Below are 70,690 nucleotides of genomic sequence, written 5' to 3' on the forward strand. Positions count from 1 at the left end.
GATACGGTATGGAGTGGGGTTTCAAAGAAAGATAGACATTCTCTAATCCCTCTTAAATCACAGACTCAGAGTCTGCTCATCTCTGCTTCGCTGGGGAGCAGGGAGAGTGTGTCAGCAGAGACCAGGAGAGCTCAGTCCCTCCATGGATGGTCCCAGCCATTCCCACCCAGCCAGTCCTCAGGGCTCAGCTCCGGGCCAGGCTCAGGATGCAGCTCAGGGTCAGGTAGATCACTATTTTCATTTGCCCACAGGGAGGTGATGGTGTCTGTGTCACACAAAAGTGCTGGCTCATACAATAGTTACACATTTCACAATACATTAAGGAGCTGCCATTTTGAGTTTTATACATCTTGAACTTTGAGCAGAAACACAACTAGATTTCACTGAGAAAATTATTTTAAAAGCTACATTAAACAGAATAATAATATTTAAAACAGGTAAAGCAGTATTGTAATATAATGTAATTCATCCATCTATCCCTCATTCCTTTTTTGAAAAAACAATCACTATAATCCTGACATATAGCAGCACCATAAGTAAGACCATCCTGGATAATAAAGGCTGGAAGTCTTCTGGGAAATACAGGGAGTTTTTAAATATGGAAGAGATTTTCAGTGTTCAAACACCAAGGGGCGCTGAGAGGGAGGGAGTTTGAAGGCAGGAGAAAGAGGCAGAGTCTGCTAGGACAAGGAACTGAGGACAGGAATGGGCCCCGAGCACAGGTGGCCCCGTCAGGAGGAAGACGTCAATTCTGCAGGAGGAGGAGGACTGGCTGAACAGGCTCTCAGACTCAGCCCCCAGACCCAGGGGTCCCACCACTGGGGGCAGTGGGTATGTGGAAGGCAGTAGGGGGCAAGGGGACTTGGGAAACTGGACAGGGGGCTGAAGGGCGTGATGCAGCCAGTGGTTGCCTCGCTGATATTCGATGTCAATGTGGTCACGTCTTCTGGATTTACATGTGCTCACTTGACTGTAAATATTAACAAGTTCTAGTATTTTAGAGAATACTGTGCAGGACATCAGAGCATATAGTGTCCAGCATCCAATTGAGAATTCTGCCTCTGATTTGACTCTACACTACATTCCATTCTTCCACCTCTACTGCTGACATTCTGAACTCTCAAATAAATTAACAGAATTTCTATATGAAATAGCCTCAGAATGCAAAATTATATAGTATAAATAAATACAGTAGAATTTAAATGTGTCCTTCATCTTGTTAATTTTTTAAGGTTTTAAATATTCAGGATATAAAGAATATTTTTTAATCTGAAAATAATAGAAGTTAACTGCTCACAAGATACTACAAAATTATATATGAGACAAAATTTTTCCATTGACATAATATTTTGAATAAGAAGAGGTAAACTAAGGTTTCAAGAATTTACAAAAGGAACCAAGTTCAAGATGAAACATATGAAAAACAAGGAATACTAAGAAGAAAAATTTCACATTTAAAGAAATGTGTTTACACTTCATCTGTCTTCATTAACACATATTGCCTTGTTTTGAGCGTCACCTTTTTACTGAATCTAAGATTTAAGTTCTAATATAGCTATGCCCTTTTAACTTGAGCATCTAAATCTGGAGTCAGGAAAATAAGTCCATCTGTTTTTGAAGTTCTGTTGTCATGCAGCCCCATCCATTCATTTATGTATGGTCTATGGCTGCTTTCACACAACAGAGATAAAGGTGAGCAATTGAGACCATACGGAACAATTTGAGACCAAAATGGAGACCACATGGCCTGCAAAGACAAAAACATTTACTGACTTATCAGTTTCATTAGCTTTTAGTTTACTGGACTTTTTTGTTAGCAGTTTCACTTTTTTAAATAATCATTTGTTTCTTATTTCTTAAAATAATCATGTATTTCACGTTATCCTTTGCTACCTTTTTATTCAGTGAAATAATCATGTATTTCACATTATTCCTTTGCTACCTTTTTATTCAGTGACTGCAAGAAATGACCATCTAGACGAACACCCAACAGGACTCTTCTCCAAAGCTCAAGGCCTATCAGACTTCAGACCAAGTTAAGACTTAAGGCCATGCCATAACAAGGTCCAGCTCCACCATCCAGCCACTCTTTGAGCCTGCTAATCATACTGTTATCTGATGAGTCCTACACTTTGCAGGTATCCTAACGTAAAATGGGATACCACCTCCTGATTGCACAGATAGGCTACACTTTGGCCCAGCACTCTAGACCTGCCCATTTCATGTCAAGTTTAGTGAGACCGAAAGTCTTTCCCCCAGACCTACAGATTTTAAATCTTCTGAAATGTATTCTTTATCTCAAATGGCTATAACCATATTCAGATCTGTAAATCCATATAATGACTGTAGAGTTTGCCAGGGTTTTAACTAGAGATAATTCTTTTATATTTACAATTTTAATGACTATTTGCTGTTTGCCAGGCAGCGTAATAGATATGAGATTTAAAGTCAAATAAGATATTGATTATCTCCTTAGTGTCTTTATGGTCAAGTTACAGAGGAAAACAGGTAAAACAACAATTATAATACAGTGGGGGTAGGTTTTATTGAGATATGTTATAAGAACGCAGGGAAAACTTCTAGGAAAGGGTGACAGAAATGAGTCCACCAGGATCCCACACCATCAGTAGACTACTCAGACCCCTTCCCCAGCACCCGAGAGCCCCCTAAACCATGACACAGAGTACTACAAGCTAAGGAGGCATCCCATGAATGCTGAATTAAAGAGGGAACCAGGCACAGAGGGCCCCCCTTCGGTAGAGACCCAATGCTAAGGAACAGAGGTGCATGAAGTGGAGATAGAAATGAACAAGCAATAGCATAATCCCACCTGTGCCCAACCTCCCACCACACACACATGCATGCCCATCCATATGGCCCTGCAGTGGACAACACTAGGAAAAATAGATACCCCTACACACCCAACACAGTCAGTCATGACTCCAGGAGGCCCCGAGAGAATAAGACAAGACACAGCAGGTGTGATTAAGGCTTTATTGGGGATCAGACAGGCTGGGCAGGAACCACACTGGGAAGCAGGGCTTGCACACCAGACCAAGTCTGGTCTTCAGACCTGCAGCGCTGGGAGTTCAGAGCAGAGCCCCATGGGGCAGGGGTCTGGCTGGACTCCTCACAGCAGAAGTAATCATGGAAGGGAAGAATAGTCTGGGTGGCTTTATGCAGCAGGGATAATGTGGGGTAGGGGAGGAACTTTGCTCAAAAATAGTGGGAAACAATCTTTAAAGTAGGGATGGAAAGGGGTGTGGGAGGGAGATAAGGGGGCCAAGCAGCCCTCTAGAGTGAACAGAAGGAGAAAGAAAAACACCGAAGGTTCTGTGTGCAGGAAGGTCCGCCTGGTCTCCGGGGCCCTGGCTCCTCGCGCCCGTCTCCTGGTTGCAGGCACTACTTGTTGCCCCACACGGCAAGCTTCAGGAACAGAGGGCCTGGGAGGAAGCGGCTGGACTGCATGTAGGCAGAGATCTTCTTCAGGCCCTGAGGGTGGGAAAAAGAACACCAGGCCTCAGGTCTGCTGCCCCACTGGAACCCAGGCAGCTCTCCCCACGTTTGGGACCTGGGGTACAGCCCTTCCATGTGGGAGTCAAATGTTGGGGCAAAAGATAGTCTTCTGGGGTCCCCAGCTCTGGAAAGCTAACTCTTCCAATTTCCTCTAATTCATCTGACATCCAGACTCACCACATACAGAGACTCTATACTGTATTAGGTGCTACGTATCTACTAGACATGACGACATAGGTTCAGAATCTCTACATGACTCCCCTGCAAGATGGGTTCTACTGAGACTATTTATCAGAAGGGAAACTGAGGCACACAGAAGATAAGCACCTCCCTCATGCTCACACTGCACAGAAGTAACATGGCTAGAATGCAGCCTGTTCTCCCTCTCCATTCTGAGTCTCTCTGCTGCACCCCCTCCCCCACAGGTAAAATCAAGGAGGCTCACTCATCATCCACTTACACAAACAGTTAAGTGACCCTCAGGGCAGTTGCCCACCATGCTGTTCCATTGTGTGGGCTTTCCTTGCTGGTAGACAGGTTTGGCGACCCCCACAGGGCCCAGAGAAGACTTTTCCTCCCACTGGAAGGTTACAAAGAGGAGGAACATTGGTACCAGCAAGCCCCCTTGTGCCAGTCTACTTCTCTACATATGAATACGAATTTGGCTGAATTCTCTAGTGATCTCAGATTTACCATCTTGGTTGACAATCTTGAGTTTTCTTCAGTGGTAGATGAAAATGCACCAGACTTCTCAGTTCAGAAATACTGAGAAAGTGCCCAGTGGAGAGAACAGGTCAGGATGAATAGATCAGGGGTTGGCTGGTGTCTTTCCTAGAATTGACTGCTTTACTAGAGTTGGTAGGAATATAGTATAGATACTACAGGAGAGCTCTTAGCTCTTTAGATAAGGAACAGAGCTCCTCCTGGCTAAGCAAGGCTTTCCCAGGCAATTGAGAAACTTGTAGCAGAGGTAGAGGCCAGTCCTCATACCATGCAGCAGTCCCGTAGGGAAACCCACTCTTGAAAGAAACTTGCCCATCTGGGAGATGCACACAAAAGGTTTGGTGATCCTGTGTTCCCAGTGCTCACAGTGATTTTAGACTGTCAGAAGGAAAAACTGAGACATGTATAAAACCTGAAATGACTATAGGGTGACAACTAGGAGAGTTAAGCTCACAAACAGCAGAAGGGCCCACTACATACAGCTATCAATAGCAATTTGTCCAGACAGACTCTGAAATGGGAAATCAAACTTTCTAGACAAAAGAAAGAGGGGTGACCGGTTGCTAACCAGTGACTAACACCAACAGGTTTGGGTACATTACATATGAAGCTTAAACTATACGAAACAAGATCCTATCCTAAAAATCACCAATGTGGGGTTCTTTGACATCACAAAATTGGGGGTTTTTTCATGTACATAGCTAAAGAAATGGACTATAAGATCCAACAGACTGAATAGAAGGTCTGTTTCAATTTGTATTTAGAAACTTCTAAAAAAGGAAATGAGAAAGTAACTTCTTTCAGAAAACCAACAAAAAATTGCTTGAAATTTTATCAGAACTTTTAAAAGGCCCCTGAAGCTGGCCCTGCTCTCTACTGCTCTTCCCTGCTCCTCTAAGTATATTCTGCAATGCTCTCCTTCATGCTATTCAACTCTCTCTGAACTTCCTTTTTATAACACCAAAATCAATTCCCACAAAAGCAACAATAATTCAGACGACTTGGTAAAATTGTGACTATTTTGGCAAAAATAGTTTTTAAAACTTTTTTTTTTTTGACCTTAAGGAAACAAAAGGCCTTATAGAAGGAACTTGCTTCATCTCCCTGTGCCTTTGAAACATCAATGTTCTACCGCATCTTCTTAGGCATCTTCTAGTGCATTTTGAAAGATTAGTCTCTGTAACCATAAAGGAACACATATGGTGAACACAGCACACCACGCTGCATAGACTGCGAATCCAAGTCTTTTTGTCCAGCTGTGTTAGAATTAGGTAAATGTGTCATTAGGGGTCCCAGTTCATAAACAGTCTTTCTTGTTGCAACCTTCCTTGTGTCTCCTTGTACAACAAAGGCCTTTACTTTCTTAGACTATATTTGGGAGTAAACTTCCTGGTTCTTGAGAAGGCTGCACCCTTTGCACTCTCTTGAGGAGATTCTTCTTGCCTCTTACTGGTTTGAATCACAACTAAGAATTCTAACAATGGATCTTTTAAACTGGAAAAACGTCTAAATTGGTAAATTTTTAGAGACCTCTCATTGTGAACAGTTGTTTTATTGGTACCCATGGAAAGATAAAATTAAAAGGTGGATATTCACAATATTGATAACCAGCTATATCCCATTAGAAAATTTAAAAGTTTAAATTAAAAAAAAATTTAATTAAAGATGGATACAAAGAAATATAATCGTTGCTAACGTTAAGAACTTCCTTAGTTTCAAATCAATCAACCAACAAACAAAAGTTGTTCATAGAGCCTTATTTGTGGTCTCACACTTCCCCTCAATTGATCTTATAGGTGCTAATAAAAACAATAGAATAACTAAAGTTACTTAGGTTAATAAACTAGGGAATAGATAAAAGCTGAGGGGGAAATCACGTGATTTCTTCCTACAAGTAGGAAATTTTAAAGGGACTGGTCCCAATAGGATAAAAATCTTTATATGGTTATTAAGAGATGAGATAAATGAAACAGACTTTGATGGCATGAAAACAAAAGTTTTGATACAACACTACCAAATGGGATGTTTTCGATGGGCCAGAAAGACACCTTTATCAGTCCCCCAAATATTAAAGGGACCCAAACAAGCCCACTCTACTTACCCCAGTTTAGAAAAATTTTAAAGGTAAGAGGGTAAAAAAATTACACTGAGATACCTGACCAGCAATTGCACAGGGCAATAAACCAAACAATCCAGTTAAAGACTGACAAAAAGGCCTGGATCCCTTGGCTCATCCCATCACTGGAGCCCAAAACCTTTTATATAGGACTGGGTATAAAATGGCCTGGGAAATAAAAAGGGAAGTTTCTAGGACTCCTTATAAGACCAAGAGTTGCTAACAGAGTTCTGACAAGGGCTACAGTTAAAGGTATAACAGTTGATAGAACTGAGATTTGTTACAGATAAAAACAAAATCTGATGCCATGTAGGATCTGTTTCTTTTACTTTAAGCATTGCTTCCCATTGCTTTTGTTCACTAAAAGGACACTGGCTATTCATAATAGCCTACAGAGGGAAACCCTGCCCCTCTCTGCCTGAATGTTAAACCAAAGTACCTTTGTTCAAGACCCTGGCTACCTATGGATGGCTACCGGAAAGAAGAAATTAACATATCCCCTTCACAAGGCTGGCCATTCCAGAAGACATTTGCAAGATTAATGGCCTTTTTACTTTACTTTCTCACCAACCCACTCTCGGTTCTATAAAACTGAGGCATATGGGCATCCAGACCCTGATAAATTGGTTATTTGGGGACATTTGCCTGCCATCTTCTCAGTCCACCAGCTTTCTGAATAAAGCCACATTCCCTCCCTCAGCACCTTGTCTCCCAGATTATTGGCCTGTTGTGCAGCAAGCAGACCAAGCTTGGACTTGCTAACATATTTAAAAGTGGTATATTTGAACAGGCTTTATGTAAGATGGTTACATTTCTTTTACCTGATTATACTGTGGGGATATACAAACATGTGTCACTGGGGAATGCTCCCCTGCCTGGCATAAGACAGGGCATATAATCTGCCTCTCAGGCAACGTTAATTAAACATAATAAAGGAAACTAATAGGGTTACCTAAGCCTACAAACTATGAGATAAAAATTGCAGTCTAATATTCAGGGCCTCATGGAAGCAATAATGGAGTTTGGTCTGGGGGGTCTGCTTAGTTGGTTGGTTTTATCTTTGTTCCTACGATAAATTGGCCCGAGTTTGACTTGTGCATTCAGAAAGATGGCCTTCTGCAAACACTGGAAGACATGATACATTGATCCCTATAGTTCTAGAATACAGAAATCTTTGGTTTCCAGTTTAGTTGGAAATTTTCCTACTGATATAAAAAAGCAAATGAAAGAAAACGTAGTTGGGAAAAATCAATCTTTTGACATCATTTGGGTGGCAGCCCAGTTCTTCAGAGAATTAAAAGCAACTGTGTTTGTCTTGCAAATCTCCACATATCAAGGGACTTCCCTGGTGGTCCAGTGGTTAGGAATCTGCCTTCCAATGCAGAGACTCAGGTTCAATTGCTGGTCGAGGAACTAAGATCCCACATGCCCTGGGGCAACGAAGCTCTCACATCACAACTACTAAGCCCACGAGCTCTAGAGCCTGCACACCACAACTGGAAAAAGCCCAAGTACCACAATGAAAGATCCTGCATAACGCAACTAACACGCTATGCAGTCAAACAAATAAATGTTTTTTTAAAATCTCCACATGCCAGAAATGTAAATACAGCTCACAATGACCTGAGACTAAGCAGGATTAACTTTATAAGGTAGAACCTGACACCAACGGGAAGAAATAACAAAGAGGCCTCTTTAAACTCAAATGGTTGGAAAGGCTTCTTCACTCACAATATACTTAACAGCCTCTTTAAGGGTTTGTCAAAAATGAGTGCAAGGACTTCCTTAGTGGTCCAGTGGTTGAAAATCTGCCTGCCAATGCAGGGGACATGGGTTTGACCCTGGACTGGGAAGTTTCAACATGCCCCAGCGCAACTGGGCCCATGAACCACAGCTACTGTGCTTGGGCTCTATAGCCAGAGCGGCAACTACTGAAGTCCGCATGCCTAGAGCCCATGCCTCATGACAAGAGGAGCCACTGCAATAGAAGCCGGATGACCACACTAGAGATTAGCCCCAGCTAGCTGCAACTAGAGAAACCTGTGCCCAGGAACAAAGACCCCAGCTGAGACAAAAATAAATACATATTTTTTAAAATCTATGAAAAAATAAGAATGAATACAAATCTTATTCTTTTCCATGAGGAGTAAAAAGCCTGAAGATTTTCCTTCTTTATTGGTTATAAAAAGGGATAAGCTGCCACCAACTGCAGTCACTCAAAAACAGGCTACCCTGAGGAGAGCTCAGGATGAAGAAAACCAGGATTAAACATTCTGTGCTTTGGACATGGGATCCTACAGAGAGTTAGGATGCATCCCAAACTAAGAATTACAGTGACCTAAGATTCACGCATCTTCCTACACATAGAAAAGCACTAAGTTCATTAATTTGACATGTTGGTGTTTCAAGGATTAGCACTAATCTTTTATCAAGATGCATGCTTGGCTATATGTATTTCCTAGTCAAAAATTCATATATCTTCTGTCTCCTACCCTACATCTTCAGAGTTCTTTGAGAGGCTGTCTCTTGGGCTACAGTCCTCAGTAAGGTCTCCAAATAAAACTGTAACTTGCTGCTCTTAAGTTCTGTTTTCCAATCAATATCTCATATAGGAGTATTTGTTCTTCTCTTTATGCAAAAATATTCTCTTCTTCAGAAAAGGCTCCTAGGTTCCCAGGGTTTGCATAGACAGATGGGCCCCTAGCAAAGCAAAGGCGCTCAGAAAGTGCCCAAGCAACTTGCAGAACCACATCTCACCCAATGACTCAGCAAAACATGGATGAAACATGAGAGGAGGGTGTGAGGCACCAAGACTAGTCCAGGCCACACTCTAATTATTCCACTGAAAGGACACAGACCAACTGCCTGGCATGGGACCAGAGTCCACTCGCACTGGGCCCCAACACACCTCATCCCCAGTCCCGCTGCAGCTGACCATGCAGCAACACTCAGGTGCACCTGTGCACCACCTTCCCAAGACAGACAGTGCCCAAGAGTTCCCAGGACTCCAAGATCTAGGCCTGCCTGTACCCCACAGCCCAGGGCCCAACAGGCCACACACTGCAGCCCACATCTGTCCCCATCCTCCCTGCTGGGCAGTCACCCCAGCTCTTGCAAAATTCTCAAGGCAACAAGCCTTGGACCAAAACCAGAGCTGATGAGAACTAGCTGAGAAAGCAGATTTCATGATGAAGAGTGGGAATACGAAACAGATCGCAGGCTGAAAGACTTTAGGACTAGAGCCTCAAATTCCCCAATCCATCACAAAGCAGACTTCTTTGCTCTCAAACTAGTTGACTGAGGGTGACAATGATGAGCTGGGAGGTGAGGTCAGGCTGTGCTCCTCCAGAACCAAGGTGGCCCCACCCATACCACACGGCTTGGGGTCCCTGTAGTTCTCCAGCTGCGCTGAGCCCAAGAGGCTGAGCACCAAGACTGCATGACTTCTGTACCCCACTGTGCCTGACACAGTGTCTCATACAGGGGATAGGATCAGATCAGTGAACGTGACTTAAGATGAATGCACTATCGCATCTCTGAGATGGAATCTGGAGTTAACATGAAGGAAGAAGGGACAGGAAATGAGGAGTGAAGGAACTGTCCACCATAAGAGGTGTGAAGATGAAATCCTTGCACAGGACACCTCTGTATGTACCCAAACCCCAGCACCAACTACAGCCCTGAGAATCTCAGAACAACAGGTGAGGGCTCAATTGCTGCAGAGCCCTTTAGAGATCAGGAGAAAATATTGTCTGTGTTTTTACTACTTGTTATCAATCCTACTGTGTCTCACTCTACTAATGCCAGCTTCATACCATCTCCTGAAGGTTCTGCTTCCTCCACACTTTCCAGAGCTGTAAACACAGTCATGAAAGGGATCTGAGGTCTCTTTTTCCTATAGGAAATGAGGAGCCGCTGATGCTATCTGTGGAAGTTAAGACACTCTGACTGGGAGCCCAGCACAGCTTGTACTGGTTCTGTGACCTGCAGAAACTACTTGTTCTTTCAGGTTGACTCCTTATCTGTAAAATGCAGAGGATAATTCTTCTATCAAATAGCAATGTTACATAAAGATTAAATTTGACACAATATATATCAGCTGCTGAGCAGATATTCTGGCATAAACCAAGTTCTCCATAAATGCTATTCTTCATCATATTTCCAACTAGGAAATCAAGGAGAATAAGAAAGAGAAGAAAGATGTAAATACTAAGGAGTTCAGGGGAGTCACCTCAAAACGAGCAATGAAGTCTTTCAGGTTTGGGAATGCATCCAGGCACTTGGGCTCAAATATGCGGTGCATGTCAAGGACGTCGTAAACCAGGAAATCCACATAGGTGAGCTGCAGAAAAACAAAGCATGAATGCGGACCAAACTCTGAACCTGGGAAAAATGACAGCTATCCTGCCCCCAAAGCCGTCCAACTTACCTTGTCCCCTGCAAACCAAGGCCTCTTCCCCAGAAACTCTGAGAACAGCTTGATTTTTTCAGGGATCTCCTTCAAGAAACCAGGCTTCAGTTTCTCCTGAGACACAAAACAGCTGTCACCACCCTCACACACAGACTCCCTGGCAGAGAGCAGTCCTCCCAGGGCTGTGTCTGATCCCAGCTGTCGGGTGAGCACTCATGTCCCTTGACTGTACATGAGTCAGGGCCCAAGGGCAATTTAACCCACCTGTGTTCACCAGACTTCTATGGGTACCACCTCCCATCTGTGAGAGGTGATGGGAAGACAAAGGGCAAAACCACACTGTTCCTGAACCTGTCACCACTCAGCTCTAGACACCTGCCCTGGGTCAGACCAGCAGTGCTGTGAGACCGGGTGGAGCTTGGTCCTCAGACCTCAGGCTGATCAACACTAAAATGACTAGGAAAGAAGTCCTATGTTCCAGTATAGGAGACTAGAATGGTGTGGACACCTGGGCAGTTTCTGGACAGTTGGAGAGAACTGGAAGCTGAAAGGAAGGAGGGAGAGGAATAAAGTCTAACCCTGAGCTGCTCACTGGGCACATGTCCTGATCCCTGAGATGCCAAGAAGCAGGCTATGTGGTAAGGAGGAAAACATTCTGTTTACGAATTGAATTTCTATCCAGGGGAGCTGGACTCCTCTTAGGATTAGTGGGATACTGAGTCAGAGTTTCCAAGGAAATGTCTTGGTGGATCACTAGCTCCAAGAAGATCAAAATCTAAAAGACCAGTAGATGAGATCCTGACATGCATCTTACATCCTCTACAATTCAGTGGGAAGGACTCACAAAGTCAGGGCTATAGCAGATCCTGACCATGGCAAAACGGACATCCATAACTTGGTTCTCCAAAATGTCCACACGAATCATCTCCTCCTCTGTTTCCCCACCTGCGGCCACACAACAGAGACTCAACCTCAGCATCCCATTCCAGTCCAACCCAGGGCATGGCCACCTGTGTCCCTGAACCCGACTCCAGCCCTACTCACACATGTTGTGCTTGCGAGCAATGTATCGAAGGATGGCGTTGCTCTGGGTGAGCTTGTGAGTCCCATCGATTAAGTAGGGCAGCTGCAAGAACAACAGGGTCTGGTTATTTGGGCCACCAGACTCCCCTGTACCCCCTCCGTTGACCAAGGGCAGAGATGAAACCTGGCCCTCACAGAGCCTAAATACTATGGTGGGCACTAAATAATGTGCTGTAAAATGGAAGGATGAGCTGGGACACAGAGCATCATGGAAGGGCAGGGCAGAGAACCAGGAAGCTGAGAGACAGAGCAGAAAGCACCTGTTCCTGAAACCTCTAAGCCAGGAAAGGAGATGGATGGAGACACTGTCCACTCCCCCTCCCGGCATCCCAGCCCCTGCACCTACATTGGGGAAGTCCAGGCCCAGCTTGAATTTTTCATTCAGCCACTGGCTTCTGTCATAGTCAGGAGCTGAGAAAAAGAAGATGCAGTGAAACAACTTCCCACAAATCCAACCCTCTTTCCCAGGGAACCTGCCAAGGAATCAGAGGCAAGACCCTCTAAATTACTGGATCTGGAATCTGAAATGGGTTCTAACCTCACATGGAGCTTTAGGGGAAAGCACACTTAGAAGGACTTGGAACATCCCTGAGTTGAGGCTTACAGAGAGCTAATGCAAGCACTAAGTGGAGCCCAAGGGGCTCTCACGTCCTGCTTTGGGGGACAGCTGCACCCCCAAAGGGTTTGGGAAGGGGCAAGTCCCTTTTCCAGCTGGTGGAGTTAAGGGATGGGAGCAACAAAGGCAGAACATGGGTTGCTTGGCAACAAATCAGCATGAGAAGGGCAGAAGTCAGAATAGGAAAAGGATTCCATTACCATCTCCTACCGAGTACTGTCTCTCCTCATAGTTTGTGTCTGTGTACTCCAGGAGAAGGCGGATGGCATGGGCCAGCTGGGAGAGATGGTGGGACAGAGGGCAGACGTCAGTCTTGACTGCAAAACTCTCACTGTTCCAGGTCACTTCCACACCTCCAACTCCCTCAGCACCATCACCTGCACCAGCCCACCCACGCCACACACACACACGCCAACACCCAGATAAGATGATCGGGCTGAGGGGAGAGGGGCTCCGCTGCAGCAAGTCCTCTGGAAGTTTCTGGTTTGAACCGGCCCCAGCTTTGCAGCATTTTCCCAGCGTGGCACAGCATTTCTCCACCCGCCTCCACTTTCCCCGCCCTGGAGGACCCCCGCTCACCCCGCGGACGTCCCAGGAACCCAGGATCATGGGCATGGTGCAGGTTATGACGCTCAGAGTGCAGAAGCTCCAGCGCAGTTAGGCTTGAAACGTCTTCTGAATCCGGGAGAAAGAGGGCTCGGAAGCACCCGCCCCTCTTCTGGTCCCCGCCCCCAGACAAGCCCCTGACTCAGCCCCCGGCCGGCAGAACGGGGTCTACTCCTGTCTCAGCAGATTCCTTTGGGAGCCAATCCCTGGGCGCCTAGAGATCAAAGGCCCCCGAGGTCGGGCTCGCCTGGTTCCGGACCCCAGTTAGAAGTCAGCTCACCGGGGGGAGTTGCCAGTGCCCCTGGGAAACAAGCCTGAATCGTAACATTAAATCGGCCTGTGTTACAGGAAGATGAGAACCCCAGGCAATCCTAACGCTCCCCCATGATTTGTAACCCTAACGGTCCCCCATGATTTGCAATCCATGATAGCTGCAGTCTTCCAGAAATGAGTATCAGTGCGGTAGGAAGAGTAGACAGGAGGCAGAGAAAGGAAATGTGGCCTCCATGTCTTCCTTTCAGGGACTGTGGAGGACCCGGCCCTCCTCGTGTGCCTAAAAATAAAGATATAACATAAATTAATCAAGTAGCTTATGGCCTCACTTGTGAATCTAAATCCAGATTCATGTACAGCAGAGAGGGTACCCAGGTGCAGCTCCAGAGATGTCCTGACAGCTCCATGTCTCTCACATTGATGGGACGGTGACGGCGAGTGTGGTAGGAATGTGACCCAGGGGAGAAGACCTGTCCTCTGAGTGGGTGGCTCCAGAGGGTGTCCTGAGAAGGGTGGATGAGTCCACACAGGACCAGAGTCAGAGTGACCCAGACACCCTTGGCTGCCTAGATCCACAGATCCCAGCCCTCACCCTGCCTCCTGACTCAGTGTGATTTTTAGAGAGTGATCTGTGCCTTTAAAAAAATGTTTATTGAAGTATATTTGATTTACAGTTCTGCTTTATTTCAGGTGTAAAACAATGTCATTCTGTTATACATAAGCATATATTCACTCTTTTTCAGATTCTCTTCTCATATAGGTTATCACAGACTACTGAGGAGAGTTCCCTGTTTCCTTAGTCACTCAGTTGTGTCTGATTCTTTGTGACCTCATGGACTTTATGTAGCCCACCGGGCTCCTCTGTCCATGGGGATTCTCCAGGCAAGAATACTAGAGTGGGTTGCCATGCCCTCCTCCAGGGGATCTTCCCAACCCAGGGATCGAACCCGGGTCTCATGCATTGCAGGCGAATTCTCTACCATCTGAGCCGCTAGGGACGCCCAGAGTTCCCTGTACTGTATAGTGTGTCCTCGTTGATTATCTGTCTTATATATAGTAGTGTGTGGGCTCAGAGTCCTTTGAAGTTACTCTGTGATCTGTCACTTGTGGTACAAACTGCACAAGGACAATGTCCTACCTGCCAACTTTCCTCTTTGAGGCAGAAGGTTATTTCAAAATTAGGAGAATAGGACATTGGGTGGGCTGTGGTTTCTTTTGTTTGTTGAAAGGATATTACAAAGTAGTGGATATAGGAAACAAATGAGAGGAACTTTGAAAAACAAACAAATTTTGTAAGATAAAACACAAAGTTGTGCTCTGTGCTGTATGCTAAGTTGCTTCAGTCAAGTCTGACTCTTTGCAACCCCACGGACTATAAGCCCCGCAGGCTCTCTTTCCATGGGATACTCCAGGCAAGCCTACTGGAGTGGATTGCCATGCTTTTCTCCAAAAACACAAAGTTGGTATACTACAAAAATATATGTTTAAAAATAGAGCTTCCCAAGTGGCTCAGTGGTAAAGAACATGCCTGCCAGTGAAGGAGACTCAGGAGCCATGGTTTCGATCCCTGGGTTTGGAAGATCCCCTAGAGGAGGAAATGGCAACCCACTCTAGGAAATCTCAAGGACAGAGGAGCCTGGCAGGCTATGGTCCGTGGGGTCCCAAAGAGTCGAACATGACTAAGCACAGCACAGCACAACACTTTGTAGAATAGAAAGGCATGAACCATTGTTTCAAGAAGATTCAGATCACCATGGTACAGTATGGAGTGCGGCTTGGAAGACAGACTTTTGCTGCTGCTGCTGCTGCTAAGTCGCTTCACTCGTGTCTGACTCTGTGCGACCCCATAGACAGCCCACCAGGCTCCTCCGTCTCTGGGATTCTCCAGGCAAGAATACTGGAGTGGGTTGCCATTTCCTTCTCCAATCCCTGTTAAATCACAGACTTAGAGTTTGTACATCTCTGCTAAATCTGGAAGCAGAGAGAGTGTGTTAGTAGAGACCAGCAGAGCTCAGTCCTTCTATGGATGGTCCCAGCCGTTCCTACCCTGCCTGTCCTCAGGGCTCAGCTCTGGGTCCAGACTCAGGATGTGGCTCAGGGTCAAGTGGATTCTCTTCTCCTTTTGCCCACAAAGAAGCGATGGAGACTATGGTCACCAAAAGTGCTGACCTTCACAATAGTTACACATTTCATAACATAATAAGGAATTACAATTCTGACCTTTCTACATCTTAAACTTACAGGAATAGCACTAGATTTCACTGAGAAAATGATTTTCCAAAGCTACATTAAGCACAATAGTAATATTCAAAATAGGTAAAGCAGATGCTGTAACATAATGTAATCTCATTCATCCATTTATCATTTTCCTTTATGGAAAAACAATCACTATAATTCTGACATATAGCCGCACCATAAGACAGACCATCCTGGGTAATAAAGGCTGGAAGTCTTCTGGGAAATACAGGGAGGAGTTTTTAAATATGGAAGAGATTTTCAGTGTTCAAACACCAAGGGGCACTGAGAGGGAGGGAGGTTGAAGGCAGGAGAAAGAGGCAGAGTCTGCTAGGACAAGGAACTGAGGACAGGAATGGGCCCCGAACACAGGTGGCCCCATCAGGAGGAAGACGTCAATTCTGCAGGAGGAGAAGGAGGAGGACTGGCTGAACAGGCTCTCAGACTCAGCCCCCAGACCCAGGGGTCCCACCGCTGGGGGCAGTGGGTGTGTGGAAGGCAGTAGGGTGCAGGGGGACCGGGGAAACTGGACAGGGGGCTGGAGAGAGTGATGCAGCCAGTGGTTGCCTCGCTGATATTCAGTGTCAGTGTGGTCACGTCTTCTGGATTTACATGCGCTCTCTCTTGACTGTAAATGCTGACAGGTTCTAATATTTTAGAGAACACTGTGCAAGACATCAAAACATAACAGTGTCCAGTATCCAGTTGAGAAGTCTAGCCTGTGGTCTTTCTTCTATACGGTCTTCCTTAATTCCCTCCAGTTCTACTTCTGACCTTCTGAATTCTCAGTGAATTAACAGTGTTTCTATATGAAATAGCCTCAGAACACAAGGTTAATAGTATAATAAATACAAAGAGTAGAATCTAAATGTGTCTTCATCATGCTAATTTTTTGTTTGTAAGTGTTGTCTGTATAACTTTAGGTTATAGAGAACATTTTTTAATCTGAAAATAAGATAGTAGAAATAGCCATTGACAAGCTACTGACAAATTATATATGAGACAAAAATTGTCCACTTGCTTATAACATTTTGAATAACAAAATGCAAACTAGGATTGCAAGAATTTACAAAAGGAACCAAGTTTAAGATAGAAAGTATGGAAAACAAGAAATGCTATTAAGAAATATTTCACATTTAAACAAATGTGTTCAAACTTTATTTGCAACTATCTTCATTATCACATATTGCCTCATTTTTTTAAAGAATTATTTTGTTGTTTAGGTTTTTTTGATGGTCACCTCTTACATCCTAATCTAAGATTTAAGTTTTAAGATAGCTATTTATTTTTTATTTGGAGGATAGTTGCTTTATAATATTGTGTTGATTTCTGTCATATAATCAACATGAATCAGCCATAGGTATACATATCTCCCCTCTCTCTTAACCCTCCCTCCCACACTAGCTTTGCCCTTTTAATTTGAGCATTTAAATCTGGAGTCAGAGAAATAAGTTCATCTGTTTTTGAAGTTCTGTTGAAATACAGCCCCATCCATTCATTTATGTATGTCCCATGGCTGCTTTCACACTACAGTAATAAAGGTGAACAATTGTGATGGCGGAGACCATCTGGCCTGCAAAACCAAAAATATTTACTGACTTATAAGTTTCATTAACTATTAGTTTACTGGACTTTTTTATGTTAACATTTTTAGTTTTTGAAATAATAATTTATTTAAAAATCATTTAGTTCACATTATTCCTACTTTTGCTTAATATTTTTTGCTTAATAACTGGAAGAAATGACCACTCAGACAAATACCCAACAGGACTCTTCTCCAGAGCACCTGAGGGCTATGACTTGAGGCCAAGTCAAGACTTGAGGCGGTGCTATAACAAACCCAACTCCACCATCTAGCCACTCTTCAAAGGACCTGCTAATCATATTGTTATCTGATGAGGCCTACACTTTACCTAAAATGGCACTCTCCCTCCTGACTGCACAGAGTGGCTACACTTTGGTCCAGCACACTAGCCCAGCTCATTTCAGGTCAAGTTATCCAAGGGCCAGCTACAGCCCACTAAATGCTTAAGTTAGTGAGACCTAATGGCTTTCCCCTAGACATATAGATTTCAAAACTTCTGATGTTGATTCCTTATCTTAAGTGGCTCAGGAAACTATAGTGCTGAGTCGCTTCAGTTGAGTCTGACTCTTTGCGATCCCATGGTATGTAGCCTGCTAGGCTCCTCTGTTCATGGGATTCTCCAGGCAAAGATACTGAAGTGGGTTGCCATGCCCTCCTCCGGCAGATCTTCCTGACCCAAGGATCGAACCCTGTATCTCATACATCTCCTGAATTGGCAGGTGGGTTCTTTACTAGTACCACCTGGAAGCTAGGTATCTATATGCAGAGCTCTAAATCCATAAAATTTTGTCTGAGAATTTCCCAGGGTTTTAACTAGAGATACTTCTTTCACGTTTCCAACTGTTATTGAACATATACTGTGTGTGAGGCAGTATAATAGATGTGAGATATAAAGTTGAAAAGAATGGATTCTTTCCTCAATGTCTTTATGACCAAGTTAGAGAGAAAACAAGTAAAACAATGATTATAATACAGTGGCGGCAAATTTTATTGAGATATGTTGTAAGAACACAGATGAAGGGTATCTAAAGCAGAGAAAACTTCCAGGAGAAGGTGACAGAAGCAAATACACCAGGATCCCACACCCATCAGTAGACTACTCAGGTCCCTTAACCAGCACCCAAGAGCCCCCTGAACCATGACACAGAGTACTACAAGCTGACAGGAGGCATCCCATAAATGCTGAATTAGAGGAAAGCAGGCACAGGAGGGCCCCCCTTCGGTAGAGACCTCATGCTAAGAAACAGAGGTGCATGAAGTGGAGATAGAAATGAACAAGCAATAGTATGATCCCACCTGTGCCCAACCTCCCACCACACACACACACACACACACACACACACACACACGCGCGCGCGCCATCCATGCAGCCCTGCAGAGCACAACAGAAGCGAAAATGGACACCACCACACACCCAACATCGTCGGTCATGACTCCAAGAAGCCAGGAGGGAATAAGACAAGACACAGCAGGTCAGGTGTGATAAGGCCTTACTGGGGATCAGACAGGCTGGGCAGGAACCACACTGGGAAGCAGGGCCTGCACACCAGGCCAGGTCTGGTCTTCAGGGCAGTGCTGGGAGCTCGGAGCAGAGCTCCATGGGCCAGGGATCTGGCTGAGCTCCTCACAGCAGAAGCAACCATGGAAGGGAAGGATAGTCTGGGTGGCTTTAGTGCAGGAGGGATAATGTGGGGTCAGGGAGGACCTTTGCAAAAAAAAAAATGAAAAAAAAAAGTGGGAAACTGAATTAAAGGATGGATGAAAAGGGTGGTGGGAGGGAGAGAAGTGGGCCAAGGAAGCATCTAGAGTGAACAGAAGGAGAAAGAAAAACACCGAAGGTTCTGTGTGTAGGAAGGTCCGCCTGGTCTCCGGGGCCCTGGCTGCTCACACCCATCTCCTGGTTGGAGGCATTACTTGTTGCCCCACACGGCAAGCTTCAGGAACAGAGGGCCTGGGAGGAAGCGGCTGGACTGCATGTAGGCAGAGATCTTCTTCAGGCCCTGAGGGTGGGAAAAAGATCAGGCTTCAGGTCTGCTGCTCCATTACGGTTCATGCAGTTCTCCCTAAGTTTGGAACCTAGATATAGCCCTTCCATGTGGAATCAAATATTGGGACAAAATACCATCCTCCTGGTATCCCCAACTCTGGAAAGTTAACTCTTCCAATTATTTGTAATTCCAGTGGTATCTTGATAAAACATGACATATGGAGACTCCACCCAGAGCTTGTTGCTAGAGATGATGACATAGGTTCAGAATCCCTAAATGACCCTGCAAGATGGGTTCTACTGAGACCATTTATCAGAAGGGAAACTGAGGCACACAGAGGATAAGCACCTCCCTCATGCTCACGCTGCACATAAGTAATATGGCTAGAATGCAGCCTGCTTGCTCGCCCTCTCAATTCTGAGATCTCTCTGCTGCACCCCCTTCCTCACAGCTGAAAAAAAAAACAAGGAGACTCACTCATCATCCACTTATACAAACAGTTAAGTGACCACTCCTGGCAGTTCCCACCAACAGTGTGCCCGCAGGGGAATTCAGGATGGGAAAAAAACAGATGAAACATTCTCTGTTTTGGATACATAGCCCCTAGACAGTTAAGATGCATCTAAAGAAGCACTCTAATCAACCTAGGTTTGTATAGTTTTCTATGCAGAGTAAAGCACTAAAATCAGTAACTTGAGATCCCTAGCTTGTGGTGATTAGCAGTAATCTTTACCAAGATATATAATTGATTACTCCTATTTCCCAGACCTCCTCCTCCACCTCCTGAAAGCAGTTTCCCTGAGATATCTGAGAGGGTGTCTCCTAGCATACAGGTCTCCAAATAAAAGGGAAACTCACTGCTCTTTCATTGTGTGGGCTTTGTTTCCAGTGGACAGTTATAGTGACCACAAAGGAGTCCAAATGAGACTTCTTACTGGTATTGGAACCTTACAAGGAGCTGGAGCCTTGGTACCAGCAAGGCCCCTTGTGCCGGTTCACTTCTGTCCATGATCATATGAATTTAGGTGAATCTCTCATGATCTCAGTTTACCATCTTGGTTGACAATCCTGAGTTTTCTTTAGTGGTACATGAAAAAGCTTCCTGTCATCTCATTTTAGAGATACTGAGAAAGTACCCAGCTGAGACACTGGGAAGGTTCAGGTTGGGTGCATAGGTCAGGGACTGGTTCGTGTACTTCCTTGAACTGACTAATTTACCAGAGTTGGTTGGAATATAGTGTAGATACCACATGAGATCTCTTAGCTCCATAGATAAGGGACAGAGCTCCTCCTGGCCAAGCAAGGCTTTTTCAGGCAATTGAGAAACTTGCAGGAGTGATGGGAGGCAAGTCCTCATACCACACAGCAATCCCATAAGGAATCCCACTTTTTAAAGAAACTTGCTCATCCAGGGACACACACAAAAGGTTTGGCCAACCTGTGTTCCCAATGCCCATGGTGTTCTCAGACTGTCAGAAGAAACTGAGACATATCAAAGACCTGAAATGACTACAGGGTGACGACGAGGAGAGTTAAGCTCACGAACAGCAGAAGGGCCCACCACACGCACTTATCAAAAGAAATTTATCCTGACAAACATACTGTGAAATGGGAAACAAAGCTTTATAAACAAAAGAAAGAGGGGTGACAGATTGACAACCTAAGACTGACACTACAGGCAGGTTCAGGTACATTACATATGTAATTACAGGTACATGTGGAGTTTATACTTGCAAATGCTTACTTAATTGGGGAAACTATACCAAAGGAGATCTCATCCTAAAAATGGTCAAAAAAGGGTTCTTTGACATTCAAAATTAGGGGTTTTTTTGTGTACACAGCTAGAGGAATGGGTTATAAGATCAAACAGACTGAATGATTCAGAAGGCTTGGTAAAATTGTGATTACTTTGGCCAAAAAAACTTTTGTTTTCCAATTCTGACCTTAAGGAAACAAAAGTCCTTCTAGGAAGAACTTGCATCATCTCCCTGTATCTTTGAGACATAAAAGTTCTACCTCATCTTCTTAGGCATCTTCCAGTGTACTTTGAAAGCTTAGTCTCTCTAATCGTGAAGGTACATATGGTGTATGGTTGGCAGCAAGTTGCACAGACTGTGATTCCAAGAGTCTTTTTGTTCAGCTATGTTGCATTAGGTAAATGTGTCATTAGGGGTCCCAGTTCATAAAGGGTCTCTGTCGTTTCAACCCTCCTTGTGTCTCCTTGTACAACAAAGGCCTTTACTTTCTTAGACTATATTTGGGAGTAAACTTCCTGGTTCTTGAGAAGGCTGCATCCTTTGCACTCTCTTGTGAGGATTCCTCTTGCCTCTTATTAGTTTGAATCATAACTAAGAATTCTAACAATGGATCCTTTAAACTGGGAAACCTGCTAAATTGGTAAATTTTTAGAGACCTCTCATTGAAAACATTTGTTTAGCTGATCCCTATGGAAAAATCAAACTAAAGGGTGGATACACAGATATATAATGGTGGCTAACCTTAAGAACTTCTTTAGTTTCAAATCAATCAACCAACCAACAAAAATTATTCCTAGAGTTTTGTGGTCTCAGCTTCCCCTCAATGACTCTTACAGATGCTAATAAAAACAAAAGAATAACTAAAGTTAATTAGGTTAATTAACAAGGGAATAGTTAAAAACTGAGGGGAAAGTCAAATGAGTTCTTCCTACAAAGTAGAAATTTTAAAGGAACTCGTCCCAATAGGATGAAAATCTTTAGATGGCTATTAAGAGGTATGGTAAATGAAACAGACTTTGATGGCACAAAATCAAAGATTTTGATACAACACTACCAAAAAAGATGTTTTGGACAGGCCAAAAAGACCCCTTATCAGTCCCCTTAAATGTTAAAGAGACCCACACAAATCCATTCTATTTACCCCAGTGTAGGAAAATTTTAAAGGCAAGACGGTAGAAAAATTCACCAGAAATTGCTCAGGGCAATATGCCAAACAATCCAATAAAGACTGACAAAAAACCCTGGGTGCCTTGGCTTAACCCCTCACTGGGGACAGAACTGGGTAAAATGGCCAGGGAATAAAAAGGAAAGTTTCTGGGACTCCTTATAAGACCAAGACTTATTAACAGGATCCTTACAAGGGCTATGGTTAAAGGTAAAATATTAATAGTTGATAGAATTGAGATGAAAGTTTTTTTTGTTACGGGGAAGAAGAAAATCTGCCTCCATGTTGGATCTGTTTCTTTCTTTTTTTTTTTTTTTAAGATTTGTATCTTTTTTTTTTTTGGCTGCACTGGGTCTTCATTATGAGCCTGGGCTTTCTCTAGTGCAGCCAGTGAGGGCTACTCTTCATTATGATGCACAGTATTCTCATTGCAGCAGCTTCTCTTGTTGTGGCGCACAGTCTTAGGTGCGTGAGATGCAATAGGTAGTTGCAGCACATAGACTAGTAGTTGTGGCTTTCAGGTCCTAGAGCCGGGCTCATTAGCTGTGGTGCAGGCTTCGATGCTCTGCATCATGTGGAATCTTCCCAGAACAAGGATTGAACCCATGTCCCCTGCATTGGCAGGCGGATTCTTATCCACTGTACCAACAGAGAAGTCCAGATCTGTTTCTTTTACTTTAAACTTTGCTTCCCATTGTTTTTGTTCACTAAAAGGATACCCTCCACAATAATGGCCTGCCTTGGGGAACCCTGCCCCTCTGCCTGAATGTTAGACCAAAGTGCCCTTGTTCAGGGCCCTGTCCACCTGTGGATGGCTACAGGAAGGAAAAAATTAACACATCCCCTCCCCAAGGCTGGCAATTCCAGGAGATATTTGCAAGATTAATGACCTTTTTACTTTACTTCCTCACCTCCCCCATCTCTGTTCTATAAAAGAACCTGGCATCCAGACCCAGATAAGATGGTTATTTTGAGACATTAGTCTGCCATCTTCTCAGTCTGCACCTCATCTCTCAGATGATTGGCCTGTTGTGCAGCAAGCAGACTAAACTTGGATTCAGTAACATACTAAGAAGTGGTATATTTGAACAGGCTTTCTGTAAGATGGTTATATCTCTTTTACCTGATTATACTGTGGGGATATACAAACATGTCTCACTGGGGAATGCTCCCCTGCCTGGCATAAGACAGGGCATATAATCTGCCTCTCAGGCAACGTTAATCAAATATAACAGAGGAAACCAATAGGGTTACCTGAGCCCACACACCATAAAGTTAAAATTGCAATCTAATATTCAGGGCCTAATAAAAGCAATATTGGAGTTTGGTTTGGAGGTTTTGTTTGGTTGGTTGGTTTTGTTTTTGACCAAGGGTAAATTGATCTGAGTTTGACTTGTGCACTCAGAAAGAGGGCCTTCTGCAAATATTTGAAGACACGATACACTGATCCCTAAAGTTCTAAAATATAGAAATCTTTTGATTTCCAGTTTAGTTGGAAATTTTCCTACTGATATAAAAAAGCAAAATTTTTAAAAAGGTAGTTGGTCAAATTAATCTTTTGATATCATTTAGATAGCAGCCCAGTTCTTCTGGGAATTGAAAGCAACTGTGTTTGTCCTGCAAACCTCCACATATCAGGGGACTTCCCTGGTGGTCCAGTTGTTAGGAATCTGCCTTCCAGTGCAGTGAAGGCAGTTCAATCCCTGGTCAAGGAACTAAGATCCCACAGGCCCAGGGGCAACTAAGCCCGCACACCACAACTACTGAGCCCATGTGCTCTGGGGCCCACGCACCACAAGGAGAAGAAGCCTGAGCACCACGGTGGAAGATCTCACATGACACAACTAACACCCAATGTAGCCAAAAAAAGTTACATATTTTTAAAAATCTCTTCATATCAGATATGCAAATATAGCAGACAATGACCTAAGACTAAGCCTGATTAACTTAATAAGATAAATCTAACACCAAACGGAAGAAATAATGGAAAAGAGGTGTTTTTAAACTCAAACAGTTGGAAAGGCTCCTTCACCCAAAATCTAATTTACAGCCTTTTAAAGGATTTGTCAAGAATGAAGGACTTCCCTGGCAGTCCAGTGGTTGAGAATCTGCCTGCCAAAACAGGGGACATGGGTTCAATCCCTGGTCTGGGAAGATTTCACATGCCCCGGGGCAACTGAGCCTATGCTCTAGAGCCTGAAAGCCACAACTACTGAAGCTCAAGTGCCTAGAGTCCGGTGCTCTGCAACAAGAAAAGCCACTGCATTAGAAGCCAGAACACCGCAACTAGAAAGCAGACCGAGCTCCCTGCAACTAGAGAAAGCCCAGGCCCAGCAACGAAGACCCAGCACAGCCAAAAACAAATAAATAACTTTTTTAAATTTATGAAAATAAAAGAATGAATGTAAATCTTACGTCGTTTCCATGAACAGTAAAAAGCCTGAAGATATTCCCTCCTAACTGGTTACAGAAAAGGGTAAGCTATAATCTACTGCAGTCAACCACAGACAATCACCCTGAGGAGATTTCAGGATGAAGAAGACCAGAATGAAACATTCTGTGTTTTAGACACGGGGCCCCCAGACAGTTAGGATGCATCTCAAAAAAAGAATTTTCATGACTCCAGATTAACCCATCTTCCTACACAGAGAAAAGCACTAAGATCATTAACTTGAGATGTTTGTTTTTCAATAAATAGCACTAATCTTTTACCAAGATGCATGCTTGACTACATGTATATCCCAGCCAAAAACTCATATACCTACTGTCTCCTACCCTACATCTTCAGAGCTCTATGAGAAGCTGTCTCCTGGGTTCCAAACAAAATTGGAGGTCTCCAAATAAAGTCAAAACTCACTGCTCTTAAGTAGTGTCGAATGTTTCTCCATCGACATCTCATCATAGGGGTATTTGTTCTTCTCATCAAGCAAAAAATAATCTCTTCCTGAGAAAAGGCTCCTAGTTCACAGGGTTTGCCCACAAAGGGACGAAAAACAAAAGGGCCTAGCAAAACAAAAGGGCTCAGAAAGTGGTCCGGCAACATAAACAAGAGACCACATTTCACCCAGTTATTCAGGAAAACATGGATGAAACATGATAGGAGGGTGTGGAGCAGCAAGGCTAGCTCAGGCCAGACTCTAATTATTCCACTTAAAAGACACAGACCAACTGCCTGGCATGGGACCTGAGCCCACTCTCACTGGGCCTCAACCCACATCATCCTCAGTCCCGCTACAGCCAACCAGTGAGACACTCAGGTGTACCTGTGCACCATTTTCCCAAGACAGTGCCCAAGAGTTCCCAGGTCTCCAAGATCTAGGCCTGCCTGTACCCCACAGCCCAGGGCCCAACAGGCCACACTGCAGACCACATCTGTCCCCATCCTCCCTGCTGGGCAGTCACCCCAACTCTTGCAAAATTTTCAAGGCAACAAGCCTTGGACCAAAACCAGAGCTGATGAGAACTAGCTGAGAAAGCAGATTTCATGATGGGGAGCAGGAATACAAAACAGATTGTAGGCCAAAAAACCTATTGGACGATAGCTTCAAATTCTCATATCAGTCACAAAGCAGACTCTGTTGCTCTCCAGTTGGTGAATGATGAGCTGGGAGGTGAGGTCAGGCTGTGCTCCTCCAGAACCAAGGTGGCCCCACACATACCACACGGCTTGGGGTCCCTGCAGTTCTCCAGCTGTGCTGAACCCAAGAGGCTGGGCGCCAGGACTGCATGACTTCTGTACCCCACTGTGCCTGACACAGCATCTCACACAGAGGAGAGGATCAGATCAGTGAACGTGACTTAAAATGAATGCACTATCGCATCTCTGAGATGGAATCTGGAGTTAACATGAAGGAAAAAGGGACAGGAGATGAGGAGTGAAGGAACTGCCCACCATAAGAGGTGTGAAGATGAAATCCTTGCACAGGACACCTCTGTATGTACCCAAATCCCAGCACCAACTACAGCCCTGAGAATCTCAGAACAACAGGTGGGGGCTCAATTGCTGCAGAGCCCTTTAGAGATCAGGAGAAAATATTGTCTGTGTTTTTACTACTTAATATCAATCCTATTGTGTCTCATTCTACTAATGCCAGCTTCATACCATCTCCTGAATATTCTGCTTCCTCCACACTTTCCAGAACTGTGAACACAGACAATAAAAAGACCTGAGCTTTTCATTTCAGTACAGGAAACGGAGAGGCATTGACTGCTGCCCATAGAAGCCAGACAGTCTGACTGGGAGCCCAGTACAGCCTGTACTGGTTGTGTGACCTTCAGAAATTACTTATCCTTTCAGCTTAATTCCTTATCTGTAAAATGGAGAGGATAATTGTTCTACACGTAGGAATGTTATAAAGATTAAAAGTGACACAATACACGTCAGTAACTGAGGAGAGATTCTGGTAAACAAAATTCTCCATAAATGCTATTCTTCATTGTAGTTCCAACTAGGAAATCAGGGAGAATAAGAAAGAGAAGAAAGATGTAAATACTAAGGAGTTCAGGGGAATCACCTCAAAACGAGCAATGAAGTCTTTCAGGTTTGGGAATGCATCCAGGCACTTGGGCTCAAATATGCGGTGCATGTCAAGGACGTCGTAAACCAGGAAATCCACATAGGTGAGCTGTAGAAAAACAAAGCATGAATGCGGACTGAACTCTGAACCTGGGAAAAATGACAGCTACCCCGCCCCCAAAGCCGTCCAACTTACCTTGTCCCCTGCAAACCAAGGCCTCTTCCCCAGAAACTCTGAGAACAGCTTGATTTTTTCAGGGATCTCCTTCAAGAAACCAGGCTTCAGTTTCTCCTGAGACACAAAACAGCTGTCACCACCCTCACACACAGACTCCCTGGCAGAGAGCAGGCCTCCCAGGGCTGTGTCTGATCCCAGCTGTCGGGTGAGCACTCATGTCCCTTGACTGTACCTGAGTCAGGGCCCAGGGGCAATTTAACCCACCTGTGTTCACCAGACTCCTATGGGTACCACCTCCCATCTGTGAGAGGTGATGGGAAGACAAAGGGCAAAACCACACCGTTCCTGAACCTGTCACCACTCAGCTCCAGACACCTGCCCTGGGTCAGACCGGCAGTGATGTGAGACCGGGTGGAGCTTGGTCCTCAGACCTCAGGCTGATCAACACTAAAATGACTAGGAAAGAAGTCCTAGGTTCCAGTACAGGAGACTAGAATGGTGTGGACACCTGGGCAGTTTCTGGACAGTTGGACAGAACTGGAAGCTAAAAGGAGGGAGGGAGAGGAATAATGGCTAACTCTGGGCTGCCCACTGGACACATGTGTTTAGGCCTTAGATGCGGAGAGGAGGTGCTGGAGTAAGGAGGAAAATATCCTGTCTAGGAAGTGAATTTCCATCCAGGAGAAGCCGGACTCTTCTTATTGGTGGGAACTGAATCAGAGTTTTCAGGAAAATGTCTTGGTGGATAAGTAGCTCTAAGGAAATAAAAATCTAAAAGACCAGTAGATGAGATCCTGACAAGCATCTCACACCCTGTCCCGCCAGGACTCACAAAGTCAGGGCTGTAGCAGATCCTGGCCATGGCAAAGCGGACATCCATAACTTGGTTCTCCAAAATGTCCACACGAATCATCTCCTCCTCTGTTTCCCCACCTGTAGCCACACAACAGAGACTCAACCTCAGTATCCCCTCCAGGCCAGCCCAAGGCATGATGACCTGCACCCCTGCCCCAACCCCAGACCCACTCACACATGTTGTGCTTGCGAGCAATGTACCGAAGGATGGCGTTGCTCTGGGTGAGCTTGTGAGTCCCATCGATTAAGTAGGGCAGCTGCAAGAACAACAGGGTCTGGTTATTTGGGCCACCAGACTCCCCTGTACCCCCTCCGTTGACCAAGGGCAGAGATGAAACCTGGCACTCACAGAGCCTAAATACTATGGTGGGCACTAAATAATGTGCTGTAAAATGGAGGGATGAGCTGGGACACAGAGCATCATGGAAGGGCAGGGCAGAGAACCAGGAAGCTGAGAGACAGAGCAGAAAGCACCTGCTCCTGAAACCTCTAAGCCAGGAAAGGAGACAGATGGAGACACTGTCCACTCCCCCTCCCAGCATCCCAGCCTCTGCACCTACATTGGGGAAGTCCAGGCCCAGCTTGAATTTTTCATTCAGCCACTGGCTTCTGTCATATTCGGGAGCTGAGAAAAAGAAGATGCAGTGAAACAACTTCCCACAAATCCAACCCTCCTTCCCAGGGAACCTACCAAGGAATCAGAGGCAAGACCCTCTAAACTAGTGGATCTGGAATCTGAACTGGATTCTAATCTCACATGGAGCTTTAGAGGAAAGCACACTTAGAAGGATTTGGAACATCCCTGAGTTGAGGCTTACAGAGAGCTGATGCAAGCACTAAGTGGAGCCCAAGGGGCTCTCATGTCCTGCTTTGGGGGACAGCTGCACCCCCAAAGGGTTTGGGACGGGGCAAGTCCCTTTTCCAGCTGGTGGAGTTAAGGGATGGGAGTAACAAGAGAGGAATATGAGTTGCTTGGCAACAAATCAGCATGAGTTGAGCAGAAGTTAGAAGAGGAAAAGGATTCCATTACCATCTCCCATCGAGTACTGTCTCTCCTCATAGTTTGTGTCTGTGTACTCCAGGAGAAGGCGGATGGCATGGGCCAGCTGGGAGAGATGGTGGGACAGAGGGCAGACGTCAGTTGACTGCAAAATTCTCACTGTTCCAGGTCACTTCCACACCTCCAACTCCCTCAGCACCATCACCTGCACCAGCCCACCCACGCCACACACACACATGCCAACACCCAGATAAGATGATCGGGCTGAGGGGAGAGGGGCTCCGCTGCAGCAAGTTCTCTGGAAGTTTCTGGTTTGAACCGGCCCCAGCTTTGCAGCATTTTCCCAGCGTGGCGCAGCATTTCCCCACCGGCCCTCCACTTTCCCCGCCCTGGGGGACCCCCGCTCACCCCGCGGATGTCCCAGTAACCCAGGATCATGGGCATGGTGCAGGTTATGACGCTCAGAGTGCAGAAGCTCCAGCGCAGTTAGGCTTGAAGCGTCTTCTGAATCCGGGAGAAAGCGGCCCGGAAGCACCCGCCCCTCTTCTCGGCCCCGCCCCCAGCCCAGCCCCTGACTCAGCCCCGCGGCGGGCAGAACGGGGTCTACTCCTGTCTCAGCAGATTCCTTTGGGAGCCAATCCCTGGGCGCCTAGAGATCAAAGGCCCCCGAGGTCGGGCTCGCCTGGTTCCCGACCAGTTAGACGTCAACTAACCGGGAGGAGTTGCCAGTGCCCTTGGGAAACAAGCCTGAATTATAACATTAAATCGGCCTGTGTTACAGGAAGATGAGAACCCCAGGCAATCCTAACACTCCCCTATGATTTATTAATATAACCCATGATAGCTGCGGTCTTCCAGCTCCACCCCATCCCACACACACCCATCCATGGAGCCCTGAAGTGGACAACAGAGGGGAAAAAACACACCCCCACATACCCAACACAGTCAGTCATGATTCCAGGAAGCCCCGAGAGAATAAGACAAGACACAGCAGGTGTGATTAAGGCTTTACTGGGGATCAGACAGGCTGGGCAGGAACCACACTAGGAAGCAGGGCGTGCATACCAGGCCAGGTCTGGTCTTCAAGGTAGCGCTGGGAGCTCAGAACACAGCTCCAAGGCCAGGAGTCTGGCTGGACTCCTCACAGCAGAAGTAATCATGGAAGGGAAGAATAGTCTGGGTGGCTTTATGCAGCAGGGATAATGTGGGGTAGGGGAGGAACTTTGCTCAAAAATAGTGGGAAACAATCTTTAAAGTAGGGATGGAAAGGGGTGTGGGAGGGAGATAAGGGGGCCAAGCAGCCCTCTAGAGTGAACAGAAGGAGAAAGAAAAACACCGAAGGTTCTGTGTGCAGGAAGGTCCGCCTGGTCTCCGGGGCCCTGGCTCCTCGCGCCCGTCTCCTGGTTGCAGGCACTACTTGTTGCCCCACACGGCAAGCTTCAGGAACAGAGGGCCTGGGAGGAAGCGGCTGGACTGCATGTAGGCAGAGATCTTCTTCAGGCCCTGAGGGTGGGAAAAAGAACACCAGGCCTCAGGTCTGCTGCCCCACTGGAACCCAGGCAGCTCTCCCCACGTTTGGGACCTGGGGTACAGCCCTTCCATGTGGGAGTCAAATGTTGGGGCAAAAGATAGTCTTCTGGGGTCCCCAGCTCTGGAAAGCTAACTCTTCCAATTTCCTCTAATTCATCTGACATCCAGACTTATCACATACAGAGACTTTATACTGTATTAAATGGTGCTGTAATCCACTAGACATGACGACATAGGTTCAGAATCTCTACACAACTCCCTTCCAAGTGGATTCTACTGAGACTATTTATCAGAAGGGAAACTGAGGCACACAGAAGATAAGCACCTCCCTCATGCTCACATTGCACAGAAGTAACATGGCTAGAATGCAGCCTGTTCTCCCTCTCCATTCTGAGTCTCTCTGCTGCATCCCCTCCCCCACAGCTGAAATCAAGGAGGCTCACTCATCATCCACTTACACAAACAGTTAAGTGACTCTCAGCCCAGTTGCCCACCAACAGTGCCTGCAAGGCAATTCATGATGGGAAAAAACAAGATGAAACTTTCTATGTTTTGGATACATGGTCCCTAGATGGTTAAGATGCATAAGCTCCAGAAAGAATGAAGTGGCTGGGCCAAAGCAGAAATAGTGCTCAGTTTTGGATGTATCTGGTAGTAAAAGCAAGGTCTGATGCTTTTAAGAATAATACTGCATAGAAACCAGGAACAATAGGTCCATGAATCAGGGTAAATGGGTTGTGGTCAAGCAGGAGATGGCAAGATTAAACATCATCTTAGGAATCAGTGAAATAAAATGGATGGAAAAGGGAGAATTTAATTCAGATGACCATTATATCTACTACTGTGGTGAAGAATCACTTAGAAGAAATGGAATAGCCCTTATAGTCAACAAGACTCCAAAATGCAGTACTTGGGTGCAATCTCAAAAATGACACAATGATTTTGGTTCGTTTCCAAGACAAACCATTCAACATCACAGTAATCCAACTCTATGCCCGCACCACTGATGCCAAAGAAGCTGAAGTTGACTAATTCTATGAAGACCTACAATACCTTCTAGAACTACCATCAAAACAAAGCAGTCTTTTTTCATCATCGGGGATTGGAATGGAAAACTATGAAGTCAAGAGATACCTGGAATAACAGGCAAGTTAGACCTTGGAGTACATAAATGAAACAGGGCAAAGGCTAACAGAGTTTTGTCAAGAGAACAAGCTGGTCATAGTAAACACCCTTTTCTAACATACCAAGAGGTATGTTAGAGGTATGTCCTCTATACAAGGACATCACCAGATGGCCAACACCAAAATCAGACTGATTATGTTCTTTGCAGTTAAAGATGGAGAAGCTCTACACAGTCAGTATAAACAAAACTTGGAGCTTACTGTGGCTCAGATCATCAGCTCCTTATTGCAAAATTTAGGCTTAAATTAAAGAATGTAGGGAAAACCACTAGGCCATTCAGGTGGCACCTAAATCCATTCCCCAATGATTATACAGTGGAGGTGATTAGTAGATTCAAAAGATTAGGTCTGGTAGACAGAGTGCCTGAAGAACATGGATGGCGGTTCATAACATTGGACAAGAAGCAGTGACCGAAATCATCTGAAAGAAAAAGAAATGCAAGAAGGCAAAATGGTTGTCTGAGAAGGTTTTACAAATAGCTGAGGGAAAAGGAGAAGTGAAAGGCAAAAGAGAAAGGGAAAGATATACTCAACTGAATGCAGAGAACGAGAGTATAGCAAGATCTATTAAATGAGATAAGACCTTCTTAAACAAACAATGAAAAGTAGAGGAAAACAATAGAATGGGAAAGAATGGGAAAGACTAGAGATCTCTTCAAGAAAATTGGCGAGATCAAGGGAACATTTCATGCAAGGAAGGGCACAATAAAAGACAAATGGTAAGGACATAATAGAAGCAGAAGAGATTAAGAAGAGGTGGCAAGAATACACTGAAGAACTACACAAAAAAGGTTTTAATGACCCAGATAACCACAATGGTGTGGCCACTCACCTAGAGCCAGACGTCCTGGAGTGTGAAGTCAAGTGGGCCTTAAGAGACATTACTACAAACAAAGCTAGTGGAGGTGACAGACTTCCACCTGAACTATTGAAAGTTCTAAAAGATGATGCTGTTAAAATGTTGCACTCAATATGTCAATTAATTTGGAAAACTGATCAGTGGCCACAAGTCTGGAAGAGGTCAGTTTTCATTCCAATCCCAAAATAGAGCAATGCCAAAGAATGTTCAAACTACTGTACAATTGCACAGTTATTTCACATACTAGCAAGGTTATGCCCAAAATCCTTCATGCTAGGCTTCAACAGTACATGAACCAAGAACTTCCAGATGTAAAAGCTGTCTAGAAAAGGCAGAGAAACCAGAGATCAAATTGCCAACATTTGTTGGACCATGGAAAAAGCAAGGGGGTTCCAGACAGACATTCACTTCTGCTTCATTGACTGCGTGGATCACAACAAACTGGAAAATTCTTAAAGAAATGGAAATACTAGACCACTTATCTATCACCTGAGAAACCTGTATGTAGGAGAGTTAGAACCTTAGCTGGAACAATGGACTGGTTCAAAAATGGGAGAGGAGTAAGACAAGACTACATACTGTCAGCCTGCTTATTTAACTTACATGCAGAATACATCATGCAAAATGCTGGCCTGGATGAATGACAAGGTGGAATCAAGATTGCCAGGAGAAACATCAGCAACCTCAAAAAAGCAGATAATACCACTCTAATGGCAGAAAGTGAAGAGGAACTAAAGAGCCTCTTGATGAGGGTGAAAGAGAGAGTGAAAAAGCTGGCTTGAAACTCAACATTCAAAAAAATAAGACCATGGCATCCAGTTCCATTGCTTCATGGCAAATAGAAGGGGAAAAAGTGGAAGAACTGACAGATTTTACTTTCCTGGGCTCCAAAATCACTGTGTACGGTGACTGAAGCCATGAAATTAGAAGATGTTTGCTCCTTGAAGGGCTTCCCTGGTGGCTCAGACAGTAAAGAATTTGCCTAATGTGGGAGATCTGGGTTTGATTCCTGGGTTGGGAAGATTCCCTGGAGAAGGGAAAGGCCACCCACTCCAGTATTCTTGCCTGGATAATTTTATGGACAAAGGAGCCTAGCAGGCTACAGTCCATGAGGTCACAAAGAGTCAGACATGACTGAGTGACTTTCACTTTCACCTGCTCCTTGGAAAGAAAGCTATGACAAACCTAGACAACATATTAAAAAACAGAGACATCACTTTGCCAACAAAGGTCTGTTTGGTCACAGCTATGGTTTTTCCAGTAGTCATATATGCATGTGAGAGTTGGACCATAAAGAAGGTTCATTGACAAAAAATTGATGTTTTTGAACTGTGGTGCTGGAGAAGACTCTTCAGAGTCCCTTGACCTGCAAGGAGATCAAACCAGTCAATCCTAAAGGAAATCAACCTTGAGTATTCATTGGAAGGACTGATGCTTAAGCTGAAGATCCAATACTTTGGCCACCTGATAGGAAGAGCTGACTCATTGGGAAAGACCCCGATGCTGGGAAATATCGAGGGCAAGAGAACAGGGCAACAGAGGGTGAGATGGTTGGATGGCATCATCAACTCAATGGACATGAGTTCGAGCAAATTCTGGGAGATGGTGAAGGACAGGGAAGCCTGGTGTGCAGCAGTTCATGGGATTGCAAAGAGGTAGACACAACTGAGCAACTGAACAACACTGTTCTTAAGTTGTGAGGGTTTTTTCCCAATTGACATCTGGTCATAAGAGTATTTGTTCTTCTCATTCTCCAAAATTATTCTCTTTCTCAGAAAAGGTTCCTAGTTCCAAGAGTTTCCATAGAGATGGGCCCCAGCAAAACAAAAGTGCTCAGAAAGTGCCCAAGCAACTTGCAGAAGAGACCACATTTCACCCAATTATTCAGGAAAACATGGATGAAACATGATAGGAGGGTTGTAGCAACAAGACTAGGCTAGGCCAGACTCTAATTTTTCCACTTAAAAGACACAGACCAACTGCCTGGCATAGGACCTGAGTCCACTCTCACTGGGCCTCAACCTACCTCATCCTCAGTCCTGCTACAGCCAGCCAGGCAGCAAAACTCAGGTGCACCTGTGCACCACCTTCCCAAGACAGACAGTGCCCAAGAGGTCCCAGGACTCCAAGATCTAGGGCTGCCTGTACCCCACAGCCCAGGCCCCAACAGGCCACACACTGCAGGCCACATCTGTTCCCATCCTCCCTGCTGGGCAGTCACCCCAGCTCTTGCAAAATTCTCAAGGCAAAAGCCTTGGACCAAAACCAGAGCTGATGAGAACTAGCTGAGAAAGCAGATTTCATGATAGAAGTGGGCATACAAAACAGATTGTAGACTGAAAAACCTCTTGGACAAGAGCTTCAAATTTCCATATCCATCACAAAGCAGACCCTGTTGCTCTCCAGTTGGGTGAATGATGAGCTGGGAGGTGAGGTCAGGCTGTGCTCCTCCAGAACCAAGGTGGCCCCACCCACACCACACAGCTCAGGGTTCCTATAGTTCTCCAGCTGCACTGAGCCCCAGACGCAGGGCACCAGGACTGTGTGACATCTGTATCCCCCTTGTGCCTGACACAGCATCTCACACAGGGGAGAGGATCAGATCAGTGAACGTGACTTAAAATGAAAATACTAACCCATCTTTCAGACAGAATCTGGAGTAACGGGAAGGAAGACAGGATGGGAGATGAGGAGGGAAGGAAAGTGCCCACCAAATGAGAAGTCAAGATAAAATCCTTGCACAGGACATCTATATTATGTTAGCAGAAATGTTATGTTAGTCACTCAGTCATATGCGACTCTTTGGAACCCCACAGACTATAGCCCCCCCAGGCTCCTCTGTCCATGGAATTCTCCAGGCAAGAATACCAGAGTGGGTAGCCATTCCCTTCTCCAGGGTATCTTCCCAACTAAGGGATCAAACCGGGGTCTCCCACAGTGCAGGCAGATTTTTTACCATCTGAGTCACCAGGGAAGCCACCAACTACAGCTCTGAGAATCTCAGAACAACAGGCAGAGACTCAATTGCTGCAAAGCCCTTTGGAGATGAAGAGAAAATATTGTCTGTCTTTTTAGTCCTTGATATTAATACTACTGTGTCTCACTCTACTAATGCCAGCTGAATATCATCTCCTGAAGGTTCTGCTTCCTCCACACTTTCCAGAGCTGTGAGCCAGTCATGAAAGGGACCCGAGGGTTTTATTCCTACAGCAAATGAGGAGCCACTGATGCTGCCCATGGAAGTCAGACGCTCTGACTAGGAGCCCAGCACAGCCTGTACTGGTTCTGTGACCTGCAAAAACTACTTGTCCTTTCAGGTTGACTCCTTATCTGTAAAATGAAGAGGATAATTTTTCTACCATGTAGTAATGTTATAAAGATTAAATTTGACACAATATATGTCATTGCTGAGCAGAGATTCTGGCATAAACCAAGTTCTCCATAAATGCTATTCTTCACTGTAGTTCCAACTAGGAAATCATCCAGGCTTCCCAGGTGGCACTAGTGATAAAGAACTCATCTACCAATGCAGGAGATGAAAGAGATGCAGGTTCGATCTTTGGATTGGGAAGATCCCCTAAAGGAGGGCACAGCAACCCACTCCAGTATTCTTCCCTGGATCATCCCATGGACAGAGGAGCCTGGCAGGCTACAGTTTGTAGGGTCACAAAGAGTTGGACATGACTGAAGCAACTTAGCATGCATACACACAGGAAAATATCAGGGAAAGGCGGGAGAAGAGACATAAATACTAGGGGGAGCATGGGAATGACCTCAAAATGGGTGAGGAAATCTTTCAGATTTGGGAATTCATCCAAGCACCTGGGCTCAAATATGCGTTGCAAATCAAGGATGTCATAAGCCAGGAAATCCACATAGGTGAGCTGCAGGAAGACAAAGCATGAATGCGCACCAAACTCTGAACCTGGGGGAAAATGACAGCTCTCCCTCCCCAGAAGCCATCCCCCTTACCTTGTTCCCTGCAAACCAACACCTCTTCCCCAGAAAAACTGAGAAGAGCTTCATCCTTCCAGGAATTTCCTTCAAGTAACCAGGTTTCAGTTTCTCCTGAGACACAAAACAGCTGTCACCGCCTTCAGACAGACTCCCTGGCAGAGAGCAGGCCTCCCAGGGCTGCGTCTGATTCCAGCTATCAGGTGAGCAGCCATGTCCCCTGACTGCACCTGGGTCAGTGCCCAGGCTGCAATTCAACCCACCTGTGTTCATCAGACTCCTATGGGGACCACCTCCCATCTGTGAGAGGCGATGGGAAGACAAAGGGCAAAACCACACTGTTCCTGAACCTGTCACCACTCAGCTCCAGACACCTGCCTGGGGTCAGACCAGCAGTGCTCTGAGACCTGGCAGAGCTTGGGCCTCAGACCTCAGGCCAATAAACACTAGAATCACTAGGAAAAAAGTCCTACGTTCCAGTCTGGGAGTCAGAAATGGTGTAGACGCCTGAGCAGTTTCTGGACAGTTGGAGAGAATCTGAGAGGCTGAAAGACAAGAGGGAGAGGAATAAAATCTGACCCCGGGCTGCCTACTAGGCACCTGTGTTTATGCCAGAGATGTCGAGGAGGAGACACTGGGTTAACAATGTAAACACCTGTCTAGGAACTAAATTTCCACCCAGAGGAAGCTGGAGTCTTTCCTAAGATTCTCCAGTGTAGAGGACCGTGTCCAGCATTTCAAACCCTGTCCAGTCCAATGTGAAAGGACTCACAAAGTCAGGGCTGTAGCAGATCCTGGCCATGTGCAAGCGGACATCCATAACCTGGTTCTCCAGTAAGTCCACTCGAATCTTCTCCTCCTCTGTCTCCCCACCCGTGGCCACACAGCAGACTCACCCTCAGCATCCCACCCCAGTCCAGCCCAGGGCATGGCCACCTGTGCCCCTGCCCCCAACCCCATGCCCACTCACACATGTTGTGCTTGCGAGCGATGTGGCGAAGGATGGCATTGCTCTGGGTTAGCTTGTGAGTCCCATCAATTAAGTAGGGCAGCTGGAAGAACAACAGGGCCTGGTCACTTGGGCCACCTGCATCTCCGTCCTTGAGTAAGAGCAGAGATGAAATCTGGCACTCACAGAGCCTGGTCCACTGCAGACATTAAATGCTGCTGCTGCTAAGTCACTTCAGTCGTGTCTGACTCTGAACGACCCCATAGACAGCAGCCCACCAGGCTCCCCCATCACTGGGATTCTCCAGGCAAGAACACTGGAGTGGGTTGCCATTTCCTTTGCCAATGCATGAAAGTGAAAAGTGAAAGTGAAGTCGCTCAGTCATGTCTGACTCTTAGCAACCCCATGGACTGCAGCCCACCAGGCTCCTCCGTCCATGGGATTTTCCAGGCAAGAGTACTGGAGTGGGGTGCCATTGCCTTCTCTGGCAGACACTAAATGATATGCTGTAAAATGAAGGGATGAGCTGGGACACAGAGCATCATGGAAAGGTAGAAAACAGAACCAGGAAGTTGAGAGGCAGAGCAGAAGGCACCAGTTCCTGTAACCTCTAAGCCAGGGAAGAAGATGGATAGAGAAACTGTCCACTCCCCCTCCCAGCACCCCAGCACCTGTACGTACATTGGGGAAGTCCAGGCCCAGCTTGGATTTTTCATTCAGCCACTGGCTTTTGTCATAGTCAGGAGCTGTGAAAAAGAAGATGGAATGAAACAACCTACCAGGAATCCAACCCTCCTTTCCAGGGGGACCCAGCAAGGAGTAGAGGCAAGACCCCCCCTGAACTGGTGAATCTGGTATCTGAACCACTAAGTCTCACATGGAGCTTTAAGGGGAAAAACCAACTTAGAAACTTCTTGAAACTAGGTGAGTAATCCTTACAAAGGGTTTGCTGCTGCTAAGTCAATTCAGTTGTGCCCGACTCTGTGCGACCCCATAGACGGCAGCCCACCAGGCTCCCCCGTCCCTGGGATTCTCCAGGCAAGAACACTGGCGTGGGTACAGAGGGTTTAGGTAAGCACTAGGGGGAGCCTGTGCCAATGGTTGATACAGGACCTGTGGGCTCTCATATCCTTCCTTGGAGGCCAGCTGCACCCTAAAGGGTTCGGGAAGGGGCAGGTCCCTGCTCCAGCTGGGCGGGCTGGAGGGGAGGGCAACAGACGTGAACAACAGGGGTCAGAACATGGGATGCTTGGCACCAAATCAGCATGAGTTGGGCAGAAGTCAGGACATGACAAGGATGTCATTACCGTCCCCCATCGTGTACTTCTTTTCCTCATAGTTTGAGTCTGTGTACTCCAGGAGCAGGCGGATGGCGTGGGCCAGCTGAGAGAGACGGCCGGAGGGAGAGCAGATGTCAGGTCCTAATTGCCTGACTTTCTGTGTTCCCACAACCTCAACACCAACCCCCACCCACACTCCCGCGCACAAGCCCCGCTTGAGAAAAAAGGGCAGAGGGATAGGACTTTGGGCTTGGCTCCACCAAGCTCTGAACAGGAATATTCTAGTGAAATCAATCCCCATTGCACAGCATTTCCCACCCCCAACCCTCCCTACCCTGCCGGCCTCCCTCCTTCCCGCCTTGGTGACCCCAGCTCACTCCGCGGATGTCCCAGTAACCCAGGATCATGGCCATGGGGCTGGTTTCCGTGCTGAGTGGAAACACTTCACAGAGGCTGCGCCGGAAATTTATCCTCTGACCCGGCGGTGAAGGCGCGACCGGAAGCACCCGCACCTCTTCTAGGCCCCACCCCCAGCGCGACCCCCAGCGCGACCCTCAACTCGGCGAGGCCTTTCCCAGATGCAGCCCTAGGCAAGCGAAAATGAGACCTATTTCCGCCTCAGAGCCAAGGGGTCTCCATAGACATGGTGTGGGCTCAGAGATGCCAAGAACCCCCAGGTCGGGCTCACCTGGTTCCTGATCCCAGTCAGATCTCTGCTAAGTCGGCGACACGCTCAGGAAACAAACCGGAATCAACAGCAGCAAGGCTCTTCTGCCTTCCCTTCCCTCTCAGGAACCGCATAGGTTTGCCCTTGGGCTTCAGAGATCCCTCGAGCTCTGGGAAACTCTGACCACCAAGTTTAGGCCAAGAGCAGGTGCCCCTCAAATTGCGAGGTTAATTGGCACCTGTCACAGGAAGAACAGGACTCCAGGCAATCCTAAAGCTCCTCAATCAGTTACGATCCCTAACAGCCTCAAGTCTTGGAAGAAAAGCCTATCACTGGGATAGGAAGAATTACCGAGGTCAAGAAAATGTGTCTCAGTGCCTTTTTTCCGGGCCTATGGAGGACCCAGCCCTTCCCTGCTGGTCTAAGAGTGAAACTGATCAAATGTAAATTAATCAACTAGTTTATGGTTTGGATTGTGAATCTAAATCCAGAACCAGGCCCAGCAAAGAAGATATCAAAGTGCAGTCCAGAAATATCCTGAAAGCCAGCTAGATGCCCCTCACATGATACAGTGATGGGGAGAATGGTGGTCACAGAAGGAATGTGACTGAAAGGGGAAGAGCTGTCCTCAGAATAGTCAGTCTCCTCTCTTGTAGCAGAGAGTTGCCAGAAGGGATGGCAGTCAGGAACCTGAAGGACAGTGCACAGGACCGCAGTCAGAGTGGGCCCAGCACACCCTCAGCTGCCCAGGTCCACAGATTCCAGCCCTCATCCTGCCTCCTGACCCCTGTGTGGTTCTGTGTATGAGAAGATGGTTCAAGTGTCCTTTAAATTCACTCTGGGATATAACCTCCAGAAAACCAGCTTCTACCTGTCAGTGTTCTTCTTGGAAGTTTGAAGGCTATTTCAAATTTAGGAGAATAGGACATAAGTTGGCCTTGTTTCCTCTTCTTTGTTTAAAGAGTGTTACAAATTAGTGGATATATGAAAACAGATGAGAAGAACATTTGAAAACAAATGGGTCTACAAGTTAAAACACAAGGTTGAGGGACTTCCTGGATGATCCAGTGGCTAAGACTGCATGCTCCCAATGCAAGGGGCCAAGGTTCGATCCCTGGTTGGGGAACTAGATCCCGCATGCCAAAACTAGGAGTTTGCATGCCACAACTAAAAAAAAAAAGATCCCACAGGCCACAAGGAAGATCAAAGATCCCCCATGCCACAACTAAGACCCAGCGCAGATGAATAAATGAATAAATATTTTTTTAAATAATTCAAGGTTGATGCACTAGAAAAATAAGTTAAACTAGGTAACACTTTGTTCAGATTAAACTAATGTGAACCAGGTATTCAATAAAAGTTTCAAACCACCAAGGGGTTGAGGATACAGATAGATTTTATCTAATTCACATTAAATCACAGAGTGTGCACATCTCTGCTAAGTTGGGGAGAAGGGAGAGTGTGTCAGCAGAGACCAGCAGAGCTCAGTCCCTCTATGTTCCTCTAGTCCCTACCCTGCCAGTCTTCAGGGCTCAGCTCTTGATGCAGACTCAGGATGTGGCTCAGGTCAGGTGGATACCCTGGTCTGGTTTGTCCACAGGGAGACCATGGTGGCCATGCAAACACAGAAGTGCTGGCCCTCTTGATAATTATATGTTTCATAGCACATTAAGGAGTTGCCATTCTGGGTTTTACACATCTTGAGCTTAGAACAGAAACCTGACTAGATTCCACAAAGAAAATGGCTGTTTCAAATTAACAAAGAGAATAATAACTTTTAAAGTAGGTAAAACTGATACTGTAATATAATGTAATTTATTCATCTGTCCTTCATTCCTTTTTTGCAAAACACAATCATTGTGATTCCGTCATATAGTAGCCACAAGAGTAAGACAATCCTGGGTAATAAAGGCTGGATGTCAGCTGGGAGAAATTTTTTAGAAGAGATTTTCAGTGTTCAAACACCGAGGGGCACTGAGAGGGAGGGAGGTTGAAGGCAGGAGAAAGAGGCAGAATCTGCTAGGGCAAAGAACTGAGGACAGGGATGGGCCCCAAGCACAGGTGGCCCCATCAGGAGGAAGACGTCAGTTTTGCAGGAAGAAGAAGAGGGCTGGCGGAGAAGGCTCTCAGACTCAGCCACCAGGCCCAGGGTTCCCATTGGTGGGGGCAGTGGGTGTGTGGAAGGCTGTAGGGGGCAGTGGGGACTTGGGAAACTGGAGAGGGGGCTGAAGGGCCTGATGCAGCCAGTGGTTGTCTCACTGATATTCAGTGTCAGTGTAGCTATGTCTTCTGGATTTACATATGCTCTTGCTTGACTGTAACAATGTTGACAAGTTCTAATATTTTAGAGAACATTGTTCAGGACATCGAAACATATAGTGTCCGGTATCCAGTCAAGAACTCCAGCTTCTGGTCTCCTGCATGGCCTTCCATAATTCCCTCCAACTCTACTATTGACCTTTTGAATTCTCTAGTGAATTAACAGAAACTGTATGTGAAATAGCCTCAGAATACTAAATTATACAGTGTAAGTGCATACAAACAATAGAATTAAAATGTGCACTACTTGTTAATTTTTTTTAAGACTTGGAAATAGTCTGTGTAAGCTTAGGATATCCAAGATATAAAGAACATTTTTTAACCTGAAAATAACAAAATTAAAAACCCAGTGACAATTTACCACCAAATTGTATGTTTGACAAATTTTTACTACTTGCTTATATTCTTTTCAATAACAAAAGACAGATGAACTCAGGTTTCAGGAATTTAGAAAAGGAACCAAGTTCAAGGTGAAAATTATGGAAAATAAGAAACAATGCTAAGAACAAAAATTCCACATTTAAACAAATGCTTATAAAACGCTTAGTTAATTGTCTGAAAACACTAGTAAATCAATACAACAGTAGTCTAACAGCAAAAACAAAAAGTTTTACATGATAGTAAAAATCAGGACTGAGGAAGATACCTAAAAATTAGTCAAACAATTTCTAAAGGTGGGGGAAATCTCTCTCAGGTAATGGCTAATTAATGTTACAAACAAATGGAACAAACATACACACATCAAAACATGTGCTAAAGAAACAAAGATTCTGAATGAATAATAGCATTATAAAGAAAAATAATAAGCCAAAAGGACACTTGGTCTTTGGGAATTTTTTTGGTAATTTTTCAAAACTTTCTAAACAGAAATGCAATACAGAAATTGTCACAAACTGTAGACAAGTGTGGCCTGAAAGGACACATAGAATACCCTAGAAAGGACAACACAGGTGAGGACAATTATAAATCACTGTCACTTATGAACCTAAACCCAAACATTAGCAATGACAACTTAGAGCACAGAGGGTGGTGTTTTGGTATAAAAGGCCTTTGTGCTCATAGGGAGCATTTGAGAAACAGAGAGAAGACGGAAGGAGAGGGAGGGGAGAAGGCGGAGAAATCAAGTGTGGAAAGTTAGTATCGGGGTCTACATAAGTTCTTTGTACTTTCGAAAATTTTCCAGAAGTCTGAAATGTCAAAGCTTAAAAAAAGTTTACCAGATGATCTAGGACATACATGGATATATTATTAATCAAAATAGAAGTTTCATCAAGGAAGACTGACCTTATCAACATGTGTTGCATTCTGATTTTCCTTTCTTCTTTTTTTAAAATTTATTTTTATGATGTCTTGATATATATACACTTCTATATTTATTTATTTTTTATTTTATTTACTTCTGGCTGCACTGGGTCTTCGTTGCTGCTGCGGGCTTTCTCTCGTTGCAGAGCTTCTCACTGCGGTGGCTTCTCCTGTTGCAGGGCACAGGCTCTAGGAGCTCGGGCCTCAGTAGCTGCAGTACGCAGGCTCTGTGGTTGTGGCTCTCAGACCCTGGAGTGTGTACACTTTAGGAGTTGTGGCACACGGGCTTAGCTGCTTCTCAGCACGTAGAATCTTTCCTGACCAGGGATTGAACCCATGTCCCCTGCATAGGCAGGTGGATTCTTATTCACTGCACCTCCAGGAAGTCTGACTTTCCTTTCTTTTTAAATGTTAGCCTCCATTCACTACATCATTTGTCTTCCTTTGGGGCAGAGGGTGATTCTTTCCCTCAAGGGACATTTTCAGTGTCTATGGACACTTGTGATTGTCACGACTGGGAAGTGCTATTGGCATCTAATGGGTGAGGAGTTGGGATGCTGCAAAAAACCTCAATATGTGTAAGACAGCCCCCCACAGTCTAGAATTACACCATCTAAACTGTCTGGTGCTGAGGTTAAGATATTCTAGTCTACGACCAGAGGTCAAAACCTGCAGCTGGTTTTCCTCCTACTGCCCTGGCAGGAGGAGCCAGAGCACCCACGAGCCTGGTCACAGACCGACAGCAGGGAGGGCTGTCTGCAGGGACGACCGAAAACTGTCCTGCTCTGGGGGCTGTCTCCGCAGGCACCGGGCAGCAGATCAGGACAAGAGCAGGAGAGCGGGGCAGAGAATGTGGTGCTGGGCTGGCAGCCTGGGCCTCCTGGGTGCAGAGTGTGGTGTGGGGTCGCTCTGGGTGTCAGACAGTGGGCTCATGTGGAGCTCCCCAAGGTTCATTCCAGGGCCGCAGCGCTGACCTCCGCCAGGACAGTTAGTTCTCCAGGAGCTGCTGACATGGCTACATGGGAAGAACTGAATGGATTGTTACACCGTGTCCACCAAGGGGCAAGTTTGGGGGACGTCTTTGGTGTGGCTGTCACAGCACAGCCCCGCTTAGACTGGGGAAGCTGGGTCAGGCCGTCATCAGGACACCCCTGTCTGAAAAGCAGTGGCGTGCTCAGGAGAAGCCTGGACAGCCATGCTCCCCACAGCCAGGCGCTGGGGTCCACAGCTCCTGTGACAGTCTGCAGGCCATCTTCCAGCCCCTGGGCCAGTGGGGTGGCCCTGCAACAGAGGTGGAGCAACCCCATTACACCAAAGGTGAAGGGCTGAAATTGACCAGACAAGTTTCTGGGGGCCCTGGTGGAAACTGACCTGGCCCAGAGAAGAAAGGGAAAAAGTTAAAGGAGAAAAAAAAAAAAAAGAAAGAAACTGTCCACATGACTGAGAAGGACGTACAGAAAATTCTTACAAGTTACTGCTTTAAAAATAAAATAATATCCCCTAAGGAAAGGAAAATGAAGAAAAATCCACAGAGGAAAACATAGAAAATGGACCCCTGTGGCTAATGAGGACCCAAAATAAAATGAAGCTAGGCAGTTTTGATGGACTTGGGTTTCAGTCATGTGCTCTGTTTTCTTAGAAAACCACAAGCAAAATCTACAAGGATGCCTGTTTCTGCCGAGGGTCCTATCTTAAAAAAAAAAACAACACCCTAACAGGAACCTCCAATGACAGCCAATCATTGAAAACAATCTTGCCATCACTCGGCCAGAATTTGTGGCTGCAAGGACCATCCGATCCGGTCCCATTACAAGTCTCTCAAACTATGGTTTCTGTGTTTTTTGTTTACATAAATCACTCACTCCCTCTCCCTGCACCCTGCCTCCCAACATATTTTCCATTCCAGCCGAGGTCTGAATATCCTCAGTTTGCAAACCTTGAGAATAAAGCTGTCCTTTTGCTTCAAGATATCCCTGATTTTTCTCTGGGGGTTATTTCTATTAAGGATGACACTGGCAACTCACGATGTCTAGGCCGGGATCCTCTCTGTTTTTAACACCCTCATAGGGTGACCACAGTTGAATATGTCAGCATCTAATGGATATCAGTAATGGAAGTAACCATAGAAACAGCTCCTTTTCAATATTTTACATACCACTCAAGGCCTCCTAGAGACACTGACGCACACACATCAGGTGGGCAAAACATGCAAGAAGACATGTTTGTGACTTGCTCTTTAAAGGCTTTAAAGCAGTCCCTATGATCGAGGAGACTGACCAGTAGAAAAAAAAGACCTCTTCTCTCCAAAACTCCTTAGAGTTCTATTATAAGACATCTCAGCCAGTCCAGTTTGATAGTGGAGACTTCAAAAAAAGGGGTGCTTTAGCTTTTCATTTTATGATTAGTTTTACAAACATATTCATTGATTAATATAATTAGTTTATATATTTATTTGCTATGTGGTAAGAAGTGCAAAATAAAACCACAATTAGTTCCACTTTGCCTATGAAAAAAGGTTGTGACTGCTGCCACCTCGTCTTTTAACTATGATCCAGAATTAAATAAGTCATGGATGAACAAAGTCAAACAGTGCTGGACACAGGGAGATTCATAGGGATTCACTCATCAGCTGGAAACAAGCACAGCCAATAAACGCCAAAAGGTAAAGGTGGAAAACCATAAGGTATGATTATGAGCCCATAAAACTAGCATAAGATGGAATCGTGACATCCCAGCTGCCTAAGACACTGCAGAAAGAGGTCCATGTGCCTTGCTGGGGGCACATCATATAAAGTACTCTCTCTGCAGAGCAATAAAATAGTCTACTATCAAAGCTTAAAACCGTTCTTACCCTTTGCCTTCTAGTATCTTCTTGGGGATCTACCAAATAAGGAAATAAGACAAAGGAAAACATCAGTTTAAGATAATCCTATAGTGTGGTAAAAAAAAAAAGGTAAAAAATTAGAAAACCCCACATGTCCAATAGTGTGCGACTGACAAGGCAAATTGCACTTCTGTTGGAAAGAATGAAACATATCCAGTAAATACTTAGTAGTATGTGGACAAGCATATGGTCAATAGGTATAGACTTAAAGGGAAATAGTAAAGGAAAAGAAGAAGAAGCTAAGGATATATGTACACAGGTAGAAGTGAACATAGACAAAACATCCTCTGACATAAATCATACCAACGTTTTCTTAGGTCAATCTCCCAAGGCAATAGAAATAAAAACAAAAATAAACAAGTGGAACCTAATCAAACTTACAAGCTTTTGCACAGCAAAGGAAACCATTAAAAAGTGAAAAGACAGCCTACAGAATGGGAGAAAATATTTGCAAATGGTGCAACAGATAAGGGCTTAATATCCAAAATATACAAATAGTTCATACAACTCAGCAACAAAAAAACCAAATAACCCGATCAAAACATGGGCAGAATACCTTAACAGACATCTCTCCAAATAAGACATACAGATGGCCAGTAGGTACATGAAAAGATTCTCAACATGAAAAATTATTAGAAAGTTGCAAATCCAAGCTACAGTGAGGTACCATCTCACACCAGTGAGAATGGCCACCATTAAAAAGTCTACAAAAAACAAATGGAAAAAAAAAGAAAAAAGAATAATACATGCTGGAGAAGGTGTGGAGAAAAGGGAACCCACCTACACTGTTGGTGGGAATTTAAGTTGGTGCAGCCACTATGGAAAACAGGGTGGAGTTTCCTCAGAAAACCAAACAAAGAGCTGCTCTATGATACAACAATACCATTCCTGGGCATGCATCTGGATAAAACTGTAATTTAAAAGGATACCTTCACTCCATGTTCATAGCAGCACTGTTCACATAACTAAAGTATGGAAATAACCCAAATGTCCATCAACAGAAAAATGAATAAATAAGATGTGTATATATGTATTCCACATGCGTATTATACCTAGGGTTATATAAATCTAGTCCTACGGGCCTCTGCCTAGGGCTAGGAGGAAGAAAAACTCCACTCTGAGGTCCATGCTCTGGCTAAGGCCTTATGGAACCTATATTTTGAAAAGAGTTGTGGCAGTCTGCCCCTCCGGTGTGCCTAGCAACTCCCCCCCAGCCCCATCCCAACCGGGGGCCTCATGCCTCACACTGTCCTTCATCAACATCTTAAAATAACAACTGTGCTGAGCTTGTAAACAACACAGCTTTTCTGGGCCACCTCAATAGGGTCTTGGCATGTCCCTGGAGGGGCGTGGGTCCTCTGCTTCCTGTAGACAGGGCTCAGAACCCCTTCAGCCTGTTTCAGATACTTGGGGAGCCAGCCTCACTGCCCAGCCAACCCCAGGGAACGAGCCCCACTCAAGCAGGAGGCCAGGGGCCCCGAGGCAACTCTGGATTTCCTCTTTCAAGCCATGATAGGGAGGTGTCCAAAGTGGGCCACAATAGTTTCAAAATCCCGAGTAAAAACTAATAGCATTTGAGAATCTCACCGTGGTACTGCACCTCTGTAACCTGGGACCAGCCACAAGCAAATGGGAGGAAGACGCCGGGATGAGGATGGGGAAAATAAAATAATGCCATTTGCAGCAACATGGATGAACACAGAGATTAGCATACTAAGTGAAATAAGTCAGAAAGAGAAAAACTAATACCACATGTGGTATATAAAATATGGCACAAATGAATCGATCTATAAAACAGAAACACTCATGGACATAGAGAACAGACTTGTTGCCAACGGAGTGAGATGGGAGGAGGGAAGGACTGGGAGTGTGCGATTAGCAGATGTAAACTGCTATATATACAATAGATAAAAAACAAGGGCCTGTGCTATTGCATAGCACAGGCAGTCATACTTGATATCCCTTGTGATAAACCATAATGGAAAAGAATCTTTAAAAAAAAAGACTGTTTTTTACACAACTAGGTTATGTATAGTTGAGTCACATTGCTATACGGTAGAGACTGGAACAACTCTGTAAATCAACTATTGCTGTTGTTGTTCCGTCGCTCAGTCGTGTCCGACTCCTTGTGACTCCATGGACTGCAGCACACCAGGCTTCCCTGTCCTTCTCCATCTCCTGGAGCTGGCTCAAACTCATGTCCATTGAGTCATGATGCTATCTAACCACCTCATCCTCTGCTGCTCTCTTCTCCTTTGCTTTCAATCTTTTCCAAAATCAAGGTCTTTTCCAATGATTGGCTCTTCACATCAGGTGGTCATAGTATTGGAGCTTCAGCTTCAGCATCAGTCCTTCCAATGAATATTCAGGGTTGATTTCCTTTAGGATTGGCTGGTTTGATTTCCTTAAAGTCCAAGGGACTCTCAAGAGTCTTCTCCAGCACCACAATTTAAAAGCATCACTTCTTCAGTGCTCTGACTTCTTTATGGTCCAACTCTACATCCATATATGACTACTGAAAAAAACCATAGCTTTGACTATAGGGAGCTTTGTTGGCAAAGTGATGTCTCTGCTTTTTAATACGCTGCCTAGATTTGTCACAGCTTTCTTTCCAAAGAGCAAGCATCTTTTAATTTCATGGCTGCAGTCACTATCCACAGTGATTTTGGAGCCCAAGAAAATAAAATCTGCCACTGCTTCCACTTTTTCTTCTCCTATTTGCCATGAAGTGATGGGACTGGATGCCATGATCTTAGTGTTTGAATGTTGAGTTTTAAGCCAGCTTTTTCACCCACCTCTTTCACCTTTTCCAGAGGCTCTTTAAGTTCCTCCTTACTTTCTGCCATTAGAGTGGTATCATCTGCATATCTGAGGTTGTTGATATTTCTCCTGGCAATCTTGACATCCAGCCTGGCATTTCTCACGATATACTCTGCATATAAGTTAAATAAACAAGGTGACAATATACAGCCTTGTGTTACTCCTTTCCCAATTTTGAACCAGTCAGTTGTCCCATCTAAGGTTCTAACTGTTTCTTCTTGACCCAAATACAGGTTTCTCAGGAGACAGATAAGACGGTCTGGTATTTCCATCTCTTTAAGAATTTTTCATAGTTTGTTGTGATCCACATAGTCAAAGGCTTTGAAGTAATCAATGAAGCAGAAGTAGATGTTTTGCTGGAATCGCCTTGCCATCCCTATGATCCAACAAATGTTGGCAATTTGATCTCTGATTCCTCTGCCTTTTCTAAAACTAGCCTGTACATCTGGAAGTTCTCAATTCACATACTCCTGAAGCCTAGCTTGAAGGATTTTGAGCATAACCTTACTAGCATGTGAAATGAAGGCAACTGCATAGTAGCTGGAACATTCTTTGGGATTTCCCTTCTTTGGGATTGGAATGAAAACTTATCTTTTCTACTCCTGTAGCCACTGCTGAGTTTTCCAAATTTGCTGACATATTGAGTGCAGCACTTTTGCAGCATCATCTTTCAGGATTTTAAATTACTCAACTGGAATTCCATCACCTCCACTGGCTTTATTCTCAGTAATGCTTTCTAAGGCCCGTTTGACTTCACATTCTAGGTTGTCTGAGTCTAGGTAAGTGACCACACCATCGTGGTTATCCTGGTCATTAAAACCTTGTTCGTATAGTTTTGTGTATTCTTGCCACCTCTTCTTTATCTCTTCTGCTTCTGTTAGGTCCTTAGCATTCCTGTCCTCTATCATGCCCATCCTTGCATGAAATGTTCCCTTGATCTCTCCAATTTTCATGAATAGATCTCTAGTCCTTCCCATTCTGTTGCTTTCCTCTACTTCTTTGCATCTTTCATTTAAGAAGGCCTTATCTCTCCTTGCTATTCTCTGGAAGTTTGTATTCAGTTGGGTATATCTTTCCCTTTCTCCTGTGCTTTGCACTTCTCTTCTTTCCTCAGCTGTTTATAAAGCCTCCCCAGACAACCACTTTGCCTTCTTGCATTTCTTTTTCTTTGGGATAGTTTTGGTCACTGCTTCCTGTACAGTGTTACAAACCTCTGTCCATAGTTCTTCAGGCACTGAATCTGCTTGTCGCCTCCACTGTTAATCATAAGGGATTTGATTTAGGTCATATCTGAATGGTCTAGTGGTTTTCCCTACTTCAATTTAAGTCTGAATTTTGCAATCAGGAGTTCATGGTCTGAGCCATAGTCAGCTCCCGGTCTTGTTTTTGCTGATCGTATAGAGCTTCTCCATCTTCGGCTCCTAAGATTATAACCTATCAGATTCCAGTATTGACCATCTGTGTAAAGTTGTCAAGTTGTCTCTTATGTGGTTGGAATAGGGTGTTTGCTATGACCATCATGTTCTCTTGACAAAACTCTGTTAGCCTTGGCCCTGCTTCATTTTGTACTCCAAGGTCAAACTTGCCTGTTACTCCAAGTATCTCTTGACTTCCTACTTTTGCATTCCAGTCCCCTATGATGAAAACGACATTTTGTTTTTTGTTTTGTTTTTTTGGTGTTAGGTCTAGAAAGTGTTGTAGGTCTTCATAGAGCCAGTCAACTTCAACTTCGTTGGCATCAGTGGTTGGGGCATAGATTAGTTAGATTACTGTGATGTTGAATGGTTTGCTTTGGAAACGAGCCAAGATCTTTCAGTCATTTTTGAGATTGCACCCAAGTGCTGCATTTTGAAGGCTACTCCATTTCTTCTAAGGGATTGTTCCCCACAGTAGATACAATGGTCATCTGAATTAAATTCTCCCATTCCCATCTATTTCACTTTACCGATACCTAAGATGTTGATGTTCAATCTTGACATCTCCTGCTTGACCAGGTCCAATTTACCTTGATTTATGGACCTAAGATTCCAGATTCCTATGTAATATTGTTCCTTACATCATCAGACTTTACTTTCACCACCAGACACATCCACACCTGAGCATCCTTTCCACTTTGGCCCAGCTGCTTCATTCTTTCTGGAGCTATTGGTAGTTGCCTTCTGCTCTTCCCCAGTGGCATATTGGACACCTTCTGAACTGGGAGGCTCATCTTCCAGTGTCATATCTTTTTGCCTTTTTGTACTGTCTATGGCGTTCTCACAGAAAGAATACTGTGGTGGTCTGCCATTCCCTACTCCAGTGGACCATGTTTTGTCAGAACTCTCCACTAGGACCCATCAGTCTTGGGTGGCCCTGAACAGCATGGCTGATAGCTTCACTGAGTTACACAAGCCTCTTTACCATGATAAGGCTGTGATCCATGAAGGAAAAAATCAACTATACTTCAACCTAAAAAAATTAAATTAAAAAAAAGCACTCTTTTCTGTTCTTCTAATTTTTGTCTATGTAGGTATGTAATAAGATATGACTTCTTAACTTCTCCAGTATCTAATGATGTTAAGCACCACTTCATATGCTTATTGGCCTTCTGGATATTCTCTTTTGGAAATGCCCATTCAAGACATGGACCTTTTTTCATTGGATTATATTTTGAGATAAATGTCCTTTGTTGATTTGCAATGTTTTCTCCCAACTGAGTGTTGCCTGAATACCATACCCACAAAAGCAGCAGCTACTTACGTGTGGTAGGACAGTTTGGGGACTCCTGAGATACTAGAAACTTCCTCTTAAGCAGACCACTGGGCAGTGTGATTTGAAGTTCCTTCCAGTGGATGCAATGCAGAGAGATGAACAGTGACGACAGGTAAATCATGGTGGAGAAAACTTGTGCTTAAAATATTCATGGAAGGGTGTAATGGAAAAAATTTTCACGTGTTAAGGTTAGAGAAGGTCATCTTGGCTTTTATGACTTAAATGTTATGTCAGTAGAACAGACTATTTTGTGATCTGTCAAACATGGATTGTATATCTGCTTTAATCTTTAAAGAAAAGAATGCATCTACAGATCAAAATGCAGTAACTGTGGTTCAGGCATCCAAAACAGAGCCTGATGGCCATTGTGGATATAATTTCAGATATGTTCCTGTGCTGCTGAGAACTTTTTCTCTGAGCAAGATCAGACTCTAGGACACTAGCCCTGCCAGCTGCAACCTTATGTTCTCAAGGTCTCGCCTCATAACTATGCAACCATTCTGGACCCCAGTCAATCCTTGCTTAACAAGCACCCTTACTTCTTGCCAACTTCAATTATAATTCTTCACAAACAACTTACATAATTTTGTGGGGGGTTTTTGCCTTTATAAGCCTCCCCTATTTTGTAGTTTAAAGGAACACAATTCAAGTGCCTCTTGAATCCGTGCTTCCTGGGCTAAATTTCTCAGTTTGCCTCAAAGAAAACACTTTTCCATTATAGATTGGATTGTTGACTATTTCCACAGACATTGCTTGGCATAGTCGGCAAGATAAGTGAAAATCTACCTGAGGGCACTTGGAGTCTATGTGGTAGACTTAGTACAGCACTTGGTACAGTGCACAGTACTAAGCTTCAGCCTTCTGAGTCCCCCTTCCCTTAGCCTTATAGAACACTTCAGATGCTTCTGAGAGCTCCTCCTGATATCTGGACCTCCTTATGGTAATTTTATTTGAAATCTTAGGATAATTTCACTTAATAAGGATTATTATTTGAAATCTTAGGATATTAAGACTTGAAGACTTTAAGTTCTGCTTTGTTTTGTCTGAGCTTTGTGGCTTGCAGGATCTTAGTTCCTTGACCAGAGATCAAACTTGGGCCATAACAATGAAAATGTCAAGTCCTAACCACTGGACTGCCAGGGAATTCCCAAAACATGAAGTCTTGATAGGGTACTAGTACATTTCCTCGGAGAAGGCAATGGCAACCCACTCCAGTACTCTTGCCTGGAAAATCCCATGGATGGAGGAGCCTGGTAGGCTGCAGTCCATGGGGTCGCTAGGAGTCAGACACGACTGAGCGTCTTCACTTTCACTTTTCACTTTCATGCACTGGAGAAGGAAATGGCAACCCACTCCAGTGTTCTTGCCTGGAGAATCCCAGGGACGGGAGCCTGGTGGGCTGCCGTCTATGGGGTCGCACAGAGTCGGACACGACTGAAGCAACAGCAGTACATTTCCTAGATCAAAGTAACCTATGAGGAATTTATAGGCAGGAAAGGTCTAGAAGAAATTTTTCGCACATTTCCTCAATGAAATAAGCCTAGGAATCCCTAGGCAGAAAAACCTAGAAAAAAATATGGAGTGCTTTACTAGGCAAGGACCTAGAAGTGATTTCTTAGCAGGAACCTAGAAGGAATCCAGAGACAGGAAAAGTCTAGAATGAGCCTTGCAATGAATTGATCTGGCTGACTTTTTTCTTTTAATACGGCTTAAAGTTGAAAAGATTTGTACTTTATAAGAAAATGAGAAATTGTGTTTCTAAAGTCTGTCAAAATTGTGTTTCTGAAAGCCTTCCTAAGTGATCAATGCAAAGAAATAGAGGAAAACAATAGAATGGGGAAGACTAGAGATGTCTTCAAGAAAATTAGAGATACCAAGGGAATATTTCATACAAAGATGGGCACAATAAAGGACAGAAATTATATGGACCTAACAGAAGCAGAAGATATGAAAAAGAGGTGGCAAGAATACACAGAAGAACTATACAAAAACGATCTTCATGACCCAGATAATCACAATAGTGTGATCACTCACCTACAGCCAGACATCCTGGAATACGAAGTCAAGTGGGCCTTAGGAAGCATCACTACAAACAAAGCTAGTGGAGGTGATGGAACTCCAGTTGAGCTATTTAAAATCTTAAAAGATGATGCTGTGAAAGTTCTGCACTCAATATGCAAACAAATTTGGAAAACAGCAGTGGCCACAGGACTGGAAAAGGTTAGTTTTCATTCCAATCCCAAAGAAAGGCAATGCAAAAGAATGCTCAAACTACCACATAATTGCACTCATCTCACACACTAGCAAAGTAATGCTCAAAATTCTCCAAGCCAGGCTTCAGCAGTACGTGAACCGTGAACTTCCAGATGTTCAAGCTGGATTTAGAAAAGGCAGAGGAACCAGAGATTAAATTGCCAACATCCGCTGGATCATCGAAAAAGCAAGAGAGTTCCAGAAAAACATCTATTTCTGCTTTATTGACTATGCCAAAGCCTTTGACTGTGTGGATCACAACAAACTGTGGAAAATTCTTCAAGAGATGGGAATACCAGACCATCTTATCTACCTCCTGAGAAATCTGTATGCAGGTCAAGAAGTAACAGTTAGAACTGGACATGGAACAACAGACTGGTTCCAAATTGGGAAAGGAGTACGTCAAGGCTATATATTGTCACTCTGCTTATTTAACTTATATGCAGAGTACATCATGAGAAACGCTGGGCTGGAAGAAGCACAAGCTGGAATCAAGATTGCAGGGAGAAATATCAATAATCTCAGATATGCAGATGACACCACCCTTATGGCAGAAAATGAAGAAAAACTAAAATGCCTCAATGAAAGTGAAAGAGAAGAGTTTAAAAGTTGGCTTAAAACTCAACATTCAGAAAACTAAGATCATGACATCTAGTCCCATCACTTCATGGCAAATAGATGGGGAAGCAATGGAAACAGTGAGAGACTTTATTTTGGGGGGCTCCAAAATCACTGCAGATGGTGATGGCAGCCATGAAATGAAAAGACGCTTGCTCCTTGAAAGAAAAGCTATGACCAACCTAGACAGCATATTAAAAAGCAGAGATATTACTTTGCCAACAAAAATCCATCTAGTCAAAGCTATGATTTTTCCAGTAGTCATGTATGGATGTGAGAGTTGGACTAAAGAAAGCTGAGTGCCGAAGAATTGATGCTTTTGAACTGTGGTGTTGGAGAAGACTCTTGAGAGTCCCTTGGACTGCAAGGAGTTCCAACCAGTCCATCCTAAAGGAAATCAGGCCTGAATATTCATTGGAAGGACTGATATTGAAGCTGAAACTCCAATACTTTGGCCACCTGATGGGAAGAACTGAGTCATTGGAAAAGACCCTGATGTTGGGAAAGATTGAAGATGGGAGAAAAAGGGGACAACAGAGGATGAAATGGTTGGATGCATCACTGACTTGATGGACCTGAGTTTGAATAAGCTCCAGGAGTTGGTGATGGACAGGGAGGCCTGACGTGCTGCAGTCCATGAGGTTGCAAAGAGTTGGACATGACTGAGTGACTGAACTGAACTGAAAGTCTATCAGCTCTGGGGCTGGCAGCCACCCACTAGAACTCCAGCTGGCTTTGTTTACAATTGGTACACAGCCAATACCTGAAAGTCCTTATCTTGCCCCAAATTGGCCAGGATAGGGCTCTTTCATCATTCCCAAACTGGTTTTTTGTTTCTGAAATTAGAGAAAAACATCTTTTACAGATTCAGAACTTAAGGGAACAAAAGTGCTCCCAGGAGAAAGCTTGTGGTTATAATTCTTGTCATGTCCTGAGACTTGTAAACACAGCCCATATTGCCTGAAACAGCAGCCTTGGGTCCATCAGTAGAACCTAAAAATGAAGGAAGAAAGGGGAAAGGGTTATAGGTCTTTCTTTAAATTCAAGGTGGTAAATGAATTATTCCAACTTATAAATTAGTGAGTTTAAAGTACAATACTTGATTCATGATTAAGTATTTTTTTTAACTTTTAAAAAATATTTCATTTATTTATTTGGCTGTGTGAGGGCTTAATTGTAGCATGTGAACTCTTAGTTGTGGCATGTGGGATCTAGTTCCCTGAACAGGGATCAAAACTGGGCTCCCTGCATTGGGAGCATGTAGTCTTAGTCACCAGACCACCAGGAAATCCCCATGACTAAGTTTTAAAATAAAACTGTGAGATCTCTGTGTCTATCTGGATGTATGCTTGTCTGTGCACATTATAAATATGATATGCTCCTCCCTCAGAATAGCATTATTAAAATTAATTAATAAAAGAATTCTATTTAATTGACTTAAAAGTGTTTACAAATTAAATATTTCTATATGAAACAGAAACTTGTCCCCAATTTTAAAACTATATTTAATATTTAATGAATGAAAACCAGTTTAAGTTGTTGGTTTAATTAACACAGCCACGTCTTTAGGGTTATGGATATTGTGGTCGCTTCGGAAGCACAGATACTAAAAGTAGAGTCATCAGCATTAAGAGCCATCTACCAGAGATTCAGGGAAGAATGCCATCACCCTCTTATGAACAACGCTGAATTCTAGAAGCTATGACTAATTTCGTCAGAGGCCTGAAGATCTTCGTCTTAGAATTCTATACCCAACCAAAATGTTAGTTCAATGTACACTAGCAATACATCTGCAGATATGCAGGGACTAAAGAAATTTATCTCCTAGGTAGCCAAGAAAATGAGGAAGCAAACCAAGAATGAAGGCCCTGAACAATAGCTGTGTAGAAGCCAACACAAGGCGCCTTGAAGGCATCTGAGAAAAGTGGAGATGGGGCCCTAGACACATTCCAGATGTGATCACATTCCAGAGGTGATAAAGCCAGGCACTATGAGGGGAATCGAATCCTGTTCTCTCCACGAGGCATCCCACCACTCTGAGCCCTACTAACACACACAGCTCTACAAAGCCATGAGCCCTTAATAAGGAGGAGGAATGGATGCGAGATGCAGGCTCAGGAAGAGGCCGCCCTTCTATTAACAGAAGGAGCCCTCTGAGGACTCCTGCTCTGAGGGCCTCAGAAATGGGCACAAGAAGTCTCAGAACTTCTTACTACCAGACAGGATCCCTATGCACCCAGACACTGCCAGTGTCACCACGCCATCCCTAGGAAGCAGCAGGGCCAGGTGGACAGTTCAGATGGTCAGGAGGGGAAAAGATAAGACATAGCAGGCGTGGTTAAGGCTTTATTGGTGATCAGCAGGCTGGGCAGGGCCCACGCTGGGAGAGCAAGGCCTGCACACTAGGCCCGTCCTGATCTTCAGGGCAGTGCTGGGGGCTCAGGCCTGAGCTCTCCAAGCCAGGGGTCTGGTCAGGCTACTCACAGAAGGGAAAAAAACACACACACATGGAAAGGAAGTACGATCTGGCTGGCTTTAGAGCAGAAAGGATAATGTCAGGGGGTGACTTCACTGAAGAAGAGTGGGGTGCTGTAGGGCTTAGAGATCCTAGATGAATGGGATTGGGAAAGAGTTGGGGCCAAATAGGGCCTGAGTGGGGACAAACAGAAAGAAAGAAGGAGGAAGCAAGACATTTGGTCCTGGGGTGCAGGAAGCTCCCGCTGCTCTCCAGGGCCCTGGTGCAGCAAGCATGGCACTGGCTCCTCGCTCCATCTCCTGCCTTCCAGGGCACTACTTGCTGCCCCACATGGCACTCTTTATGTACAAAGGGCACGGGAGGAAGCAGCTGCACTTCATGTAGGCAGAAATCCTCTCAAGGCCATAAGGATAAGAAAAAGGAAGCCGGATCACGATCAGCTGCCCCACTGGGGCTCCAGCAGCTCCATTTCAGATACCCAAGTTGGGAACCTCAGGACAGCCCCTCCTTGTGGGGCAAGTGTTAGAGAAGGCAGTCTTCCTGCAGTCCCTAGTGCTCAGAACTCAACCCCTTCGGTTTCCTCTAACTAATGTGCTATCTTACTAAGACCTACCACACACGGAGACTCCACTCTGTGGATATCCACCAGAGAGGGTGATGTATAGGCATCTCTGGTTCTATTACACTTCGCTTAACTGTGCATCCCAGGTATTGTGTGTTTTACAAACTAAGGTTGGTTTCAACCTGCATCAAGTAAGTATATCGCCGCTATTCATTCCAAGAGCATTTATTTGCTCATAAATGTTGCTAAATGTCTCTGTCACATTTTGGTCATTATAGCACCATTTTCAAATTTTTCATAATCATTACATTTGTTAAGGTGGTCTGTGATCATTTGATCTTACTATTGCAAAACTCAACATTCAAAAAACTAAGATCATGGCATCTGGTCCCATCACTTCATGGAAAATAGGAGGAGAAAAAGTGGAAGCAGTGACAGATTTTCTTTTCTTTGGCTCCAAAATCACTGCAGATGGTGACTGCAGCCATGAAATTAAAAGACGCCTGCTCCTTGGAAGGAAAGTTATGACAAACCTAGACAGCATATTAAAGAGCAGAGACATCACTTTGCTGACAAAGGTCCCTATAGTCAAAACTATGGTTTTCCCTGTAGTCATGTACGGATGTGAGAGTTAGACCCTGAAGGAGGCTGAGTACCAAAGAATGGATGTTTTCAAATTGTGGTTCTGGAGAAGACTCTTTAGAGTCCCTTGGACAGCAAAGAGATCAAACTAGTCAATCCTTAAGGAAATTAACCCTGAATATTCATTGGAAGGACTGATGCTGAAGGTACAATAATTTGGCCACCTGATGTGAAGAGGAGACTCACTGGAAAAGACTAATACTGGGAAAGATTGAGGGCAACAGAGGCAACAGAGGATGAGTTGGTTGGATGGCATCATTGACTCAATGGACACAAGATTGAGCAATCTTCAGGAGATAGTAAAGGACAGAGAAGACTGATGTGCTGCAGCCAATGGGGTTACAAAGAGTTGGACTTGAATTAGTGACTATGCAACAACAATTGCAAAAACACTACAATTCCCTGAATGCTCAGATGATGGTTAGCATTTCTCAGCAATGAACTATTTTAAATTAAGGTAAATACATTCTTTTTGTAGACATAATGCTATTGCACACTTTGTAGATTACAGTAGGGGCTTCCTTGGTGGTTCAGTGATAAAGAATCTGCCTGTCAATGCAAAAGACACATGTTCCATCCTTGATCCAGGAAGATCCCACATGCCAGGCAGCAACCAAGCCCGGGAGCCACAGCTATTCCACATGCTAAACTACTGAAGCCCACGTTCCTAGAGCCTCTGCTCAGCAACAAGAGAAGCCACTGCAATGAGAAATCTGCCAACTGCAAGTAGAGAGTAGCCCCTGCTTGCCACAACTAGAGAAAAGCCAGCCCAGCCATGAAGACCAAGCACAGCCAAAAATAAATAAATTAGAAAAATTATTATTTTTTTTTAGAAAAATTATTTTTTAAAAAAGTTTACAGTATACTATAAACATAAATTTTATCAGAGGCAGGCTCCAGGCTTTGCCCACAGAGGGCCCCCTAGCACCACAAAGAGACTCAGAAATACATAAACAACTTGCAGAAGAGACCACTGTACCCAATGACTCAGCAAACCTGGATGAAAGCTGATAGAAAAGTATAAAGCTCAGTGAAGTGAAGTCGCTCAGTCGTGTCCGACTCTTTGTGACCCCGTGGACTGTAGCCTACCAGGCTCCTCCGTCCATGGGATTCTCCAGGCAAGAATAGTATAAAGCTCAGTACCAGATTCTAATTATTTCTCTTTAAGAACAAAGTCCAGCTGCCTGGCCTGAGACTTGAGCCTAGTCTCACTGGGCCCCTAGAGTTTCAAGGATTCAAACATCCTGGGGCTGCCTATATTCCACAGTCCAGGCCCCAAAAGGCCACACACTGCAGCCCACATCTGTCTCCAACTCACTTCCAGGCCATCATCCCAGCTCTTGAATGATCCCCGAGGCCGATCAGCTTGGACTAGAACAGAACTGATGAGAACTAGCTGAGAAAGGAGATTCCATGATGGAAAGAGGGAATAGAAAGCAGACTGTAGGCTGAAAACCTACTGGACTAGAGCTTCAAATTCCCAAACCTGACATAAAGCAGACTGTCGCTCCCTAGTTGGCTGACTGAGGGTACCAGTGGTGAGCTGGGAAATGAGGTCAGGCTGCGCTCCTCCAGAACCACGGAGGCTCCACCCGCACCACACCGCTCGGGGTTCCTATAGTTCTCTAGCTGCCTGAGCCCCAGAGGTTGGGCACCATACTATGTGACTTCTGCATCTCCCCTGCGCCTGACTCAGTGCCTCATACCGAGGAGAGGGTCAGATCAGTGAACGTGACTTAAAATGATGTTCTATTACATCTCTGAGACAGAATCTGGGGTGATTGGAAGGAAGAAGGAAAGGAAGACAGAAAGGAAAGAGTAGTGGTCATCACAAGAGGTGTCAAGAAAAATACTTCCACATGGGCATCTACCTATGTTTTCAAATGTCAGCGTCAATTAGTTCTGGGGCTGCTGCTCAGACTCTTCAGTCGTGTCTGACTCTGTATGACTCCACAGACTGCAGCTGCCAGGCTCCTCTGTCCATTGGATTCTTTAGGCAAGAATACTGGAGTGGGTTGTCATGCCCTCCTCCAGGGGATCCCCCTCAACCCAGGGATTAAATCTGGGTCTCCAGGCAGATTCTTTACCACTGAGCCCCCAGGGAAGACCCCATTTAGTCCTAGGAATCCTAATACAACCCCAGGCTGGGATATGATTGCTGCTAAGCTCCCCAGGAACCAGGAGAAAAAATTGTCTCTGTCTTTGATACTTGTTATCAATCCTACTGTGTCTCACTCTACTAATCACAGCTGCATACCATCTCCTGAAGGTTCTGCTTCCTCCACACTGTCCAGGCCTGTGAACTCAGACAAGAAAAGGACCTAAGCTTTTCTTTTCAGTACAAGAAACAGAGAACCACTGACTGTTGCCCATAGACGCCAGATGCTCTCACTGGGAGCCCAGCACAGGCTGTCTGTGATCTTCAGCAATTACTTGTCCTTTCAACTTAATTCCTTACTATAAGACAGAGGTGATAATGTGCACCCATGGGTGATTCATGTCAATGTATGGCAATAACCACCACAATATTGTAAAGAAATTATCCTCCAATTAAAATAATTAATTAAAAAAAGATGGAGATGATAATTCTTTTACCATGTAGAAATGTTGCAAAGATGAAACACAATATATGTAAGATGCTCAGCAGATATCTTGGTATAAATCAATCATTGATAAATGGTAGGTATTCTTAATTTTTAGCCCCGAGACTAAGAAAGCATCCTGGAGAAGAAAAAAAGAGATATAAATAGTGAGAAGTTCAGGAGAATTAAATCAAAGCAGTCGAGGAAGTCTTTCAGGTTTGGGAATTCATCCAGGCACTTAGGTTCCAATCTGTGGTGCAGGTCAACAATGTCATAAGTAGCGAAATCCACATGGGTGAGCTGCAGAAAGGCAAAGCAAGAATGGGCATTAAACTCTGAACCTGGGCAAAATGTACTCCTGGCTCTCAAATCTGCCCTCCCCACCCCCTTACCTTGTCCCCTGCAAACCAATGCCTTTTTCCCAGAAATTGGGATAAAAGCTTCATCTTCAGAGGGATTCCCTCCAATTATGCAGGTTTCATTTTCTCCTGAAGGAAAACACAGCTGTCACTGCCCTCAGATACCGACTCCCTGGCAGAGAGCAGGCCTCCCAGGGCTGTGTCTGATCCCAGCTGCCAAATGAGCAGCCATGCTTTCCGACTGAACCGGGGTCGGCACCCAGGCTGCAATTCAACCCACCTGTGTTCACTAGACTCCTATGGGTACCACCTCCCATATGTGAGAGGTGATGGGAAGGCAGAGGGCAAAAACCACACTGTTCCTGACCCGTCACCACTCAGCTCCAGACACCTGCCCTAGGTGTCTGAAACTGGAGAGTGATGCAGAGTGTGATGCAGCCAGTGGTTGCCTCGCTGATATTCAGAGTCAATGTGGCCACATCTTCTGGATTTACATGTGCTTTCTCTTGACTCTAAAATGTTGACAGGTTCTAATATTTTATAGAACATGGTGCAGAACATCCAAACATATAGTGTCCAGTATTCAGTCAAGAAGTCCAGCCTCTGGTCTCTCTTCTGCATGGCCCTCCATAATTCCCTCCAACTCTAGCGCTAACATTCTGAACTCTCTAGTGAATTAACAGAAATTCTATGTGAAATAACCTCGGAATACTAAATTACGTAGTATAAATAAATACAAACAGCAAGATTTAAATGTGTCCTAACTTATGTTAATTTTTTAAAGATTGTTAAATCAAACAAAGGAATATATTTTTCACTTGAAAGTAAGAAAATAAATAAATGTTGATAAGAATCTGCCAAGTGGGATATCAGAAAAAAAATTATCTACTTATATTACTTTGAATAAAGAAATGCAGACAAACGAGGGCTGAAGGATTTTAGAAAAGAAACTAACTTCAAGGTGAAAAATATGGAAAATAAAAAACAATGTTAAAAAGAAAAATTTCAAACCTAATATGTTTATAAAATAGTTTGTTAATTCTCTGAAAACATTAGCCTAATCAATATTTCATTTGTCTAACAACAAAAACAAAAACACTGTTACCATTTAGAAACAATCAGGATGGAGCAAAAGTGCTCAAAGTCAGTTACATTTTTTTAAACTGGGGAAATATTTTTCTCAGGTAATGGCTAATTACCGTGGCAACCAAATAAAGTGAAAGTGTTAGTCACCCAGTCGTGTATGACTCTTTGAGACCACATAGACTGTAGCCTGCCAGGCTCCTCTGTACATGGAACTTGCCAGATAAGAATACTGGAGTTGGTTGCCATTTCCTTCTCCAGGGGATCTTCCTGACAACCAAACAGAGCTAACATAAATGTATTAAAACATGTGTTAAAAGACATAAATATTTTGAATGGAGATCCATAAAGAAAAATGATAACACAAAAGGACACTTGGTCCTTGAAAATTTTCTGGATTATTACTCAAAACTTTCAAAAAAGGAATGGATTACATAAATTTTCACAAACTGTAGACAAGTGTGGCCTGAATGCCCTAACCTGGAAAGGACAACACAGGTGAGGATGATTATAATCACTGTCACTTATGAACCTAAATCCAAACATCAGCAATGACAGCTTAGAGCACAGAGTGTGGTGTTTTGGTATAAATGCCCCGTGCTCACAGGGAGCATTTGAGAACCAGAGAAAAGACGGAGGGACAGGGAGGTGAGAGAGAGGAGAAAGCAAGTTTGGAAAACTAGCATCCAGGATCTACACAAGTTCTTTGTCATTTCTGAAAATTTCTAGAAGTCTGATACATCAAACCTTAAAAAATATACTTATCACATGATCCAGAACATGCATACCTATGTTATTATTAATTGAAAAAGTTTCATTAAGAAAGACTTACCTTATCAATATATGTTACATTCTGATATTTAAATCCTATTCCCTTTTTAAAGTGCTCACCTCCACCCACTACATCTGTTGTCTTCCACCACGGGCAATTCACAAATCACTGGTAGAGTTTTGTGATTGTCATGACTGGGAAGTGCTACTGGCATCTAATGGGTGAGGGGTTGGGATGCTGCAAAAAAGCTCACTATGCATAGGACAGCCCTCCACAGTCTAGAATTATGCCATCTAAACTGTCTGGTGCTGAGGTTAAGATATTCTAGTCTACGACCAGAGGTCAAAACCTGCAGCTGGTTTTCTTCCTACTGCCCTGGCAGGAGGAGCCAGAGCACCCACGAGCCTGGTCATAGACCAACAGCAGGGAGGGCTGTCTGCAGGGACGACCGAAAACTGTCCTGCTCTGGGGGCTGTCTCCGCAGGCACCGGGCAGCAGATCAGGACAAGAGCAGGAGAGCGGGGCAGAGAATGTGGTGCTGGGCTGGCAGCCTGGGCCTCCCAGGTGCAGAGTGTGGTGGTGTGGGGTCGCTCTGGTTGTCAGAGAGCGGAGCTCCCGGAGTTTCCAGGGCCATAGCGCTGACCTCTGCTAAGACAATTCATTCTCCAGGAGCTGCTGACATGTCTATACCGGGAAGAACTGAATGGATTGTTAAACCGTGTCCACCAAGGGGCAAGTTTGGGGGAGGTCTTTGGACAGCCCCGCTTAGACTGGGGAAGCTGGGTCAGGCGGTCATCAGGACACCCCTGTCTGAAAAGCAGTGGCAGGAGAAGCCTGGACAGCCATGCTCCCCACAGCCAGGCGCTGGGGTCCACAGCTCCTGTGACAGTCTGCAGGCCATCTTCCAGCCCCTGGGCCAGTGGGGTGGCCCTGCAACAGAGGTGGAGCAACCCCATTACACCAAAGGTGAAGGGCTGAGTTGGCTGACCCTACCTCTAGGATCACAGCTGGAAACCTCCCTGGCACTGAGAAACAGGAAAAGAAATTTGAAAAACAAAATAATAATAATAATAAAAAACCCACATGACTGAGAAGATTGTACAGAAATTTGCAATAAGTCACTGTGAACTCAGTGTCTAGACTGAGACCTCTGTTTTTATCATCCTCGTAGGGTGATCGAAAGTTGAATATGTAAGCATCTAATGACTGCCACACAAGGATATTGGTGATGGACAGGACCACAGTGCATCTCAATTACCACTGTTTGCCCACGACTTGCCCTTTAAAGACCTTAAAATAATGACAATGTCAAGGAGATTGACCAGTGGAAAAGAGGACCTCTTCTCTCCAAACCTACTTAGAGTTCCTTTATAAGGCATCTCAGCCAGTCCCCTCTAATTCATAAGTCTTGTAAAAATGGATTGCTTTAGCTCTTATATTTTGCTTTAAAAACATATTTATTATCATATTCAATGCGTGTGTTCATTTGCTCTAGATGATAAGCTAGAATAGAACCACAGTAAGTTCCACTTTGCCCATTAAAAAAAGGTTGTGACTACCATCACTTCACCTTTAACTGTGATCCAGAATTAAATGAGTAATGGGGTGAGCATGGGACACAGGGAGATTTATAGACTGGGATTTATTCAGCAAGTGGAAACATGCACAGCCAATAAACAATTAGAAAAATGTAAAGGTGGGAAATGGCAGGGTATGATAATGAGCCCATAAAATTAGCATACGATGAAATTATGACACCCCAAGTGCCTAAGGTACAGGAAAAAGAGGCCCGCATGCTTTGCTGGGGGCACCATCAAGTAAATTACTCTCTCTCCAGAGCAATAAAATAGTCTGCTATTGGAGAAGGAAATGGCAACCCACTCCAGTGTTCTTGCCTGGGAAATCCCATGGACAGAGGAGCCTGGTGGGCTACAGACCATGGGGTCAAAAAAGAAAAAAAAGAGAGAGAAAAAAAAAAAATAGTCTGCTATTACAGCTTAAACCATTCTCACACTTTGCCTTCTAGTATCTGCTAGGGGATCTACCAAATAAAGGCCACAAACCAGAGGAAAACATCAGCTTAAGATGACACTATCATAACGAAAAGTGAAAAATAGAAAACCCCAGATTGCCCAGTAGTGAGTGACTGACTAGGCAAATTACGCTTTATCTCCTGGAAGTATTGAGACATATCCAGTAAATATTTAGTAGCATGTGCACAAGTGTATGGCTAATAGGTATAGATTTTTAAGAGAAACATTAAGAGAAAAAAGAGCAGAACCTAAAAATGTATGTACACACAAATTACACGTACCCAAAGAAGTACGCACGAGTAAAAATCAAGTGAATAAACTAATATTAAATACAACTAGCTTAATAACTCTTCATTGAACACCCAGTATCTTCCAGGTGCTGTTCCATTTGTATACAAACACACCTGAAAGACCAGGAACAAGAAGAGACAGAAATGCTTGCTTTCATGGTATTTATATCCTACGGGGAAGACTGATGATAAAGAAAAACATAAGCAATGTAACAATGAGACCATGTCTGTGTCCATCACAAGCAGTAAGGTGCACCATCTTAAGTGGACAACTCAATGGGTTTTTAGATATGTATCTTTTTATGGAATCACCACCTGGATCAAGATAGAGAACATTTCCAGCCCCGCACAATCTCTTCAACAAAGACAAGCTCACCATTCAGCTGACCTCTGTTACCCTGGACTTATTTTGCCTGTTAATGATCATGTAAATAGAAGGATGTAGTAGGTGTGTTTCGTGTCTGCATCCTTTTGTCCACATTGTGTCTCTGAGAGTCATCCATGTTATTGTGTCTAGCAGTAGCCCTTCATAATATTTTCATCATAAGTATATACATTGTATAATACTCCATCATATGAATAATGAATTTGTATAATGGACTTATATAACATATCACAGCTTATCTGTCCATTCTTGTATTGCCAGACATTAAAAAGTTGCCAGCTCTTGGCTTTTTAATATAAAGCTGCTTTGAACACTATGGTACATGTCTGTTGAAGACATAAGCACACATCCGCATTAGTATATAACAAGGCGTGGCATTCCAGGGGCATAAGGGTAGATGTTGTTTAATTCCAGGAAGTGCTGTTGGTATTCCAAAGTGGTTGTTCCACCAGCAGTGAGTGATGGTTCCAGTTACTGCACGTATTTGTGAACAATTGTTGGTCCTTTTAATTTTAGCCTGTGTGGGTATATAATTGGATTAACTGTGTTCATAACTTCCCCAAATCCAATATTGTTGGGCACCTTTTCATATGCTTACTGACCTTTTGGATATTCTCTTTTGTAATGCCCAATCAAGACCTGGGCCTTAAAGTTCCCTAGTGTTTGAGAAACTGAGATCCTATAAGCCACATGATGTGGCAAAAAAAAAAAAAAAATGCTTAGGCCTTTTTTTCATTGGTTATATTTTCAGCTAAATATTTTTGGATAAAGGTCCTTTGTGATTTGCAATATTTTCTCCAAACTGAGCTTTGACTGAATACTAGACCCCCAAATAAACAACTATTTATGGTAGCATGGTCTAGGAACTCCTGAGGTCCTAGAAACTTTCTCTTAAGCAGACCCCTGGACAGTGTGATTTGAAATTACTTCCAGAGGATGCAAAGCAGAGTGATGAATGGTGCCTGATGAAAAGGAGACCAGGAAACTTAGGGAGTTCACACTCACAGAAGGGTGTGAACTAGGAACACAACAGCCCCAAGACCTCTATATAGACTCTGGACTTACATACCTCACATTAGCAAGAACTGAAAAGCAAGTGCCTTAAGTTAAAAAAAAAAAATATATATATATATATATATATATCTATCAGGTATTCAAGAGAGACTTGTTCCTGTGAACAAGGCTTAATTCTAGCTGTATCTAATTGCATCAGAGGCCTGAAGGTCTTTATCCTAGAATTGTATAACCAACAAAAACATTACTTCAGTGTACACTAGCAACACATCTTCATATATGCGAGGACTAAAGAAATTTACCTCCTGGGTAGCTAAGAAAATGAGGAAGTAACCCAGAAAGGTCCTGAATAACAGCTGTGCAGCAGCCAACAGAGGGCGCCTGCGCCCTTAATAAGGAGGAGGAATGGATGCGAGATGCAGGCTCAGGAAGAGGCCGCCCTTCTATTAACAGAAGGAGCCCTCTGAGGACTCCTGCTCTGAGGGCCTCAGAAATGGGAACAAGAAGTCTCAGAACTTCTTACTACCAGACAGGATCCCTATGCACCCAGACACTGCCAGTGTCCATCCCTAGGAAGCAGCAGGGCCAGTTGGACAGTTCAGATGGTCAGGAGGGGAAAAGATAAGACATAGCAGGCGTGGTTAAGGCTTTATTGGTGATCAGCAGGCTGGGCAGGGCCCACGCTGGGAGAGCAAGGCCTGCACACTAGGCCCGTCCTGATCTTCAGGGCAGTGCTGGGGGCTCAGGCCTGAGCTCTCCAAGCCAGGGGTCTGGTCAGGCTACTCACAGCAGAAAAAAAAAAAAAAACATGGAAAGGAAGGATGATCTGGCTGGCTTTAGAGCAGAAAGGATAATGTCAGGGGGTGACTTCACTGAAGAAGAGTGGGGTGCTGTAGGGCTTAAAGATCCTGGATGAATGGGGTTGGGAAAGAGTTGGGGTCAAATAAGGCCTAAGTGCAACAAATGGAAAGAAAGAAGGGGAAAACAAGATATCTGGTCCTGGGGTGCAGGAAGCTCCAGCTGTTCTCCACACACAGCACTGGCTCCTCGCTCCATCTCCTGCCGTCCAGAGCACTACTTGCTGCCCCACACGGCCATCTTCGAATACACAGGGTGTGGGAGGAAGCGGCTAGACTTCATGTAGGCAGAGATCCTCTTCAGGCCCTGAGGGTGGGAAAAAGAAGGTCAGGCCTCAGGTCTGCTGCCCCACTGGGGCTCACGCAGTTCCACTCCAGACTCTGAGTTGGAACCCTGGTCCAACCTTTCCTTGTAGAGAGAAGCAATCAGCAAAAAACAATCTTCCTAGGGTCCCTAGTTGTGATAAGTTACCTCTTCATTTTCTTGTCACTAATATGGTATCTTACTGTGACCCGCCACACATGGAGAACATGCTGTGTTAGCTGCTGTAAATACCCAGAGATGAGAATACACAGCCATCCCTCATTCCAGTCCACTTCAAATTACTGTGATTCGCACAAAATCAAGTTGTGTATTTCGCAACTTGAAGCTTTGTGTCAACCATCATTAAGCAAGTCAACTGATGCCATTTTTCCAACCACATTTGCTCACTTTCTGTCTCTGTGTCATCTTTGGTGATTTTCCCAATATTTCTACTTTTTCATTATATTTGTTATATCAGTCTGTGATCAGTGATCTTTGATGTTACTGTGGCAAAAAAAATCAAACTCATTTAAGACTCAGATGATGGTCTCAGCATTTTTTGGCAAGAAAGTTTCAGGGTTTTTTTGTTTATTTGTTTGGCCGAGCTGTGCAGCATGTGGGATCTTAGATTCCAGAGCAGGGATCAAACCCAGGCCCCTGGCAGTGAAAGCATGGAGTCCTAACTACTGGACTGCCAGAGAATTAATGCCCAGCAATAAAGGATATTTAAATTAAGGTAAATATATATATATAATTAGGCATAATGCTATTGCACATTTTACAGGCTACAGTATACTATAAACAACTTTTACATGTCCTGAGAAACCAAAAAAGCTATGTGACTTGCTTCACTGTATTGTGGGCATCTAGACCCAAACCCTCAATACAGCAGGGAGGGTTGTATCTTAAAGTCTCTATAGTGGGCAATTTCCTTCCCTCTCTTTCCTTCTTCCAGTTACTCATGATTCTGTCTCAGAGACAGGACTGTACATTCATCTTAAGTCACGTTCACTGATCTGACCCTCGCCCCGGTACCAGTCACTGTATCAGGCCCAGAGGGGAAGCAGAAGTCACACAGACCTGGCGCCCAGGCTCTGGGGCTCAGGGCAGCTGGAGAACTACAGGGATTCTGAGGTATCTGTGATGACTGAGAACCTCCACAGAAGCAACCTAAGAGTGGTTCTAGTGTGTCCTTATCTGAGGGGAAACAGGATCGCAGAGGTTAAGCACCTTCCTCACATTCAAGCCACTAATAAGTGATAGCATGGCACACAGCCTGGCTCTCTCGCCAACTCTCTGCTCTTGGCAAAGCACTCCCTTCCCCCACTTCCCCACAGGAGGGCTTGTCTTTCCCCCTGCACACAAACCTGGTTCTTTCGCAGAGGGAGACTCCAGGCTTTGCCCACAGAAGGACCCCCAGCACAACAAAGAGCCTCAGAAAGTACATGAGCAGCTTGCAGAAGAGACCAGATCTCACCCAATGACTCAGCAAAACCCAGAGGAAAGGTGATAGGAGGGTGTGAAGCAGCAAGACCAGGCTCTAATTATTCCACTTAAAGGACAGAATCCAACTCCTGGCCTGGGACCTGAGCCCACTCTCACTGGGCCCTGACCTACCTCATCCCCAGTCCTGCTACAGCCAACCAGGCAGTGAGACATTCAGATGTACCTATGCACCATCTTCTCAAGACAGACAGTGCCTGAGAGTTCCCAGGAGTCCAAGACCTAGGGCTGACTGTACCCCACAGCCCAGGGCCCAACAGGCCACACACTGCAGTCCACCTCTGTCCCCATCCTCCTCCCCAGGCACTCATCTCAACTCTTTGTTGCTCTCCAGTTAATAGTTGACTGAGGGTGACGATGAGCTGGGAGGTGAGGTCAGGCTGTGCTCCTCCAGAACCAAGGGGCTTCCACCCATACCACACAGCTTCGGGGTTCCTGTAGTTCTCCAGCTGCACTGAGCCCCAGAGTTAGGACTCCAGGATTCTGTGACTTCTGTATCCCTCCTGTGCCTGACACAGTGCCTCGAACAGAAGACAGGGTCAGATCTGTGAATGTGACTTAAAATGAATGGACCATCCTATCTCTGAGACAGAATTATGAGTAACTGGAAGAAGGAAAGAGAGGGAAGGAAACTGCCTACTACAGAGACAAGATAAAATCTTCCCAAGAAGGCACCTACCTATGGAAGAAAAACCCAGAACCAATTACATTTCTGGAAATCTCAGTACAACCCCAGAGAGGGAGCCAATAGCTGCAGGGCCCTTGGATGATCAGGAAAAAACATTATGTCTTTGACACCTAAGATCACTCTTACTGTATCTCAACTCAGCTAATGCCAGCCACATCCAAACTCCTGAGATTTCTGCTTCCTCCACACTTTCCAGAACTCTGAGCCCAGACAACAAAGGGACCTGAGCTTTTCTCTTCCACACAGGAAAACAGAGAGCCACTGACTGCTGCCCATAGAATCCAGACACTCTGACTGGGAGCCCAGCACAGCCTGTACTGGTTCTGTGACCATCAGAAATTACAAATCCTTTTGGCTTATTCCTTGTCTTTAAGATGGAGGTGATACTTCTTTACCTTGTAGAAATAAGGCAAAGATTGAATCTGACACAATGTGTGTAAAGTCCTGAGCAGAAAACCTGGCATAAACCAAGTTCTCAATAAATGCTAGTTATACTTTGTTTTCATTTCAATTAGGAAAGCTGCAGGGAGAAAGGTGTAGAGAAAAGAGATGTATTAATAGTAGGAGGATCAGGAGAATACCTCAAAACGAGAAACGAAGTCTTTCAGGTTTGGGAATTCATCCAGGCACTTGGGCTCAAATATGCGGTGAATGTCAAGAAGGTCATAAACCAGGAAATCCACATAGGTGAGCTGCAGAAAGACAAAGCATGAATGTGCACCAAACTCTGAACCTCAGGAAAATGACAGCTCTCCCTCCCCTAAAGCCATCCCACTTACCTTGTCCCCTGCAAACCAAGGCCTCCTCCCCAGAAACTCTGAGTAGAGCTTCATCTTTCCAGGGATCTCCTTCAAGTATTGAGACTTTAGTTTCTCCTGAGACACAAAACAGCTGTCACTGCCCTCAGACACAGACTCCATGGCAGAGCAGGCCTCCTGGGGATGTGTCTGATCCCAGCTGCCAGATGAGCAGCCATGTCCCCCGACTGAACCTGGGTTGGTGCCCAGCTGCCATTCAACCCACCTGTGTTCATCAGACTCCTATGGGGACCACCTCCCATTTGTGAGAGGCGATGGGAAGACAAAAGGCAAAACCACACTGTCCCTGACCCTGTCACCGGTCAGCTCCAGACACCTGCTCGGGGTCA

At 44.6% G+C, this 70,690-nt stretch overlaps 4 protein-coding genes across 5 annotated transcripts in view; all 4 read right to left on the reverse strand.

Annotated features, from left to right (window-relative positions):
- Positions 1 to 2,980: 2,980 nt before the first annotated feature.
- LOC133040213 (glutathione S-transferase Mu 1-like) lies at positions 2,981 to 13,179 on the reverse strand. The gene is made up of 8 exons (XM_061119964.1): positions 13,045 to 13,179; positions 12,666 to 12,741; positions 12,196 to 12,260; positions 11,811 to 11,892; positions 11,611 to 11,711; positions 10,785 to 10,880; positions 10,587 to 10,697; positions 2,981 to 3,492 (listed from the first exon to the last, which is right to left on the reverse strand). The coding sequence occupies exons 1-8, from the start codon at positions 13,078 to 13,080 to the stop codon at positions 3,403 to 3,405; spliced, it is 657 nt and encodes a 218-aa protein (XP_060975947.1). The 5' UTR covers positions 13,081 to 13,179; the 3' UTR covers positions 2,981 to 3,402.
- Positions 13,180 to 18,637: 5,458 nt separating this feature from the next.
- LOC133040936 (glutathione S-transferase Mu 1) lies at positions 18,638 to 29,183 on the reverse strand. The gene is made up of 8 exons (XM_061121208.1): positions 29,032 to 29,183; positions 28,654 to 28,729; positions 28,184 to 28,248; positions 27,799 to 27,880; positions 27,601 to 27,701; positions 26,787 to 26,882; positions 26,589 to 26,699; positions 18,638 to 19,164 (listed from the first exon to the last, which is right to left on the reverse strand). Exons 1-8 carry the CDS (start codon positions 29,065 to 29,067, stop codon positions 19,075 to 19,077), a joined length of 657 nt encoding a protein of 218 aa, XP_060977191.1. The 5' UTR covers positions 29,068 to 29,183; the 3' UTR covers positions 18,638 to 19,074.
- Positions 29,184 to 29,635: 452 nt separating this feature from the next.
- LOC133040938 (glutathione S-transferase Mu 1-like) lies at positions 29,636 to 38,807 on the reverse strand. Of its 2 annotated transcripts, XM_061121211.1 has the most exons (8): positions 38,757 to 38,807; positions 38,407 to 38,482; positions 37,781 to 37,845; positions 37,121 to 37,202; positions 36,923 to 37,023; positions 36,169 to 36,264; positions 35,970 to 36,080; positions 29,893 to 30,126 (listed from the first exon to the last, which is right to left on the reverse strand). In XM_061121211.1, exons 1-8 carry the CDS (start codon positions 38,790 to 38,792, stop codon positions 30,037 to 30,039), a joined length of 657 nt encoding a protein of 218 aa, XP_060977194.1. In that variant the 5' UTR covers positions 38,793 to 38,807; the 3' UTR covers positions 29,893 to 30,036. The 2 variants fall into 2 exon arrangements, with proteins under 2 accessions (XP_060977193.1, XP_060977194.1); XM_061121210.1 differs by lacking the exons at positions 35,970 to 36,080; positions 36,169 to 36,264; positions 36,923 to 37,023 and having other exon boundaries at positions 29,636 to 30,126; positions 38,757 to 38,800.
- A 28,018-nt stretch (positions 38,808 to 66,825) lies between these two features.
- LOC133040939 (glutathione S-transferase Mu 1-like) overlaps positions 66,826 to 70,690 on the reverse strand; it is a 6,276-nt gene continuing 2,411 nt past the window's right edge. The window contains exons 6-8 of the mRNA XM_061121212.1: positions 70,323 to 70,418; positions 70,125 to 70,235; positions 66,826 to 67,355 (exon numbers count right to left, since the gene is read on the reverse strand). Of these exons, the coding sequence (XP_060977195.1) occupies positions 67,266 to 67,355; positions 70,125 to 70,235; positions 70,323 to 70,418 (297 nt within the window). The 3' untranslated portion in view covers positions 66,826 to 67,265. The remainder of the gene's footprint in view (positions 67,356 to 70,124; positions 70,236 to 70,322; positions 70,419 to 70,690) is intronic.

The sequence above is a fragment of the Dama dama genome, chromosome 20 (assembly GCF_033118175.1).
Source record: "Dama dama isolate Ldn47 chromosome 20, ASM3311817v1, whole genome shotgun sequence".
NCBI lineage: Eukaryota > Metazoa > Chordata > Mammalia > Artiodactyla > Cervidae > Dama > Dama dama.

What these genes read in the sequence shown, in the direction of transcription:
- LOC133040213 (XM_061119964.1), bottom strand. Translation starts at nt 13,080, where the DNA reads ATGCCCATGATCCTGGGTTCCTGGGACGTCCGCGGG. An exon ending in ACAGTACTCGGTAGGAGATG is followed by an intron (nt 12,261 to 12,665) that starts GTAATGGAATCC and finishes TCTTTTTCTCAG; the next exon opens with CTCCTGACTATGACAGAAGC. An exon ending in TCTGCTATAGCCCTGACTTT is followed by an intron (nt 10,881 to 11,610) that starts GTGAGTCCTTCC and finishes TTTGTGTCTCAG; the next exon opens with GAGAAACTGAAGCCTGGTTT.
- LOC133040936 (XM_061121208.1), bottom strand. Translation starts at nt 29,067, where the DNA reads ATGCCCATGATCCTGGGTTACTGGGACATCCGCGGG. An exon ending in GTTACTGGGACATCCGCGGG is followed by an intron (nt 28,730 to 29,031) that starts GTGAGCGGGGGT and finishes CATCTCTCCCAG; the next exon opens with CTGGCCCATGCCATCCGCCT. An exon ending in ACAGTACTCGATGGGAGATG is followed by an intron (nt 28,249 to 28,653) that starts GTAATGGAATCC and finishes TCTTTTTCTCAG; the next exon opens with CTCCCGAATATGACAGAAGC.
- LOC133040938 (XM_061121211.1), bottom strand. Translation starts at nt 38,792, where the DNA reads ATGGCCATGATCCTGGGTTACTGGGACATCCGCGGA. An exon ending in GAAGTACACGATGGGGGACG is followed by an intron (nt 37,846 to 38,406) that starts GTAATGACATCC and finishes TCTTTTTCACAG; the next exon opens with CTCCTGACTATGACAAAAGC. An exon ending in GTTGGTTTGCAGGGAACAAG is followed by an intron (nt 36,081 to 36,168) that starts GTAAGGGGGATG and finishes GTCTTCCTGCAG; the next exon opens with CTCACCTATGTGGATTTCCT.